At 32.1% G+C, this 59,033-nt stretch overlaps 6 protein-coding genes, 1 long non-coding RNA gene, 1 other non-coding gene and 1 pseudogene across 12 annotated transcripts in view; 3 read left to right on the forward strand and 6 right to left on the reverse strand.

Annotated features, from left to right (window-relative positions):
- Positions 1-798: 798 nt before the first annotated feature.
- LOC129881054 (protein BRASSINAZOLE-RESISTANT 1-like) lies at positions 799-4,321 on the forward strand. 3 transcript variants are annotated; one of them, XR_008765516.1, is made up of 4 exons: positions 799-1,325; positions 2,371-3,124; positions 3,519-3,801; positions 4,126-4,321. XR_008765516.1 is itself a non-coding variant. In XM_055955388.1 (2 exons), exons 1-2 carry the CDS (start codon positions 1,014-1,016, stop codon positions 3,052-3,054), a joined length of 996 nt encoding a protein of 331 aa, XP_055811363.1. In that variant the 5' UTR covers positions 799-1,013; the 3' UTR covers positions 3,055-3,268. The 3 variants fall into 3 exon arrangements, 1 of the variants encoding a protein (XP_055811363.1); XR_008765514.1 differs by lacking the exon at positions 4,126-4,321 and having other exon boundaries at positions 3,519-3,909; XM_055955388.1 differs by lacking the exons at positions 3,519-3,801; positions 4,126-4,321 and having other exon boundaries at positions 2,371-3,268.
- Positions 4,322-6,862: 2,541 nt separating this feature from the next.
- LOC129890036 (acyl-CoA--sterol O-acyltransferase 1-like) lies at positions 6,863-7,899 on the reverse strand. Its single transcript, XM_055965540.1, has one exon. It carries the CDS (start codon positions 7,854-7,856, stop codon positions 6,999-7,001), a length of 858 nt encoding a protein of 285 aa, XP_055821515.1. The 5' UTR covers positions 7,857-7,899; the 3' UTR covers positions 6,863-6,998.
- Positions 7,900-18,071: 10,172 nt separating this feature from the next.
- On the reverse strand, positions 18,072-24,343 carry LOC129881069 (deSI-like protein At4g17486). The gene is made up of 4 exons (XM_055955404.1): positions 23,884-24,343; positions 20,690-20,955; positions 19,141-19,428; positions 18,072-18,662 (listed from the first exon to the last, which is right to left on the reverse strand). The coding sequence occupies exons 2-4, from the start codon at positions 20,898-20,900 to the stop codon at positions 18,421-18,423; spliced, it is 741 nt and encodes a 246-aa protein (XP_055811379.1). The 5' UTR covers positions 20,901-20,955; positions 23,884-24,343; the 3' UTR covers positions 18,072-18,420.
- A 10,019-nt stretch (positions 24,344-34,362) lies between these two features.
- On the forward strand, positions 34,363-34,768 carry LOC129890045 (uncharacterized). Its single transcript, XM_055965551.1, has one exon. The coding sequence runs from the start codon at positions 34,363-34,365 to the stop codon at positions 34,729-34,731; it is 369 nt and encodes a 122-aa protein (XP_055821526.1). The 3' UTR covers positions 34,732-34,768.
- A 487-nt stretch (positions 34,769-35,255) lies between these two features.
- On the reverse strand, positions 35,256-36,671 carry LOC129895116 (arabinosyltransferase RRA2-like; annotated as a pseudogene).
- Positions 36,672-40,537: 3,866 nt separating this feature from the next.
- On the reverse strand, positions 40,538-47,262 carry LOC129881079 (probable protein phosphatase 2C 55). 2 transcript variants are annotated; one of them, XM_055955415.1, is made up of 7 exons: positions 47,006-47,262; positions 44,709-45,639; positions 43,241-43,565; positions 43,003-43,152; positions 42,016-42,306; positions 41,843-41,900; positions 40,538-41,066 (listed from the first exon to the last, which is right to left on the reverse strand). In XM_055955415.1, exons 2-7 carry the CDS (start codon positions 45,473-45,475, stop codon positions 41,056-41,058), a joined length of 1,602 nt encoding a protein of 533 aa, XP_055811390.1. In that variant the 5' UTR covers positions 45,476-45,639; positions 47,006-47,262; the 3' UTR covers positions 40,538-41,055. The 2 variants fall into 2 exon arrangements, with proteins under 2 accessions (XP_055811390.1, XP_055811399.1); XM_055955424.1 differs by lacking the exon at positions 41,843-41,900 and having other exon boundaries at positions 47,006-47,261.
- A 1,627-nt stretch (positions 47,263-48,889) lies between these two features.
- On the reverse strand, positions 48,890-51,012 carry LOC129890052 (outer envelope pore protein 24B, chloroplastic-like). Its single transcript, XM_055965563.1, has 3 exons — positions 50,758-51,012; positions 49,516-49,866; positions 48,890-49,105 (listed from the first exon to the last, which is right to left on the reverse strand). Exons 1-3 carry the CDS (start codon positions 50,962-50,964, stop codon positions 49,019-49,021), a joined length of 645 nt encoding a protein of 214 aa, XP_055821538.1. The 5' UTR covers positions 50,965-51,012; the 3' UTR covers positions 48,890-49,018.
- Positions 51,013-56,798: 5,786 nt separating this feature from the next.
- Positions 56,799-56,870, reverse strand: TRNAK-UUU (transfer RNA lysine (anticodon UUU)). The gene has a single exon. It is a non-coding gene; the product is annotated as a tRNA-Lys (tRNA).
- A 1,185-nt stretch (positions 56,871-58,055) lies between these two features.
- LOC129881088 (uncharacterized) overlaps positions 58,056-59,033 on the forward strand; it is a 3,527-nt gene continuing 2,549 nt past the window's right edge. The window contains exons 1-2 of one of the 2 annotated variants that reach the window (XR_008765522.1): positions 58,056-58,689; positions 58,784-59,033. The exon at positions 58,784-59,033 is cut by the window's right edge and continues 2,031 nt beyond it. This is a non-coding gene — a long non-coding RNA (uncharacterized LOC129881088). The remainder of the gene's footprint in view (positions 58,690-58,783) is intronic. The other variant, XR_008765523.1, reaches the window with a different exon arrangement.

Here is a 59,033-nt window from a genome sequence, read left to right on the forward strand (position 1 = left end):
TCTCAAGCCTAAACACCTTTTTTAGTTTTGTTGCCTTCTTCATCCTCGAAATAATTTGAAAAACATCGACAAAAATTTTTAAAATTTTTCAAATCATTTTAAAGTCATCTTCGTAAAATTTTCAAAATAGTTAAAGTATCTTAAAAGTTTTTCTAAAGATGATATGCGTAAGGTTGGGGTGGGTGGGGGGATGAAGATCTGGTGGGACAGAGGAGGGGTTGGGGTTGGAGAAGACGACGGGAGGGGTGGGTGGTGTTGGAGAGACCACTGGGAGGGTGGGGGGGGGTAGGGGATTAATAGAAGTTGATTTTTTTTTTTTTAAAAAAAAATTATTATTTGAATTAAAAAATGCTCTTTGCAATAAGGGCTTTTTTAAGGACAAATGCCAAATGCTCTTAGGAAGCAGTGCTAATGCATCTCGGTGATCATTTACTCATAGTAAGAGCGCGAAAAATTGAGCGTTTCTTATTACAATCCTTTTTCGTAGCAGAAGTATTTACATGCTTATCTTAATTATTGGTTTAGTTTGTGCATGGCGAAAGGGGGCATTGAAATGGTCTTAGCTCCTGAATATTCAGACAATAAAAAGAAAAACAGAAAAAATAAGATTGAGATAATATCATCATGTTATTCAAAAGTTATTGGTCATTTTTTATTTAAAAGTTATTATTTGAGAATTATTTTTGATATATATATATATTATGTGTCTTTATTTAATTAACCACTTTTTAATAGAGAGAATATATTACACACGACTTTAATGTGTCCAAGTTAAATTTGGTGACAACTTTGGAGTCAACGATGGTTTCCGCCATTCTTCTATGCTTTGTTGAAAGTCTTTCTTGTGAGTATTATAGTCTCAGACGTGTGTCTGCAACACCCACCACCGCGCCACGCCACGCCACCCCGCCTCACCTGGGACCATCCCATTATCTCTCTAAATTGAAGAAAGAGAGAAAGAGAAAGCGCGCGTGCGTGAGAGAGAAAGAGAAAACAATACTAACAACAAAGTCATGATGTGGGAAGCTGGAGAATCGCCAGCATCTTCCTCCGCCGGCGCCGGCGCAGGTGGAAGTGGAGGAGGTGATGGAGTTGGCCTACCGGGAAGTGGTGGTGGTGGGAGGAGGAAACCATCATGGAGAGAAAGAGAGAATAATAGAAGAAGAGAGAGAAGGAGGAGAGCTGTAGCTGCTAAGATTTATACTGGATTAAGAGCTCAAGGAAACTATAATCTTCCTAAACACTGTGATAACAATGAAGTTCTTAAAGCTCTTTGTACTGAAGCTGGTTGGATCGTTGAACCTGATGGTACCACTTATCGCAAGGTTCTTTTATTTTTATTTTCTCTCTCTTCAATTTAGAGTGATTGTTCTGTTTTTGGTGAATCCATTAGTGGGTTTTGCTTTGATTTGCTTAGATCTAAAGGTTTAGCAAATGGGTTTTGTTCTTTTTGGATCTAGATTGTTTTTTCAGTGCAACCATTTTGATGGATTTTAGCATATATAAGCATCAATTTTAAGTTGCTAAGCCTCTGGATTTGCTGAATTCTTTGTTTTGATCTGTTCAGTGTTCCTGTGTATTGATTATTTTGAGAATTTAGAGTGGTCTCTAGTGTAGAATTTTGTAGAAAATGGGAGGGGTTTTAGGGGAAAATGTTTCAACTTTCCAGTTCAATTGTTGTTAATTTGGTAGTGAAAACAGGGTCCTTTTATTTGGAGCTTCTGGGGGTGGAGTTGGATGCTTTCGAGTTTCGCCCTAGGCTATGTTGCTCGGACTCTTCAAAAGAACCGATGGGTGTGTATCGGATCCTCCAAGATTAGTGCATTTTTGGAAGATCCGCTCAGGTAGACATTGGAGAGTCCGAGCAACATAGGGCTTAGGTGTTTTTTTTCTGTAGTGAATGCTTTTCCAGATTCCAAATTTGTTATCTTTTGAGGTTTCTTTTATTAGTTCAATTGCCATGCTATCAACTATCCTACAACTTTTCTCGATGAAACTCAAATTTCATGAGAACTTTTCGTGTAATGTTTTTCTGAGTTATCGATATTAATTGTGTGGTTTGGGGGTTTAGGACTTGAACAATAAGCAATGTTTGAGGTGAAGACATTTGCTGTTAGGTTAATAGGAATCTCCCCATTGAGTTGAGCGTTGGAGTAATTTCCTGTCTTGCCATGCTATCCTGCAAATTTGCTTTCTGAAACTCAAATATCACTAAACTTTTATATTGGTAATCTATCGTAAGTGTGTGGCTCGGTATTAATAACTTAACAATATGCAAGACTTGGGGATCTATTTTAGGTTATTATAATCTCCTAAACCTTGTTAGGTGCATATATTTGATACTGCCTTTCTTTCTACTATGTGATTCAGGGATGCAAGCCAACCCCGATGGAGATTGGAGGCACTTCAGCAAACATCACACCAAGTTCTTCACGGCATCCAAGTCCCCCGTCATCATACTTTGCTAGCCCAATTCCATCTTATCAGCCGAGTCCAACTTCCTCTTCTTTCCCCAGTCCATCCCGTGCTGATGCTAACATGTCATCACACCCATATTCTTTTCTCCATAATGTCATTCCTTCATCCCTTCCTCCATTACGAATATCAAACAGTGCCCCTGTAACGCCACCTCTTTCATCACCAACTAGGCATCCTAAGCAGACATTCAATTTAGAGACTTTGGCCAAAGAATCAATGTTTGCTTTAAACATCCCTTTCTTTGCTGCTTCAGCCCCAGCTAGCCCAACTCGGGGTCAGCGTTTTACTCCTCCCACTATACCTGAGTGTGACGAATCTGACTCATCTACCATTGATTCCGTCCAGTGGATCAACTTTCAAAAGTATGCGACAAACGTTCCACATTCTCCAACATTTAATCTTGTAAAACCTGTGCCTCAGCCACTACGTCCTAATGATATGGTCACAGACAAGGGTAAGAGCATAGACTTTGACTTTGAAAATGTATCGGTCAAGGCATGGGAAGGTGAAAGGATTCACGATGTAGGATTCGATGATCTGGAACTCACTCTTGGAAGTGGCAGTGCTCGCATATGATTGGGATTCTCTGATTTAGTTAGCTGATGAAGGCACTTTGTGTTCCAGTGGATTGTACGAGCTTCGTCTGGTGAGATATTGCACAAACGTAGATCTTGCATAAATTGCTTCATAGGATGGATTGGTTTTTCTCTGTTGCTATTTACCTTATGTATAACATTCTTTTCCCTATTTTCCCCTTATCTGAAAAGAATTTATACAGGTCTTATCACAAGCATTTCGTGTAGATATATGCTTTGTTTATGTCGATAATCATTTTCTTCATTGTGTAGACTAGATGGATCTTCTTTACAAATATGAACTATCCACATTTTTCTATTAGAACTCGATTTTTTTCAATTGAAGTCGATGATGTACCTCTCTGATGTTTTTCGTGCACATCATGTAGACATCAAGCGCATTACATACATTCGAACTGTTTATAATCTATGCCACTCTGTTTCTTTGTTTTGTGTTTCATGCAGGGACTATGCATCTTGTTATCAGATCCCTGAAAAGGGATGAATAGGGCTTTGATAAGAACCAAATGGTTGTGTTTCATTCCAATTTGTGATAACACTGACTAAAAGTGACGACATTCACCAGAAAGTACAAGTAGCAAACACTGAAAATAATATAAGAAAACTTCACTTGAGATGGTTTGGCAATGATCTAAAATGGTGAATCAAGGTGATCAAGTAGAGACCTAAAATCACACACAAGGAGTTGTCTTGAAATACCTACAATATTTTGCAGACTCAGTGAAAGGTAAGATGCAATCAAAAATAATTATGTCAAATTGACTCTTTGTAAACCGAATTTTGTGACACATAAAAAGCAATCAATACCACTCACTATGCCTGTTGTACAGTCTCAGATCTGAAAGATGTAGCCAAATATGGCTGCTTAAAAATTTCCCCCGAAAGTCATTTTTATCATTCTTAAGAAACTTGTTTTCTTTAGAGAAAATATTTTTCAAATTATTTTTAAGTGAAAATATTTCCCCCCATACCAAATACACCCTAAATTTATTATATTTCTAAAATTATGATTGTGCCCGTCATTAATTTACTACTTGTTTTGTGTTATCAGTTTTGCGTGGGATAAATAAATGAAGGATCTGCCTGAGTCCCTTGATAGCGTGTTGTGTTGGTAGATAAGAACCTTAACAACTATGTATAGTAACTGTGAGACTTGCAAATACCTTCATTTTCATCACGTATTATCATGTGTAATTTCACCAAATTTGGACCTTCGCCTTACTTGGTAGCATGTTGCATTCTTACCTCCAGTTTATCGTCTACTTTTGATTCACACATTTTACAAACAAGCTTGATGTAAACATTGTATTGTATATCTCCAGAGCAAGATTAACCAGCTCCAACATTCAAAGCTGTAAGTGAACAATCAGCTATCATAGAATCACCACGATAGGTTGATAGGTCCATACCCTGTCAAACAAGCCATCCAACGGTGATGAAAACTATCCAAACTGGAAGAAACACAAGTAAATCCAACCAAACAAGATTCAGGGCCAACCACAGTAGTACATAATTAATACGTCATGAGAATCACAAAAAAACATAGGCAAATTGAATGCTACATCAGAGGGGATTCAATCGATATATAATAGGCAAAATAACAAATATCAACCAAAAAAAATTAATGAGGCCATCGAAAGAGCTTTTTAGGGTTCAATTCCTCACACTCTAACCACAATTTCCAATCAGAGGGATTTAATCGATATATAATAGGCAAAGTAAGCAATTTGCATCAAAAAATAAATTACAAATTCATCTCAGGGTTCAATTCCCCGCTCTAACCACAATTTCTAATCTTTTTAGTTTTTTTTTTCCTTTTTTATAAAAGTTTAATCTCAAATCCTGCCATCAAAACAAAAGCAGCAGAATAGAGAAAATAGTCAAATGTCCCCATTAACTTATATTCGAATTTTCATCTACACACTTTAACTTTACATTGATGGGTGTATACTAAACCTCTTAATACGGTGGTAATATGTATTTAATGTGGGTTACGTATGATTTGAAACTTTAATAACACATGTAAGTCGATTGTTTAGGGTTAAATTCTAATTGAATTAGGACCTTTTTCTTGACTATTTTTAGGAATTTTAGTGTTAGTAGAAAATTTTTATTTGTTTTTTTGGGCTTTTTCTGGCTATATTCCTTATTGGACAGTTTTTTTGACTATTTTGTAGCCTATTTATTATGTTTATTATAGTCAATATTTAATATTATTAAAATAATATTATAATAATTGAAGAAAAATAGAGAAAAAACGATTTCATCTAAAGAAAAGTATTTTGATGAAGGCCAAAAAGTTTAAACAACATTATTAAGACCTTTGTGCTTTTAATATAGTTTAGATAGATAGATAAGTTTTTTTTGTATACATTCATTACACATTGTATATCGTATCAAAAAATACATATACAAATAAACTATTAAAAAATATAATAGCATTAAAATACATGTAATATTTATTTAAATAATAAAATAGATACTATCTTTGTAACATTGCCAATCACAAAACCCTCAAATTTAATAATAACACAAAACTTTAGTAAAGAACTCCTAAATTTAAAAAGAGCTCAACGTGCTAAAAGTTTCCTAATACAATTCGTCAAAAGTTTCCTACTACAATTTGTCTTGTGTTACAATAATAATAATAAAAAGTGTTCTAAACTTCAAGAAATTGAAAGTGCACGGAATTAATCGCTTAACATTTGATTCCAATTAGCTTAGGATTTATGACGTTAGCATTTATTATCATTAACTTAGGATTTACATTATATGTAATATTTAATATCATTAATATACTGATTTAATAATTGAAGGAAAAGGATGAAAGGATAATTTTGTCTAAAGTGAACTTTTTTAATAAGGGGCAAAAAGTCCAATCAATATTTTAAGGATCTTTATATTTTTAATATAGTACTAGTCAAGTGTATGTGTTTTGCACGTATGTATCGCGTTAATTAATAATAATAATAATAATATATATATATATAAATAAATTATTGTGTGTATGATATTATTAAGTACAAAAAGATAAATATAATATTTATTTAAATAGTAAAATGAACATTACTGCAAGATACAATAATTGGATGCCTTCAAAATTTGCAAAGAAAAACAATTCAGTTAAGTCAAATATATAATCTATGTAGTTATGCATATTTTATGGCATGAAGTAATAATATATTATATATGATTGCTTCTCACCTAATATCTCTTCATAGATGATGTTTTTAGGGTATGTTTCTTTTTGTTATAACTTTTATTGATCTATAATGACAAAAGTTCTTATTGACGACATTGAAGGTTATAGATAGATTTATCTTAAATTTTAAATATTTTAAATAAATTTTCTGACTTCACCACTGTTACGCGACCAAGGACGGAGCCACCCTTGTGCAAGGGGTGTCAAACGACGCCCCTTCGTCAGAAAATTACATTGTATATATAGGTCAAAATTTAGTTTGATGAATATATATATGCAAGTGTTGACACAAGTTGAAATTTTAGTTTATCCCTTGATAACAACATATATATTAAGTCACACGTAATGTTTGCTGATATATTTTGTCATTTTGTCTCCATACCCAACAATCAAGAACTAAGATAATCAACATACTGTCAAACGTGTAGCTAGGAGTCAAATAATTGGTCAAAACAACTACTTTATTGTTAACTATTTGTTAGTGTACAAAGCAAATTTTATTTGAAACTGAAGCATAATTATTGTTATTGTAGTGGTCGGTTTAGTTCATACTCTCTTATTAAAGTCCCTAACAACAAGCCAAAAATTTACTAGAAATTTTTTTCAAACTAAAACACAATTACAATAGAATTCAAATAAAGTAGAAGAAATTGAGAACAAACCCTAACACGGTCCACTACGTCAGGCAGGCTAGACAAACACTAACAATACCGTACCACTCACTATGCCTGTTGTACAAGTCTCAACTGTTGGATTTCACAAGTATTTTTTCCTTCCCTCACCACTGGTAAAACTAACAAAAAGTAGAATGAAAAAACAATAAAAATACGTTTCAATAATATTGAAACTCTTACATCCATAATTACCCAATTCTTTGCATGGAAAACTTTTTCACAAGAGATGCAAATTCCTTGCAACACAAAAAACCACATCACTTCACATGTTGGTTTTAAACATAAACCACATGTAATATAGTAAAACATTAGCTCATGCATTATAGCTGAGACAACAAATGTAGCAACAATTGCTAATATTTTTGATGTATTTTTACCCAAAAAACTCAAATTCTTCAGTGCTTCATTTGTTGGAATATATATTGTTAACCTCAACATTTTCGATGAGTATCGATTCCATCTCCTTCCCCAGAAATCTTGAAAAGATGTAGCCAAATATGGCTGCTTAAAAATTTCCTCCACCTCATACCTTTTAAATATAGTGCTACTACTAATAACACGTGAATTTTCGATGGAAATTTTGAGTGGGAAAATGGAAATGAGTATAAAATCAATAGGATTTTTGCAAAGTGAAAGAGGGCCTTTGTTGAAACAAAGGAGAATGAGTTTGAAAGAAGTAGTCCATGTTAAGAAGAGAGACAAAATGCCTCTAAGGAATGCAAATGAGAAGCACCAAGGGAAAAAATACAAAAGGTAAAAAATTGGTGCAAGTGCAATTATTCTTGGAATTCCTTTTGGAAATTTTGGAACAAAGAAATAAGAAAAGTTTAGTGATAAAACTAGTAAAAAAAATACAAGGAAAGGATTTTCCAAGAATTTGTTGATCATAAGCATGTAATGTTCCATTTCTTGTTTAATTTCCCCTTCTTCTTTTTTTGTTCCTTGATTTGGAGAAATCTACTTGAAGTTATATAGAGTTCAACGTCTAAGGTTTTTAGCATTGAAATATTTGTATATAATTTAGAAAAATATTATAGGAGGGTAGGTGTAGGAAGGTGGGATGGGGGCTACTGGATGGAGTGAAGATGAGGTGTGTTGGAGGGTGGAAAGACACAAATTACAATCAATGTGAAATGTCACTTGTTTTTTCTGTTTCCACTAGAAAATTTATATTTATCTTTTTAAGAAACTTGTTTTTTTAGAGAAAATATTTTTAAAAAATTTTAACCAATCGAATATGAAAAAATTGAAAAAAATATTTTCATCCATACCAAACACATTCTAAATTTATTATATTTCTAAAATTATGATATTCAGACCTATTATTTATTGCAATTTTAGAAAATTTTCAAAGAAATTTAATAGTTATGTCGAACGTATTTTATATATTGTCTGATACTATAAAGGTGGATGCACTCTAATTGTTAGTGTTAGCATACAAATTTTTGATCATTAATATCTTTTATAACAAAAATAAGCTATATTTTTAAAAGGCAGAACTCATCGGTGATTTTCTAAAGTTGGTGTCAACTTTCACTTAAACACCTCAACTAGGCTTTGTTTATTTTAGACACCCCATGTCACGTCCCGCTGTGTCAGTTTGACATTTTTTTCACAATCTTCTGTTGATCCTATGCGCGCGTTGACCAAACGTGTCCATGTGGATTAAAGGTTAGGTCATGCCATTTCATTTTAAAGAGAAAAAATTAAGTATCAAATAAATTAAATGATTTTGACCAATTAAAAAAAAGATTTCCCCTCCCTTCCCTCACCCCCCTCTCCGGTCATCTTCTCCATCAAATTAAACTTCTCACTACAGCACAATCATCTTCTTTTTCATTCACATAGTTATCTTCTCCGGCATATTCCTCCATTTTTATGGTCTTTTTTGCAAAACCCACTTGATTTCATCGTCTTCTTCATCGCACCTTTCTCCCATTTCTTCATTTAATTTGGTGTTTAGATATGTAAAATATGAAATTTGAGAAGTTAATATGTAGATTTTTTTATACTTAATTTTATTCTCCATTTCTTTAAAAAAAAATGAGCTAAGATTGTTGTTCCTACCTTTTTCTTACAATTTCTCTCTCAACTGGTGAGGTCAAATATCTATAATGTATTGTGCTCAACAATTTTAACATTATGTTTTCCCCCCGCAGATAATAGGAAAAGTCTGAAAATTGGAATGAAGCCCAGAAATTCTTGAGAGAGAGAATGTAAGAAGAGTACTGCCTGAAAAATGAGGAGGAAGAAGAGAAAAAATAAAATAAAATAGGCTAAATAAGTCTCACACGCGCCATTAATGAGTGTATCACACTCACTTTACCATATCAGCAAAAAGTGTCAAAATGACACAGCCGGGCGTGACATGAAGTGTCTAAAACGAACAAAGTCTAATTGAAGTGTCTAAGTAAAAGTTAGTGCCAACTTTAGGAGGTCACCGATAGATTCAACCTTTTTAAAATTACGTCTTAAGGAATTTTTAAATGTGGGAGATGTCAGGGCCAGTCTCCTCTTCTCCATGTTTAATAGTACTGTGAGTTAATATTTGCATAACATTTTATTATTTCATTTTTCACTACTATGTTATTGTACATGTTAGCTTTATTTATTTTGTTTATCTTGTTATTCTACTATTGTTATTTTTCTTTCAATTTAATTTTGATTACACTTTTTTTGAGTTGAGGGTTTGTCAGAACACCCTCTCTACCTCCACAAAATTTGTATACATCCTATCTTTTCAAATTCAACTTATAAACCTACACTCGATAATTTTATATTATTGTTACACATAAATATTTTTTTAGATAATGTGATAATATATAAAAAATTACACCGATAATTTATATAACTTATCGACAATATGTTTAATAACCATACCTAACGCAAATCTTTAAAGAACTGACCTAACTTCTATTTTTTTCATTTATTTCAATGATCCACAGGTTTCTTGGAAGTTTTCACAATTACGAATCATTAAACCAGTTAGTTGAGAAGCCAACTAACTTTGGTCAAAATCGTACACTTATGTTAAAGACTAGATGAAATAAAATCCGTGCTGGTACGGACTCAAGCACAATATTAATAAATAAAATTGTATGTACGTTTTATTTTTTAAAGGTTGATTTTTAATTCTTTCCTTTCATATAGGTTGTTTTTTAGAAATGAAAGTCACGTGAAATATAACTTTTGAAATATTATGGTACAAAAATATAAAGTTATTTCTCATAAAATATAATAATTAAAGAGAGATATAAATTAAAGGCGAATATAAAATAGGAGAAAAGTACTAATGACCATGCTACCGTGAATTATTTTTTTGTTATAAAACAATTTATGAAAACATTACCTTTTTTAGTTATTTATAAATTTTATTTTTTGTTATTATAATTTAAATTAGATATATTTAACCTCAATTAATTATAATTTGAGTTAAATACATATAGTCTTCATTTAATTTAATTATATGAATTTTTTTCTTCGACAATATAGTTTCACTATTGGAAATGGTACAAAAATATCTCTTATCCATCTATTGGGCCTAAAATGCCTTTAACATACACCTTCAAGTCTAAAAATGATATTTTCTTTAACGAAAAAAAACATTTTAGGCCCAATAGATGGATAAGAAGTATTTTTGTACCATTTTTAATAGTTTAAGGGCATTTTGGGCCCTTTTTTGTAATTAAAATTCCGTTAAATAAATTTTGATTTATAATTAATTTTAAATAATTAAATTGTAACCAATAGATGGCGGACACTTGTTTAAAAAAATTATTCAAGTTATTTAATTAAAATTCTTTTAAATAAATTTTAATTTATAATTAATTTTAAATAATTAAATTATAACCAATAGATGGCCATCACGTGTTTTAAAAAATTATTTAATTAAAATTTTATTAAATATATTTTGATTTATAATTAATTTTAAATAATTAAATTGTAATCAATAGACGTGTTTAAAAAATTATTCAAATTATTTAATTAAAAAAATTTAAATAAATTTTAATTTTTAAATAATTAAATTGTAACCAATAGATGGAAGCCACGTGTTTAAAAAAATTATTCAAATTAATTAATTAAAATTCTGTTAAATAAATTTTAATTTATAATTAATTTTAAATAATTAAATTGTAATCAATATATGGCCGCCACGTGTTTAAAAAATTATTCAAACTATTCAATTAAAATTCTGTTAAATAAATTTTAATTTATAATTAATTTTAAATAATTAAATTGTAGCAAATAGATGACCTCCACGTGTTTAAAAAAATTATTCAAATTATTTAATTATAATTCTGTTGAAAGGGCCTAAAATGCCTCGAACTATTGGAAATGGTACAAAAATGTCTCTCATCCATCTATTTGGTCTAAAATGCTCATTTCTATTAAAGAAAAGGTCAATTTTGGACCTAAAGATGGATGTCAATGACATTTTAGGCCAATAGATGGATAAAAGTATTTTTTTTTACCTTTTTCAATAGTTCAAGAGCATTTTAGGCCCTTTTCCATTCTAAAAAAAAATTGAATATCTTTTCACACCATTTTTGTTGTATTACATTTTTGAAAAAATCTTTTTTGTTGTATTACATTTTTGAAAAAATCTTTTTAACTTGGAATTGAAACAATTTTTTCTTGATTTACAAAGAGTAAATGAGTAAACGGCAATGTAGAGTCAAGTGTCAAGTATAAAAATTAATTCAATGGGACCCACACATCCAATGCCTACCATTTAATGAGAAGTAGTATTAGTTAAATGACATAATTAACCGCAATTTAATTTTTTAATCCATCAAGCTAACATGTCATACCTCTCTTTTAACTCACACTTTTTTATTTTTTTGATAGAAAAGATAACTTGCATAAATTAACTAAAATAAAAACATTACAGGGAGCAAATGGCCCCAACGGCCCTATTCTAAGAGTACAAAAAGAGGTCACAGGCATTTTAGTGGTCGCGCACTTCCTGAATTCTACGCATAGCGAGAGCTTTAGTGAATCGGACTGCCCTTTTATTCACTACATGCTTCACTAGTTAGACTAACAAATGGTAAGTTACAAAATATTATTTGACAATAAAAAGTGATGCATATTCTATCCGCTTCGACCATCGATTTTGCAAACAGAGGTGGACTGTCAAAAATTGTTAATGTGTGGCCAAAGCTTCGTTGTTTGCTCCATGTTTAGCTAGACTATCCGCCACCTGATTCTGTTCCCTGTAAATGTGAGTGACTACTAGATCACGGAGTTGTCAAAGTGCTGACTTGCAATCAGACAAAATGTTAGCCTATTTTGCGGTAAAAAATGATAGTAATGTGATTACATCTTTTGCATCAATTTTCACTTGAAGTGCAGAGAGGTTCATATGCATAGCTAAACATAGACCATGGAATAGACTCTTTAGTTCAGCTTCGATGGTTATAGTATAGGAGATATGCATACAGTAGTCTAGTATCCAATGACCTTCAGAGTTATGAAAACTCCCTCCTATGCTTCCACTACCTGATGTAGTTGTAAAGGCCCCATCAATATTGAATTTATAATAATTTGGTTTAGGTGGTATCCATTTGAGTTGTAATTGGGTTCTTGGCTCCTTAGGAGTGGACGCCCTAGCTAAATAGTAATATTTCATGGCTTGTTGAGTGCCCATGTACATGAAATTAAGAGTTTTTTATTGTTAAAGAGATTATCTTTTTTTGTTAACCAAATATGCCACAAGAAGTAGGGAATCAGAGTTTCGGCTGGACGAAAGGAATTGGGATGGTTAAGTTGATTTAATAAGACTTGATATACAATGATCGGGCTTGGACGATTATTGGTGACAATGTCTAATCTGGTTTCGAAGGCCAAGTCTGGTCCAAAAGAAGGCGGGATTGGAACATTCAATGGGGCTGTGGTTGATATCTTCTGAGTGTAGACCACAAAAATGGCAGTGAGTTTGGATTGGTATTCCCAAACCATTTAGGTAGACTTTTGTGGGGAGTCTTTGATGGCTGCAAACCCATAAGAAATATTTGATCTTTCGTGCAATAGGTAGCTTCCATAACCAATTAAAATCCCCTTAGTGTGGGAAGTTGCAAGAGAGTTGATCTTGGGCACATTTATGAGCACATGTGCCATGTTTGCCCATATTTGTTAGGCGTTTTAAGAAGATGTTGTAGCTAAATGGTGTGTTTTGAATGAAATATCAATCAAGTATACACTAAGGTATGTTTCAAGTATATGCAGGAGTTTGGAGAAGCACGAGAAATGAAAGAGAAATGCTCTCCGCAGGCGCTATAGTGGCGCCCGGCGCCAGGAACAAAACTTTAGAGGCATTCTGCAGGCGCTGTAGTGGCGCCAGGCACCAAAAGAAAAACTTTAGAGACATATTCTGAGCGCTATAGTGGCGCCCAGTGCCACTGCAGCTCTAAGAACTTTTTATTTGTTTATTGTTCTGAGTCCAACAATAATTGAAGGAGTCTATTTAAATAGAGTGATACATAGTTTTTGTAGAGGAGGAGGACCCATTGTGGATAAAGCCTCAAACTGCAGTATCTGGAAGAGTGGTTAGATGGGGAAAGTAGACATTGTTTATCCTATGGATCAATTCTATTAGAAGTTGAAAAGTTAAATATTAAAAAAACTATTGTTCATGGTTCCTAAGCTGAGAAATAGTAAGGAATTCTTCAATTTTATTTAGTGGTCCAATAAGGTAGGATCTAGGTGATTTATGGTTGTATAGTCATGATATTTCTAGAATTTAATGGTATTTCTAATTCCGACGTTGCATTGAATATTGAGTTTACATAATAGCCAACCCTTGAGAATACCTTTCCAAGTGGGTGTTAGGGATTTAGTAATAGTTCCATTTGATTGAAGGTATTTAGAAAGGAGAAATTGAGCCCAAAAAGAAGAAGGTGTGGTGCATTATTGTTTTGCCAATAAAGCATTATTTTTTTTGTCTAAGCTTTTGAATTTTCAATCCTCCTGCTTACTTATGTTGTGTGACTATATCCTATTTGACTAGATATAGAGCTCTCAACATGGGTCCAACATACTCGTATGTTTGTTTTTTCTGTTTTAATTTATGTGATACGGATGATATTTGAATTCAATTATTTTTTTTGTATATTTTTTTTAGATGTTTTAAGTTGTTAATTATTGTAATTTGTTGTATTTTTTTTATGTATATTTCACATAATATAAGTCCCTTTGTCCCAATTAATGTGATACAAATGAAATTTTGAGAATTAATCAAATTTTTATAATTTTTTTATATTTAAATTATTAATTATTGTGATTTATAGTACATTTTACGTAATTTTTACATAGTATATATTACTTTTTTATCCCAATTTATGTGGTATAGATGAAATTTCAATAGCTAACTAAATATTTGATTTTATTTTTAAATATTTTAAGTTATTAATTATTATAATTGATAATATTTTTTACAACATTTTCTAATTATTTAAAACAATAACACAAAATCTTAAAGAAGATAATATAAAAAGTTACCAAAATACCCTTGACTTACCAGCAGACATGTTGACGAAGACATATCTGCTTGTAGCCTCTTCTAATAAGTAGTAATTTATTTAATATGTTTGAATGATTTATTAAAACTTAGTAAGTTATTTTAGGAAGATTCTATCAACTCAAAATTTTGATTCTGCTTCTACCGTAAAATCAGGGGCGGAGCTACATGAAGGTTAGAAGGTTCACTCAATCCTTTTTCTTAAAAAAATTTACATTATATATATGATTCTAATTTTATGAGTATATGTATAATAATAAACCCCCTTTAAACTAAAGAAAAGCTTAGATTAGTGATTAAGGGGTACAAAATTTGGTGAAGGGACCTAGGTTTGAATCCCATTTGGTGCTTTATTTCCTCCCTTTTTGGGCTTTGAAAAGTCATTATTTTGGGCTTAATGGGATTGAATGAAGAGATTTAAAAGGCGTGAATATCCTATTAATAATATCTATTTATTTGAATTTTCATTTCTTTTCTATTTTTTCCAACTCTATTCTAGATAGATGGAAACTAAGCTAAAATTATTTGATTTATTTATCATTTATTCTTTTAATAAATGACTAATCCAGTAAATTGAACTAAAAAGAAATCGATGATGCTATTTATTTATCTTTTGAATATGCACTACTATCTAATATTAGTAGCTCAATCATTACATATTTTTAAAGAATTTTTGTGATGTTCAAAGTAACATATGATTGAATTGAGATTAATTCATAATTTTAAAAAAAGTTCAATAAAAAAAGTAGAACACCACAAAATAAAATATTTTTTTTAAAGAAAAAACTCAATAGAGATGGGTAAAAGTAGGAAGAAATGCTAAATGCATGATTACAAGGTAAATTAAATTTAACCAGTTAAGGTTATTTTTTCCCTTTTTTTGCCTCACTCCATTTTCATCGTATAAGTTTCACCTGTTTACATATTTTATATTTTGAACCCTTTTTACAGAAATTCTGACTTCAACACTACGTACACTCAGATTTGACTTGAAACGATATCGATCGTTACCTATTAGATTCCACTACTTTGAACTTTTAATTTAACCATTTTGTCCCTTTGTAATCTGTAGCAATCTTTTTTTTTTTTTTTTGGGGGGGGGGGGGGGGGGGGGAGGTTGAGAATGTTTAAATTGGCAGGCAAATAAATAACTTGTCAGATTACAACTTAATTACTCCCTTCGTTTTTTTTAATGGTTCATTTTGGACTTTACAAGTTTTAAAAAAAAAAAATAATTAATATAAGTATTTTATTATAACTTTCATATTAATGTGTTCGGATATGACTCATGTTCCAATCAAAGGTCCATGGCCTAATCTTATTTGTAAAAGGATTAGAATAATTCTCTTAATTTGGTTCCAATTCTATTTGCAAAAAGAATTGGAATTATAATCCTATTTGGAGTTGGTTTTGGCTTTAGGAAAAAGTATCATTCTATAAATAGGATGATTTGAGAGAATTATGTAATTGCTCATTGGTAGTGTCTTTGAGAGACATTAGGCACATAAGAGAGGTTTTTGAGAGAGTTTTCAACAAGTGAAAAGAGAAGAAAAGGATGTTTTCACAGCAGTTTTGTCTCTCCGATCAAACACGTTCAAATTGAGTTTTCCGATTCATTAACCGTTGGATCGGCCTGAAATTTTTACTGAGTGTAGTGTTTTATTTGAACGGTGGAGATCGAATTTGGTGGTCAGAAATATCTCAATTTAGGTCCCGAACAATAGCTCTGTTTTGAGTGATTTTCTTCCTATTACTTTTGTTGGTATAACTATTACTTCTCCTTGCTTGGCAATTGTTGTGTAGTCATTTAGGAGAATATTTGTAACCCTCTTATTGTTATAGTAGAGCAATTCGAATTTCGAAGATCCTGTGGTTATTACCTTCGATTTGAAGGATTTTTTCCACGTTAAATTTGATGTTATTTATTTTCTCTGTTTTCGGGTTTGCTTCCTTCCGTCATAACAAATCGAAGTATATTCTTAAGTTGAAAAATAAGTAATTAATATTAAAGGTAAAATAAAAAATTTAAATATTTTTTTGATATATTAAACTTGACAAGTAAAAGTGAAAATTATTTCAGAATAATATACAAATAAAAATAAACATATATAAACTGAAAAGCAAATAAAAGGATATCATCAAGTGAAAACTACACTATATAGCTGCCCATCGAAATAAATGTCACTAAACATATACTTTTTGTATCTGTATAAATATATAACATACCTTTTTTTTTTTAATACAAAACAATATATATTTAATATTTGATTAGCGAATGTAATTATTTTAGATAACCGGCCGAATATGTAACTTGCCCAAACTTCAACCGGTCTGGTCCAGACAAGTTCATGGTCTGAAAAACCATGGACCTGCCCATGTCCAATTTTTGTCTTCTAGGCCTTTTTTTGATGGGTCAACTCGGTCCGTCCTAGTTTGAAATGTCTTATTTGGACATGCTATTTAACCTATACCATTTTTGACAACATCTTTTTTTTTTAAAAAAAAAAAAGAATAAGCTCATGCTCCACAAAAATAAAATAATTATTAAGAAATACCACTTTACAATTCATATCCCCCAAAATATGAGATTTGCGAGTAAGATACCGTCGCAATATCAATATACTGATATAGTATCATTGAAGTTGTTTCAATTCTTAATGATACCACCACAATATATAGATATACTGTCATGATATCATTGATATGTACTTCAATCCTCCAGCTACATCTCCATAAAAACCATCATATACTGGCATGGTATCATTAAGAATCGCTTCATATAGAACTGAGCTTAATCCTCTGTGATAATCCATCAGTATATGATACTCTATTGGTATCATGTACGGTGAATGCTGACGTCAACATGACATCAACGCATGAATTTAAAAATAATTAAAAAGGGGTACAAGGATAATTAGTTTGGTCAAAGGGGTATATAAAAGAATTATTTAGGAAGGGGTATGGAGTGGTAAATAGTTTGTTTAAAGGGTCCATTTTGTGTAGTTTTTCCTTCGTTTTTTTGGTTTTCCACCCAGTGTTCGGAGCCCATATTGGAACTCCGATAAAATTTGAATCGCGCATTGTAGGGCCCATTCTGGGGGTGAAGCTCGCAACATGATTTCTCCATACCTAGAGCTTGAACCCGAAACATCTGATTAAGGTGGAACAGTCCCACCACTGCACCACAACCATGTTCAAACAAGCATTAGGCTAAGTTTGGCATTACAAAAATGTCTCAAAGTTTAATATGACATCTAGAAATATGTGAATTTCAATCACATGTGCATGAACTTCAAGTTGACATGCTTGGACTTCAAATATATAAAACTTGAACACGGCATGTCTAAACTTGTTCCAAAGTGAATAGACGTAAAAATTTATAATAAGCTATTCTTGTATATAATTAACACGACGTTTGGTTTGCAATCTAAAAATTAGCATAAGTAATACATGTATAAGTTATGAGAGAATTGATGTATTATCTTATGCGAGATAAAAAATGTAATAACTAATACCTGAATAATTATAACCAACTACCAAACCCCACCCCCACGCCCACCCCAAACTTCTTCATTATATGCTAATCAATTTGGAGGTTCATATTGTGATGCATAAACATTTGCCTGGTGATTGGCAGAAGCATTATATACATATGCCTTTTGAATCCACATTCTTTGATTTGTAACTTTAGTTGTTCATCCTTCTATAACTAAGACACTATCAAAAACTAGTCCCACAAGCATCTTGATACAACAACTCACTTCTTCAACTTCTAACTGTTGACAAACTTGCCCAAAATGAAGCAATCAAAATAAGGAAAAACAAAACATATTACATACACTGAAACTATGTCATGTTACAAATACTACCCCTTCCTAAGCATTGACCTTCGTAACATTTCTGTTCAACAGATTCCAAGAAAATGGGGAACTGAAAAATGTCTATTATCTTTTACCTTTCCTTCAGAGAGTTGCTAGACTTTCTTAACTCCCAAGATGGTAAGCAGCCTTTCAAGGGTGATTGTAGAAATAACGAAGATGTCGATAACTGCCTTTGTCTTGTTGAGATTGAAGAAAGACAGCTAAAAGCACTTCTTAGCCGCCTTCTCTCAGTAACATATTCTGGGCCATTAGGGTCATGTTCCACCGCAGCAACTTTCAGAGCCTCGGGTAGCATGAAGTTGAATGATGAACCTACATGAACGCAAAAAAGAAAAAATGAAGCATATCATATGAAATCCTTAATGAGCTCGAAAAACATGAGATAACCAGATAAAAATTTTCCTTTTCAAATTTAAGTTATATTCCCGGTGTAAGAACTTTTACGTGGTGAAGGGGGTGTGATGGGGGGTCAGGAAGAAGACAATCAACATGGAATGCCATTTATGGAACTTGTTTTCCCTATTCTCACTACGGAAGTCATTTTTCTGAATTTTAAGAAACTTGTTTTCCTAAAGAAAATGTTTTCCAAAATATTGACCAACCAAACATAGAAAAAATGGAAAATATTCTCCTCCATACCAAACACACTTGGATTGTCATTATGAAGCACATTATTATGAGTTTAGTTCTCCGAGACCAAGTCCATAAATAAATCTAGGTCCAGATGCTTGTAGGCACTGTTAGTTATAGTTATTGCTAATTAAAGAGAGGTTGAATGACAAAGGATTACCTAATTTTGCAAGTCGGTTTACCCACTTTGGAATCTTTTTTCCAGTGAGCTTGTGGCATATATCGTTGCAAAAATGGTTGCAGTTCTTCATAATCAAGTGATATGTGTCACCATTATATCTAGCAGCTTGACGTTCCATAAACTCTCTAACCTGACAAGGATCCAACTTTGTAACCCCAATGAATATTGACTTCCTAAACTTGAACCCTGGGCATTGTCGTGGTTCAACTTCAAAGACGCCACTGCTTGGATGGTCATGAGCTCCAAATGCATATTCTACACCATGAACTGTAAAGTATAGATCAGATTAACTGAACGTACAAAAATATAAGGCGCCAAATATAACTAATTCATGCAGCAGATCCACTAATAGTTCTAATTTTTCATGTCAAGTTTCACATCGGCTCATAAAACTACTAAGACGCAATGGTCAATGGTTAACACTTCTTTGGGATTCTTCTATTGAAATTTGTAAATATCCCACGTAAGGCTTTCTCCAGGGGATTAAAACCAATAAAGGAGTCAAAAAAATAGATGCACAAAAGACTTTGTTACTATCTTCTAAAATGAACGAATTTGGAATAAGAAAAAAGGGGGAAATTAATATCTCTTACACACTCCATAACTTTCCGATCCCACAAATTCAAAATCATTGTCTACATGTTGGAGGTAAGAAATTATTTTTCACTCAGGAGTCATCAAAAACTTCTGTTTTGTGGCAAAACTATAATACCGATACAATCTCCTATCATGAAACACAAGAAAGAAACTGACATGACTATGCAAATCAAACAAGAAACATGCATTTAGACTTGTTAAGTTATTTAACGACAATAAGATAGTTTCTGATAAGTCCATGATTTTGGTTCAGAGGAATCTCTCTTGCCAGCAAAAGAATCCAGTCCTTGAAGTCTATATCTCGACCCAATACAACTTTAGGAGAATATTGACAATTCTTTGAACTAGGCTCAAAGAACTTGGAGAAAATAAAAAGGTTACAACATTTTGGGAAAATTAACTTATCCGCAGGTAAAAGGCATAGCAGCAACACCGTGGGAAATTTCAGTAAGCACTTTTAGATATATTGACAGGTACTAGAATGCGTAATGACTCCCGAGTCGCTACATCTTATGTTTAAGACCAAAGAACAGAGAGCAAACTTGAGTTATGTTCCACTAACTTCCCACTTTAAGCTAGACTACCAATACTAATTAAATGCATCTATCTGTTCTTGAATGAAATAAACCACATTTACAGGTTATATATCCATGATACCAAGTTTCATTTCTGAATCTGAACACAAGAATTTAGCTAATTAGCTAAAACACAAGTCAAGATAGACAAACTAATTCATCTGGTGAGGAAACATACTGCAGTATATCTGATCAAACAGAACTAGGAAAAGCAAGGCCAAACCCCCAAAAGAACTGTATCTCCAAAAATAGGAGCAACATATCGACAAGAAAGAATTAAAATCGCATGGGTTCATTGACGCACAAATAGCAGTGAATAACAAAAAAAGAAGATTGAAAATCTAACAAGACTGTACCTTCCACGCCAGAGTGAAAAATACCAAGGCCAGCCCAATATACATAACCGTTCATAGGAGTCAAGTCATACACATTGAGATAAACGGGTGTGTCACCAGGACCATATCGATCTGACTTTGATTTGGGGAGCAAACAAAAATGTGATGCTGATTTGGTCTTCAAATTGAGAGACGAAATTGATTTCCATCCTTTCTTTGGTTTTGAGGTCATTTTCCTTTCACTATTGAAATTAAGGTTCACTCAAGGCCCACCGGCCTCTTGCTCTCTGCATGAACCAAGAAGCATAAGGAATCTTCAGGAACTTTAAGAATCCAGAAAACCGAAGAAAATTTATTAAAAAAATCAAAAATCAGAATAAGATAAAGAACGAACAGGGAAAGAGAAAATGAGAAAGTGAAACCAAAGAAAGATCAATAGTCATGTCTGTTTGATCACAATATTTCAATATGGTCGTATGCTGAATGTGAAAATAGTGCACTAGATAAGGTTAAGCATGTGAAATACTATTGGTAACAAGCTTTACAACACATGTTCTTTATCTCCGCAACTTTAGATCATATCATTTGCTTCCTTATTGAAGCATTAAACATCATTTATCACTAAAACAAGCTGAATCATTACTTTTGCCATCTCATAAAACTCATACTGGTTGACCTCCGGAATACTAGCTTCCTTCAGATTTCACAAGTGAGTTATAGTTCTCATTAAACAACATAGCATGATCAGTTTATTGTACTAAGCTACATCACGTGCCTTAGCACTGATCCATGAAACAAAACTTTAAACTATTCCGGTAAAGTTTTGGCCTTACGCTGATATTGCTGCCCTGGAATTTCTTTCCTGATCTAAACAACTTTGAGTACAACGTAATGAGACTTGAGAAGAAGCATAATCATCACCAAAAACTAATAGAGCACGTGTTGTTGATTACCACTATAACTGAATAAGGCTTACAAGAGATTTAAGGATACATTCTATAAGAAGATAGAGAACCAAAGAGATGATGTATCTAAACTATAAACCTGCTTGCTCAATGTCATTTTACTCCCATCCCTCCCAAAAAAAACTTTGATGAACATGAGATCATCAGCCGCATTATATGCCTTGCCTCCCAAACGACGTTCTCTATCCAACTTCAGACTAGATCATCAACACCATCACATGCCAGATAGCACAGAGCACTTGCCGTACAAAGCACAGAGCACTTGCTGTACAACAGCACTTTTGACTTGCTGAGAACAAGTATTATGCAATAGAGGAACTCTATTTCCTTTTTGCAGTAAGGTATAAAATTGTTCTTTCGATTACAGCGTATTTCACTTATCAAGTTAGCTGGTCTGTGAAACACCACTTGACCCTTTGAGAATATAGAGTAATCTGCTTGTGCAGCTTTCCTGGTGAAATAGCCCCTACTCTAACTTCTTAACCTTGAAATGCTCAATAATAGATTAAGTGCTCGACGGAAGGGGTAAATGTCGGTAATCAACGGAAAGGAAATTTCCTAGAAAGAATATTAAGAATTAATCTTCAGAAGGGAGAAAGAGGATGAGAGGGACAACAAGAATAGAAATAGGATACCCGTCTCTTTCAACTTCAAAGAGAAGTCCACTATAATTATGAGTGGGGAGCCACTAATGTGTACTATCATCGGTAGCGAGCATCCAGTAATGACTTTTTCTTTAATCTACTTTTAGTTTAAAAAAAGTCAAAGTTCAATTTCAAGGGAGAAATACGATAACTATTCATCAGCCAATCTAATAGTTAAATTTGCTAATTCAGAAACATATATGCACAATCTAACTATCTCGCAGCTACAATTGCGAAGAGATCTGCATAAGAAAACACTTCTTGTTCGGGGTTTACCCTGTGCGCACCTAAAAAGTAGCAGCTGCGGGTTCATTTATTATAACTGCTGTCACTTGAACATATAAATTTTTCAGATAAACTATTACTACCTTGAAACATAAAGTCAAATTCAACTTAGTTGAGAAAAGTAAACTAAGTTGACTCTTCTTCAGCTCTAACAATCTGGCTAATGGTTCCAATAGAAAATCTGGGAAGTTCCTAATTGATTATTCCTCATAAATGTACATGCTATACGCTTAGGATATATGTAACCTTTATAAGAAACTTTTTGCTCGCATCCTTTCGTAGAAGCGAACAAATCCTGGTTCAAAAGATGAATACTAATTGCAGAAACCAAACAAAATAGCCAAAAATAGATGTCAAATGGAAAATGGGAAAAAGAAAACAAATGGTCGGTCGGAAAGGACTTCAAAAGACTAAATTGACCAGAGTGTTTGTACCAATTAAACTGAAAATATAGTAAATAACAACATCCCTTACCTACTTACAACAACAACAACAACATACCCAGTAAAATCCCACTAAGTGGGGCTAGGGAGGGTAAATTATACGACTTTACCACTACCTCAAAAAGGTAGAGAGACTATTTTCGAAAGACCCTCGGCTTAAGTGCCTCAAACCCAAGTAAAAAAGACGGAGAATCCCTTAGCTACTTATTTCCAAAATATTAAAAAAGGTAATAACATCTTACCTCGGGGTGGAGGGTTTCGAAGTCCAAGTCAAAAGCAACGAAAGTAAACAGACTGAATCAAATGGCAATCATTATGCACTAGTCAACATCCATAGAAACACATAATTCTGTTTTGCTCCAAGATGTGGCAGGCAGAATCAATTAGGACTACTTCAACATCTATATAAACACACATAATTCTATTAATCTGGGATGACTACTAATTCAACAAAACCAACTACTACCTCTCTAACCTAATTCTCTAACTCTACTGGTCAAATTCAAAGGTTTTGAACAAAAATTCATTCTTTCAAATTTTTCATCCAAACCCCATGTCTTAAAATGGTTTTTTCTCCCCCCCCCCCCCCCCCCACACACACACACAAATAAGGAAACCACTAAAAAAACTCATTAAAACACAAATTTACATATTTATGGAAACCCAATGAAAGAAAAAGGAAACAGAAGCAATTAGGATAAATTAGCAAATCCAAACTTGTAAATATACCAATTATACATCAGATCTTGCAGCTAAATTGAAACTTACAAGCAATTCTTGAAAAAGCACAAGCTTTAGCCAACAATTAGGTGAAAAAGATCCAATCTTTACACTTTTCAAGAAACACCAAGAAAAATTCAAGAAGAAGAAAGACTTACATATTGCCATTAGAAAAAAGATTGCAAAGACAGCAGCTTTTTAGCTTTCTCTGAGCATGTATACAAAAACAATTCTTCTGTGAAAACAGGAGAAAGGCAGATCACCCTGGAAATGGGGCTAATTGTGTCTGTCCAAGTAGTATCAACACATGCAAGTGATAAAAAAAACAAAAACATAAACCCCAGTAAATTAAACTTCAAGAAAATGTTGTTTGAGCAACAAGTGTTAGGATAATTTTGCTCACAAGTAAAAAAAAAAATTGAAGAGACCCCAGATTTCAGAAGCTTAAGCAGAAACTGACAGAAGGGAAGGGGCGCGCACACACCCCCACAGAGTCTCTCTCTCTCCCTCTGCCTCACTTTTTTTTTCTTCTGTTTTTCCTAAAATGAGTTTTGATTAATGGGAAAGAAAAAACATTTTTTAAGGATTTTTTTCTGGGTGTTTGAAACCTTTGGATATAAAACATGATAATTCATTCCTCTGGTCTATTTTATGTGGTGGACTGTCAAATTATATATGAATATTGTGAAATTTGAAAAAAAAAATTGAAGTAGAAAATGATATTTATTAGAATTTATGATTATGTTTGATGATGAATATAAAATAATTTATAATTTTTGTGATGTGAGTGAAAATAGTAAATAATTATTTTGGTGTTTTTCAAATTTAGAAAAACAATTCTATATCGAAATTTTTCAAAATTATATAAAAACATAATTTTCAGAATTCAACTCTAAAAAGAAGTAAAACATATTCATGGTCAAACGACTACATAAAGTCTTCAAATATTTAAAATAGTTTGAGAAAATATTATGAATTACATGGTTAATAAATTGTGGTTAAGTTTTTTTTTTTTTTTTTTGAGCTCTTCATCTTACCTGAATAAAAGATGGGTAGTAGTTCAAAAATACTTTTTAAAATGGTCTGTTACCCAATTTGTGTGTGCCTAAATGCCTATTTCAAAGATGAGAGGGCATATACTCAATTGGGTCATTTCTGCCCAACTTTATTTATTCTATGTATTTATAAGTAAAAATTACTTAATTGAGTGTTTTTTAAAAATTAATTACTGATTATAGCGATATTTTTTATTTATTATAATTTATAGCAATATTATGATAAATCTACACTTATATTAAAAGTAAATTATGCATACAATATAAATATATTATAAGTGTTTTAAAATATATATTATATTTGTGTAGTAAGAAATTGACATAATGTATTATAAATCTATTAAAGTATGTGATAAATGTATTATTTATCTATAAAACTTGTATTATATATGTTTTATAAATAGTTCTCTGCAATATGTATTAAAACTGTATTATAAATGTATTATAAGTGTTCAGTAATTATTTTTTTTATTGCTATAGATGATAAATATTTTCTTAATATTGTATATTTACGTAAGTTTCCTTTTTTATTATTTGGTAGATCTAAATTCATAACTTTATGTTGAATTTGAAGCTTCTTGTTTCTCTTTAGTCTCATACTAGACAAAAAAATAATTAGTGATCTCAATAGATGGATTTTGAGTTAGTTAAAATCAAAATTCGTTTCTTTTACTACATGATATCAATGTCTATCTCAATTATTATTTATCAATTATTATTGTGCGCTCCCATATTTAATTTTTCATGCTCCAAATGTCGTGTCTTGAGTATGAAGTGGGGTGTTGCGCTATTAAGTTGATAGTTATGTCCAAAATTGTATATCATTGTTGTGGTGTGAACAGGTGTTTTACTATTTAAACGAAGGAAAGTACATGAATCAATCAAAGGCCTCTTTAATACATTAAGATAAGATGTTCACATAGATTTTAATTTTTTTCACTCCAAAGCATATTTGTTCCCTATATCTCATCCATTCTATGGCTGTGAAGACCTTTAAGCATGGTTCAAATGACCGTTCAATTAGAATAAAGGTATATTAACACATGGTGTTCAATTCACAATTACGATATTTGGTTATTGTGTATAAAATTTAGCACACCAAGTACGATATTTGGTTATTAATTTATAATTTCACATTTAACTGAAATACAATTAAGCTTTGAGTAAATTTATTTATTATATTATGCAAGGTAAAAGATAAAGCAATTGATACATAAATAACCAAACGACTCCTATTTGAAGTTTGAGAATAATATATTTTATGATATTATTTAGTACTATTAAATGTTGAGAATAATTAAGTTTTAATGAAACCATTAGTTAGTAAATACTATTGAACGGTAATGACTTTCGATTTGCTTTCTCATGATATATTTTAGTATTTTGTCGTAACTTTTTCACTTTAGTTATTTCTTTTTTCGAACAATTTTGCTGTGTATTTTCTTGAGTCAAGGATCTATCAGAATCGATCTTTCTATCTCTCAAGATAGGGATAAAGTTTGAGTACGCACTATACTCTCTCCAAACCCCACTTATTATTGATAATGACTTCCGATTGAAAATAATCATTTTAGAAAAAACATTTTTTACAATTTACCATTTATCATTAAACATTAAAAAAAGATCTTGTTTTTATACTTATTCTTTTCCTGTTGGGTTTTTACTGCACCTGGAATAAAGTTAAATCAGACAAAGCAAAGTAACAATTGAGTAAAGGACAAGCTAAGTTGAACCCCGTGAAATGACAAGAGCAAAAGGAAAGGGACTAAAAACGACAAGTAGCCATCTTTAGAATTATAATATATATACACTATTAAAATTGAATAATATGAAATAAAAAAAAATGTCCATTCAATTTCTTGTACAATATTATAAAAAGAACAATTCGGTGCACTAAAGCTTCCACTATGCACAGGGTCTGAGAAAGGGCCTGACCACAAGGGTCTATTGTACACAGCCTTACCTTGCATTTCTACTAGAGGTTATTTCCAAGGCAGAAATGCAAGGTAAGGCCGCATACAATTGGGGCAGTTAGTAAATTTTGGTAGGCTTTTCGATTTCTTCAATTTGGATGTGTTGATTATTTATGGGTTGTTGTAATTGAAGCTTGTTTTGCTGGGATTTTGGTGGTGGAGGAGAAGTAATTGGTCCTCGCTGAAATCTAGCCTAACCAGTTCTGTTTTTGTCAAGTAAAGAAATGAACTTTTTGAATTTGTTTAAAGCACCATCAGCTACAACTTGATAATCTGCAGAAACAGAGGAATTAGACAAAGAAGAAGATGAAGACAAATCTTCATTGGGACAAATGAAGAAGAGGATCCACAGTTAGGGCTTTGACTTTGGGTTAAAAGGGACGGATTTTTTTGGTCAGATAATTGAGAGATATTAAAAGGGTGAATTTAATAAAAATGTCATGTGTCAATTAATGGGTTATGTGATAATTTCAAATGTCATTTTAATAAAAACAAAATAGGTTGGTCATCTCCGGTAAATCAAATAATGTTTAGAGGGGTATACGTACATATTCAAAAAGCTGGACGGCAAGGGCATGGATAGGCTAAACTTCAAATGGAGGATATAGCTAGATATTTTCGTAAAGTTTAGGGGCGTATATGACCTTTTTCCCTTTAAAAAAAAGGAAAAGGAGCTGATTATTTCTAGTAAGACAACTAACAGTTACAAGGGTATATATATACAAAAAGTTGGATGACGAGGATATGGATGAGCCAAACTTCAAATGAAGAGTATATCTAGACATTTTCGCAAAGTTTAGGAACATATATGATATATGACCCTTTTCCCTAATAAAATTAAAGAATAACATTCATATATATAATGTGTTTGGTTGTACGTATAGTCGATTTCAAATTTGTTTGAACATTAGGCATAGTTATTATTGTTGTATAGGGTATATATTCAATTTAATTTAGTGAAGTTTACATTTCCTTTTGAAAAGAAGCTAAAAATACTGCAAATTTGACCAAATTAAAGTTTAAAGACGTTAGATTCTACTACTATTTATTTAAACTTGTAATATTATCTATATCTATAATTTACCTATTGAAACTGTTTTTCCTTTTTTGGTTAAAAAGTTTTTAATATCTTCAAATCCATAAACGATTCAAGCTTTCCTTTCCTTAAAATAAAATTCTAAGATAAGAAATTATTTGGTTGATTATCCAACAACAACATATTCAGTATAATTTCACAAATAAATTTTCTAGAAAGAGTAGTACGTAGTAATCCAGATCTTACCTTTATCTTTGTAAGGTAAAGAGGATATTTTAAATAGACCTTCAACTATTTGGTTGATTACCCAACAAACAATAACAACATCAACATATATATTCAGTGTAATACCACAAATAAAATCAAAGGAGGATAAAATGTACCCAACCCTTATCCTAACCTTAGGAGATAGAGAAATCGTTCCCGATAGACCCTTGAGTTGATTACTCAATTAGCTATTTAAAAAAAGCAATAAAAAAGGATGGCTGAATTTATTTATTTATCCTCATTATTTCTCACTAATTAAAGAAATAGAAAAATCTCTGTAATATATCCCTTCTTAGTTTAGTCACTGTCTTGATAATGAAAAAACGAAAAATAAAAAGGGAAAATGTCGACAAAATCTACGTTACAACAGTACATAAATAGTGCTTAGTATCTTTTAGAAAGGAAAAATAAAAAGAAATTGAAATAGTTAAATAAAGAAAATATCTCTTTGAACGACCTCATGATCGGTTTATACTGAATTTCCTATCTTATTTAGATTCTACCATAATTATGTTTCAATTAAAAAATATTTTTGGTGAAAGAAACTATTCTATATATATTTAATAATTTTTGAAGATAAAGTTTTTGAACTTTTATAAAGAGAAGATCTTTTATTCTTATACGTGAATAAAATAACATTTATAGTGTAATTGTTAAAGAGATTTGTTTGGGGGAAATTATTCTATCTAAGATTTTATGCTTTTTATATTATTTTTTTCAGTATGTAGACCACTTGATAAAAATATATTAAATATTATATTTTTTATAATATAATTATTTTTTCTCGTATGATTTATCACCGTCTTATCATTTCAATTCAAACAAGTGGTATCAGAACTAATTGATAATGATTGAACGAGGTTGAACACATGTTCAAATTAAATTGCAACCAATTTGACAATAATGAAGATTTTTTTTTAAAACAAAAACATCCAAATTATTAAATCATGGCAAGGGCAGCAGTAATGAAGATTATACGAAGAGCAAATATCAAATTATTTTATCAGAAGATTAGGTCAAGGGGAGATTAGTGATGACACTAAAATATTTAATAAAAATAAATAATAAAATCACATAAAATAAATATTACAAATTAATAAGTCATAATGAACACAATCTAAAAATGTTAAGCCATGCTAAAATAAGTATGGCTAATAAATATTAATTAAATTACTAAACATTAAAAGAAAAAATGAAAATAAGTTAGCCTTTTATCTGTCAAAATCAATGCAAAACTAAAGAAGATATCCAATATTATTATCATTTCTGGTGTTGAATTGAATTCCTTTTGTTAACATTAATATTGATAGTTCTGATTTGGACTTTATTTGAGTTACTAACATCTATGAAATATAAAATAAAATTATGAAAAAGTTTTAAAATATTTATAAATTACATTAAATAAATATATATATTTTGATAAAATATCTTTAGTATATATAATATAAAATATCGGATAGCAGGAGCTTTAGTGCACCGGACTGCCCTTTGAAGGAAAGCCTTGGATTAACTGATAAAGTTGCTGCCATGTGACCAGGAGGTCACGGGTTCAAGCCTTGGAAACAGCCTCTAGCAGAAATGAAAGGTAAGGCTGCGTAGAATAACCTTTGTGGTCAGGCCCTTCCCCGGACCCCGCGCATAGTGGGATTTTTAGTGCACCGGACTGCCCTTTTTTTATAGTTTGATTTGATTTGACTTTTTCTTTTAGTTAAAATCAAACCAAATCAATTATAATAGATTTTTTTTAAGTACCAAACCATTAATCGATTTTATTTTTTTTTGAATTATCAATTTAACGCGGTTTATTAGTCTTTTTTATACCCTTACTACCAGTGGCGGATCCACCTTATGCCGAGGGGGTTCATCCGAACCCCTTCGGCGGAAAATTGTATTATTTATACAAGGTTAAAATAATTTTTTATGTATATAAAGTAGATGTCGAACCCCCTTCGACTAGCTCGTATGTCTAGTTATTTAGATTTTGAACCCCCTTATTTAAAATCCTGGGTCCGCCACTGCTTACTACAATTCACATACTACACAGATATTTACCACAAATTATTCATTTACAACAATCTCCTTAGATTATATTAAACAAATATTTATCATGAAGACCTTATTTTAAAATAAATTGTAAAAGAAAAAGAGTAATTAAGGTAAAATATAATCAGCATTTTACTCACACTCCAAATAGGTCATTTTCTATCAACTTGGGCCTTCTGTGTTCAGAATATACACGCAAAAATGGGAAACTTACATAAATATAATATATTAAGAAAATATTTATTATTTATAGTAATAATATTTTTTTTACTGAACACTTATAATATATTTATAATACAGTTTTAATATATATTAGCGAGCATAATTTATAAAATTCATATAATACTAGTTTTATTCATTGATAATATATTTATCACACAATTTAATACACTCATAATACATTGTGTCAATTTTTTACCGAATAAATATAATATATTTTAAAACACTTATAATACATTTATATTACATGCATAATTCACTTTTAATACATGACAAATATATCATAATATTACTATGTATTGCTATAAGTGGTAATAAATAAAAAAATATCGCTAAAATCAATAATTATTTATCAAAAAGTATTCTCCCTGATAATTTTTTCCGCAAAAATACAGCCCAAGCTATGCACATATAGTTCAACAGAGTTCAGCCCCAAGATTACCCATATACATGGTATACATTGTAGATTGTATAAATGGTCCTGTAGAGAATAATGAGTTGTGCTATTAGTTCATTAGCTAGTTTTAGATGTATAAATTGCATACTCTTGTATCGACATAAAATATTTCTTTTATTGATCCTAAAATATCTTTTACATAATTTCATATGCTTTTGACAAGTTCTAAATTTGGACAGATCTGTGTGACTTTCTTGCATGGACTTGGGCTTGACGATGGAAATTGATTTGGTGGAATGATATTACTGATAAATTGGCTTATATGTTAATGTCAATTCATTTCAAGATGCTATTCAAATATTAACTAAACTTAAAAAATGACTTGGATCTCGATTATCGAAATTAGTTTCATATTTGTTGATAAAATTGATGATGTGTTTAATGACTTATTTGAATTAGAAGTTCACAATGAACATGTTTTAGAGGAAAACAAAAGTTGTAGATCTGTAAAGGTGTGATATTCTTTGTTATGTCATCACTAGATGCATTATGTGAAATGGTTGTTTGTAGTTTATAAAGTATATTAATATCAAATATTGTGATAAACAAAAACTAAATTAATTAATAGATCAATTAAAAATCAGAAAGAACAAATTTTGTGATGGATCATTAATTATTTTAGCTAATTTGACATGTTGTTCCTATCATGAAAGAAAACTTAATCAATTGGAAAAATATATAATGACAAATAAAAATTTAGAATTTATAATAGTGTATAGTAAAATTTAGTAAAATCAAAGTGGTTACATATCCATGTGCTAGCTTACATTGTTACTGAACACACGTCAAGTCGTTTGACAGAGTGTATAAAAATAATGTTAAATAGAGTGTATTAATAATGTTTGTATTGGTTATATTTATATTAATTATGCATAGATTATTTCATATGCATTATTTGGTTTGGTGTATTAAAAAGGGAAAATTACGCGGTATGGCAAACCTTACTACTATATTACGCATTTAAGGTATAGTTTAAAAATAATTATGGCTCACAGCAAACATAGTTATCTATTTACGGAGTATGGCAAATCTCGTTTGCCAGATATATAAATATATATGTATATCAATTACCATTATACAATTTTTCTGACAAATATACATATACAATTCGACGGATATACATTTACAATCCGCCTCTCACTTGCCTCTCTCCTCCCTTTCTAGATCTCGCTCGCCTCTTTTCTCCCTCTCTCAATCTCGCTCGCCTTTCTCCTCCTCTCTCTCAATCTATCTTATCAGATATACAAATACATATATATATATATATATCAGTTATATATATATAATTTTTTGACAAAATATACATATACAATTCGCCTCTCGCTCGCCTCTCTCCTCCCTTTCTCGATCTCGCTCGCCTCTCTCCTCCTCTCTCTCAATCTATCTTGTCAGATATACAAATATATATATATATATATATATATATATATATATATATCAGTTACATATATATAATTTTTTGACAGAATATACATATACAATTCGCCTCTCGCTCGCCTCTCTCCTCCTCTCTCTCAATCTCGCTTGCCAGATATACAAATACATATATATACTAGTGTTTGTATATTTCGGTATACAAATAATTTGTGGGTATAGCATTTGTATAATTCGCTACAATATTTGTATAACGGCAAATTTTATGTTTGCCATTATAAGTAATTAGGAAAATTATACCCATATGGAGTAATTATACTTAAAAAGTTTGCCATATCTGAAAATTCTCCAATTAAAAATACCTTATATTGCATAAAACTATTTATTTACAAAGATATCCTCAACAATTATGGTGGAAAAGATGTAAAAGGAATTTTGATGGAGTAATTGAGTCTTTAAGAATGCTAATGCATGTATTAAATCCCCTTGCATTACTAACACATAAAAATTCATGGTATTAGTAATATACACCTTAATACACAATAGTGTATAACTAATGTCATACATAGCATACAAAAATGTACCAAATAAGGTATTACTAATACACAGAGTTAATGCAAACATTATTTTTGCTAATACATTTTACCAAACGACCCCTAAGTCCACTAGGTACTTACTATATTTTATCAGTAAAAAATACTCCCTCCGTCTAATTTACTTGTCCACTATATTATTTTGGGATGTCCAACAATACATGTTCAGTTTACAAAACCAATGAATATTTTATCTTGATGTGTCTATTTTACCCTTGCTATAAAATATTATTCATTTTTCAATGTTTGAATGACTTGTATTTAATAAGGGTGATTTTGTAAAATTACCCCTATCATTATGGTCCTGATCGAACAAGAGATTCCGACAACTCAGGGAACCGATAGAAATAGATGGGTCGGATACTGGAATCTTCCCACTACTTCTTAATCTCTGTATCAAGTCAATAGTGAACAACTATTGTTGGACAAAGGGGTATAAGGTAACTCTATTCATCAAAGTTGGACAAATGAAGAAATCACCTAATATTTTTATTTTTGTTAAAATTTAAATACAAAATATCATAATTTTCAATCGCCTTCGTTAACCGCTAGACACCACCCTTAGATGCTCGAACTATTATGTTAGTCTTACTTATTGCAAGTTTTAAGTATGAAAATATCTAATTTTCGGGTCGAGGTATCTCGCTGGCTAACTTTACTAGATAGTAATAAGTTATTCAAATAACTTGAAACATTTCAAAATAAACCACGTCGAAACGGTTATTAACAAATAAATACCAATGGATAAAATGTATATCTTCTTGTCAAATTAAATGTGAGGGTCGGAATTAGAGTCGTAAATAAATTTTTCACTAAACTTCCTTACGCCTCTCAACTTCGCCCCTGATCGAGGGTCCTTGTTGAAAAACCTCCCTTAACTCTCAATACACTTTTTTATTATATATAATCATGCGTCCCCCCAAAAGTTAAAGGTTTAAATCGAAACCTCTAATCTTAATATATGCACTGATAATATAAAAAATAAAATTTTACTCAATTAAATGACCTACAACATAAAAGGTAAGTACAAATAATTTTTTGTAATATAACAATGATTCATTGATCGATTTAAAATGGTAACTATCAATGTCTAATATAAGCACCAACTAGTAACTTATTTAAAATGATATATTTTATAAGAGTTTAAATTTTATACATCGCTAATATTTGCAATCTTTAACACCATCAGATGATCATTCAGAAGAACATCTATAAATAAGCCTTCTTAAAATGTGGGAACTAAAATTCTAAAAATGAGATATATTATCTTGTACAAGTAAAAATGACGTGAAGAGTCGATTTTGGATCTGTTATTGATTAAAATCAAATCCAAACCAATTTAATCGATTTATAAAATAATAAAACCAAATCGAATCCAAATAAAATTAGTTTCTTTAATCAGTTTTAATTTTTACCCAAATCGTGAAAGTATGAGTATCAAGATTCAAGTGACTTATACAATTCTATATTTGCTTAGGGATTTTGAATTAGCATGACTTCCACCTATTTCTTAGGCAATGCAAATGTAACAAACTTCTTCAACAATGCAATCTCTGTGAAATTTAATTCCCTTTTCTCTTTTTACATCTCTGAACACATTGTTATTCAAAATGAAAGAAAATGAATTTAGTGATAGAAATATTAACAGGGACATTATTTCACATTCGAGTAACCGAAGATATAAGTGTTGCAGATTTGAAAAGAGAAATAAGCAATCAAGAAAAACTTCCGGAGAATCGTTTGATTCTCATGTTGGATACTGGTGATGGAGATTCGATCATGTTCAATGACGATGAAATTCCCCTTGCGGAGTATGGAGTAAAAGATGGATCTCATTTTTACTTGTTTTTTAAGCTTCCGAATAATAATAATAACAATAATAATGGTGATGGTGATAATGTCAGTATCGTCAATCCCGAGACTCCGGTTTCTCAAGGCCATTCTGTTGCTTCTGCTGCAAAATGGATAGAGGCAGATTCAGAATTTTAAGTCACAGAGTAATAGTACCTTTTTTTCGGTCAATAAGTGTTGCAGATTCAGTTAGCTGAATGATTTTGATGTCTTTTGGTCTATGTTGTGTTAACCAAATAACCAGAGTCGTATTCAGGATTTAAGATTTGTAGGTTTAACTTTTGAGTTTTTAACATTTAATGAATTTTTTAAAACGTTATGGATTCATATATTTACTATTTGTTGCAAAAAAAACTTTATAAATGTTTACACTAATATATGCATATCGAAAGTACTAGGTTCAAATGAAGCTCTCATACTAGAACTCTGCATCTAACGCGAATATAGTATTAAACTCGCAAAAGTTACGTACGCGAGAAACCAAATGTTGGACTATTACTAATTCCAATATAACTTACGAGAGAATCAATATGTTAGTACTTTATAAGAATAAATTGTATATCAGCTCTACATGGAAATGAGTATCTAAAACCAAAAAATGTAGTAGGTATCGAGTGGAATTGTCCAGCGCACGTATGCACCGTCATTTAAAATAAAAGTACCTATAGATCTGAACCATCTGGGAATGCATCCAAAGCATCTTGTTTGCCATTAACATAGTCTCAACAACTGCTTTCATTCTATAAAGCTTATCTGGATGGTAATTGATATGAACTACAACTGGCTTCAATTTCTTCAAATTCGAATCTTTTCGTATGATTTTAAAAAGGACCTTGCTATTCATGAACAGGTAGAAATCCATTACTCTCCAAGAAGCATACAGCCCAATGTACCCGGGATGTGATGGAAAGGCTAACTCTTCATTGAAAATAGCTTGGACATAATAATTTGGCTCCTTAGTGAGCCTGTCAGCAACGCAATCCAAGAGCTCAATTACAGGAATCGTTGGACAGATATATAAGAAACCAGAATTATAAGCCCATATCCTCATTGTATGTGCGTATCGATCCCAACTCATATCAGGTTCATCAGAAACGTCGTTGTAACCATAAGCTGTCATATTGTTGTGACCATTTGGACTATAAATGATCAAAAGGATTTTGTAGATAGACAATGTCGACATCAGAAAGCAGGACGCTGTAGCCAAGCTGCAAGAACTCTCTCAGAATTCGAAACTTTAATCCTGACATGGCTTGGTTACCTCCACTTTTGCCAATTAAATCGACAGTCTCATCAGGATCTCTCTTGTAAACATGGACCCCGTTTTCATTACAGAAATCCAAAATGCCATCATCCAATGCAACGACCAGATAATTTGGAATACCTACCCTTTTTACGCTGGTGAACCAGATTTCCAGCATGGATTTCACATTTGAATTGGCTAGTACAACTATGACTTCTTTCCCAACTGCAACCTCTGCCAATATCTTAGCTTGTCTGGGGTTCACTGACTCGTCTGGCAGAACAGGACGGTTAGATCTCGTACTCTTTAACTTTGCCAAATGGTGGAGTTTTTTTAGGTTCACCTAGCAATACAAGTTGCTCCTGTGCACGGCCTTGTTCCTGCTCAGCTATCTGAAGCTTTTCATTTGGCTCTTTAACCTGATTCTGCAACTCTGCATTCTTCTCGGACAACCTCCTAATGTATAGTCTCAACATGTTCATCCACTCCGTGGATTCATACGACCATGACTCGACCTGTGATTTAGATCTCAAAAGTTAAAAGGTACATACATACAGAAGATTCAACTTTGATCAAATGACATTTTGGCTGTTATACGAAATGTCACATGTAGAAAAGATACTATTAATGAGTGTTTATTGTCATACTAGGGAAGCTTGGAGTAACTGGTAAAGTTATTGTCATGTGACTAGGAGGTCACGGGTTCAAGCTTTGGAAACAGCCTTTGGCAGATATGCAAGATAAGGTTGCGTACAATAGACCCTTGTGGTCGGGCCCTTCTCCGAATCCTGCGCATAGTGGGAGCTTTAGTGCATCGGGCTGCCTTTATTGTCATACTTGAATTATATGTAGCATATGAATATACACAGACCCATGTAGTCCGGCACTTTCTCAGACCCCACACATAGTGAGAGCTTAGTGCACAGAGCCACCCATATTAATATAAACATAGTGCCTAAACATCTAAATCAATCTTGTGAAGTGAAATATGATGGGAGGTCTTTAACGCAAAAGTCAATCTTCCAAGACTATCACTAAAATGGACAGCTCGGAACATAAATCATCTCACCTTCAAATAGGGGGCCAATGAAGGGTCACACTCTAATGTGGTATAATGTAAGCAATCTATTCTAACACAAGCATTACTGGTTGATTTTATTTTTCGAAACCATGATCTATAAGGTGATATGGAAACAACTTTACCATTGCTAGAGACAACATCGTCACCAAAATCTCCTCAAATCTTAAACTAGAAACTCCTTAATTATATATCAAAGTATGAATCAATCAATCAACTAGACCTCAATCTTAAACTAGTCAAATTCAATTATATGTATCTTTAATATCTAATCCACTCTACTCGGAATTTCACTACAATACTCAATGATCTGTCTCTTATTAAGAACAAAATTTCTCTAAAGCATGAATAAAAAAAAAAGTAAAAAAATTCCAATCCCATTTGTAACTATGCATCCCATATCCCACCTCAACAACAGCAAAAAGGAGCTAAAAATAAGCATCTGATGTAAAATAAGTACTCCCTCCGACCTCTATCTAAGTTGATGTGACACCATTTAGATTTCGAGAGTCTAAAGTTTTAACCGTGAATTTGGATATGAAATCATTAACAACGTACGAAAAATATTATAAGTTATAATAATTGATAATTTAAAAGGAATCTTATTAATTCGGTTTGTTGGCTACCTCAACTTTCATCTTATTGACGAGGGTTCGATTTTCACCTAGTAATCTCATCTGCTTTCCCCTTCCCCTACCCTATGTAATAAAAACTAATAATTTAAATTATTTAAAAAGTATATAAAAAGATAATGGTAAAAAAAAAAGGATTGTTTGACTCTCGAAAAATACCACATAAATTAAGACAAAGAGTAAGATCTTGAGCCATGTAAGAACAAAAAATCTTCGCTCGATGATTATTTAGTTTTTCCTGTTACCTTGTTTCAAAGCTAGCATCCCTACTTTTTCTATGAGTTCTAACCGGGAATTCATCTTCAGAGCTAAGTCCAAAGGAGGCAGGTTGGAATGTACGGGCGTAGATTAGTGTCTCGTCTAGCCTTTGAAGGCCGCCGGCTACTCCGCTGTACACTATTTTTTCCTTCACACTTGGCCACTCCGGCTTCTTTTTTTTTTTTTTTTTTGCTACGAAATTAACCTGTTTGGTGTGATTTGTTACCTAAAAACACCATCATTGCTTATTCGCGTTATTCAATATATTTTTTTCCATGTTTCATTGGTTTAAAAATTATAAGTTTCTTAAATTGAAAAAAATAAATTTTTCTTACTGAACTCGAAAAAATAAATTTCATAAGTACTATTGCACACTCATTGTTCGCTTGATACACCAACACACATTATCTCTTCGTCCTCATCCCCACTAGCCCGCATCTACCTCTCATAATCTTTATCTAAATTATATATTATTTTTCTAAAAAATAATCTTCTTCTTCATTTCGAACACACCAAAAAACTCAAATAGATGGTTGGTTTAAAAAATAAAAAAATAATGCCTCTTTCATTTCAGTTTCTATGATATTTTTATTTTATCGTTGGTCAACCTAATTTAATAAACCAAACTGAATTAGATCAATGGTAGGTATTTAAAAATTATATAAAAAGTAGTATGAATTACAATTTTCTTATGATAATATGATGAAAAATATTTCAAAATATTATTTAAAATTAATATAATATGAATCTCAAAAAACGAAAAATGTGCCAGAGAGATAGAGTAACAAACTTCCTCCTCCTTAATCTATCAAATTGTGTATAATTAAAAAATTAGTTCCAATTTATACAAGATCAAGGGTAAGAATCGTCCGTAAAATTACCTAGTTTTTTGGACACGTTTGATAGGTAACTTATTATATATTTTCTTATAAATCAAAGAAATGTAGTATTAGGAAAAAACCATTCACTTATTTGTAACTTAGACGTAGTTAAATACTTTTTATCTTAATTTTAAAAAGAAAAAAAGACCATCGTTAGAGATCTGATGGACCGGGGTAAATTCTACCCTGACTTTTTCCTTTTTTATTTGGAATGACGATCGTAAGGTGTTGGGTTAAGTCCTGCAACGAGCGCATGCTCCACTTGGCTCGAGGGGATATAGCTCAGTTGGTAGAGCTCCGCGACAGTCTCTACTTCGATTTTTGGTGCATTTAGTGGGGAAATAATCCCTTCCCCCTAAATCCAAGTAAATCCAAGTCGGGGGGACTTCCTCAAAGACACAATTTTGAAGACCGGACGTTAAGAGAATTACCATGTTATTAACCTATCAAAACTTTAATACAACCGACAGAAGAGGGAGCTGGAGGGGAAGCGCTACAAATAACAAGAAGTTCTGAAGTTTAAGGAAAAATTTCTACCAGGTGCTTGGAAAATGTTAGTAGCCTAAAATGTACTATACACATTATTTGGGGTATGAATTATTAAAACTGAAAAGGTTCAAAAATGTCCTTAATGTATTAGAAATGGTTCTGAAATGCTCTCCCTCCACCTATTGGATCAAAAATGCCCTTGACGTATAGAAATGGTTCAAAAATGTCCTCCTTCCACCTATTGAATCAAAAAAATCCTTCTATTATAACCATTTTCTAATAGGTTAAGGACATTTTTGATCCAATAGATGGAAGGAGGGCAAATTTGAACCATTTCTAATAGGAGAAAGGTAATAAATAAAAGGCTAAGGGCATTTTTTTCAAACAGATTAATCAGAAATTCAGATTAAACATCTTAGTTGCCTTAAATAGATTCACTTTGCTTCATCACCCCCACACCACACATAATTTCTCTTTGATTAATCAAAATGTATGATATTTCGAATCTTTAGTACTAAAGAAATTTATATAACCTCTGGATTGATCAGAAGAGCATAAGAGCAACAACTAGTACCATAAGGAGTGCCTAAGTGGCCATAAGTTAGATGTCTTGACCAATTTTAAAAAATCATTTAATGTAACTGAAATAACATCTAGTTGTTTATAAGTGGTATTCAAGCTAAATACCACTTGTAAATAATCCAAGAAGCATTTATAATAATCTAAGTATGACAGGTATAAGAACAACTAATGGTACTTTTCAATCTCTTGTTGACGTGGAATTCATTTTCAATCTCTTGTTGTCGTGATAACGAATTCATTATCAGGATGGATCACCCTTAAGCGGTCAAATTAATATTTAAGCATGACACACTTTTTGTTCTTGAAAATAATTGCATTTTTGACTGAGTTATTGATCTGAAGAAAAAGAAAAGGTAAACAATTGGACCATTTGTATCGATAAGCTTATAATCCCGATTCATAGATATGTCGATTCAAGAAATCAAAATAAGAGGATCGATCACACAGGTGATAAGCAGGAGGAAGGTGAGATGATATCAAGCATGCCCCTTAAGACTTGTACAACACACATGCTACAATGGCCAGGACAAAGGGTCATGGTGATCATTATGGACTAGTACCAAGATCAAGTCCTAGACAATCGGATCTAATTTTAACCGCCGGAACAGTAACAATGAAAGTAGCCTCTACTTGTCACTCTATCAAAGAGCCTTATTCTCTACCTCACATGCTTCCATGTTGGAAATTCAATATTTGATCTCCAATTCAATTTCAGTCAAGCTCAACCTCAACAAATCACAAAGAAATGCAGGAAAACCCAAAAAAAAATAAAAAAAATAAAGAGGACAACAAAGGAAATGCTCATTTATTTACAGCCAGTGAGAAAATCATGTCCAAGAAATATTACAGTGGAAAAGATGGACAGAATTTGGTTTCCAAGAATTGAAGAAAGCTTAATGCTGCAAGTTACTGTGTCCTAACTAGCAATTCTATGGAAAACCAACATATCTCCAGAAAGATAATTCCTAAACCAAGCACCATATATAGGAGCACCTTTCTGTCTACACCTATTCCATATACATGATCAGCACTCGTATGATCTTCCCCTAACGGGAGAGGGAGAGAGGGAGGGAGGGAGTCATTTGCGATCTACCTTCTTTTTTTGGCGTGAGGCATGGAGTGGGAAAGAGGAGGTAAATTGACAAGAAACTAGTGCATCAGAAGTAGAAGTGATCTTGGAGACATTTCACATGATATATGCAAGATTTGACATCCCTTTCAAATGAAGCTTAAAACTTGTAGCCCAAAGCCAGGCGATTCAAAGCAAGAAACAAAGCTCTCAACTACATCTGTAAGCTGTTAGATCTTTCCTGCACATCACGGGACAAAAGAGGAATCAGTTTCCATTTTCTATAAAACCGTACACGAGAGTAAACTACAGCTTCTACTTTCTTTGAAATACAACACATAACTTGTTGAAAGATGCTTCATGACAATGCTTTGATAAGTGCGGCCATGTTGAATGATAAGTTAACATGATGAGAGTTTTTGTAAAACACTGATATGAAACAGTAAGAACTAGGACTTATGATGGGACAATTTCAAATATATACAATAAACTAATTAGTTTACAGCAAATATAGCCATGTTTTATTTACATTACTTATACATGAGCTATACACTGAATATAAATTATGATACACTCAAAAACTGAATATAGCTTGACTATACATGAAATATACACTGACTATACATGCCTATACAGCGAATGGCCATTTTTTTGATAATTATTTTTGCCGAATGGCTATGTGGCGTAATTATCCCCTTTCTATATGTATTAAAAACCATAAAAAAATTGAGAAAACAACTTAGATCAATCAAAACAGCAACCACATCATAATAACTGAGCATACTAAAACCAATACCAAATGTGCACTGATGTCATCAAAGTATATAAGATGACATGATCCTTACGTGATGTTGGAATGAAAACAATCCTAAATGAAGAGTAGGGGCAACATAAGCATGAACTGACATTTATAAACGGAGACTTGGGTAATTGAAACAAAATGCAGCACACTTGATAGGTAGTAAAGTTTATATTTAGAGAGAAATAAAGGTGTGTGTGTGAAAGGTTTGGCACAACCTTTTTGTGTAGAAGTATGATAGAACAATATGGCACATCCAGAGAAGTGAAGTAATGCCTGTCGTGTCCATGCAAGAAAAAAATTGCAAATGTAAGCAAATAAAGAACTTAAATCCTACAAGCTGTGGAGAACAAAAGGAGGGGAGGTGGCGAAAATAGAGGAGTGCTCATACATTTCTGTCACTGCTTATGTAGGACACAACCACAGTTATATCATCCAGCTTCCCGCCATAGTAACGGAACCCAGCTTCTTGAGCAGCAGCAGAGAAAGGTGTCTGCCTGTTTTTATCCTGCGCTCTTTGCCGAGCCAATGCAGCTATCTTCTGAGCTGTCACCTGTGGCCCTAAGCCAGTTCTCGTAGCATGAACGACGATTGCATTAATATCATTGTTGTACAAATTGTCGAACAACCCATCAGTACCAGCTATTATAACATCTCCTTGTGCCACTGGTATTTTGAAGACCTACAGCACAGGCAAGTCATTCAGATTAAGAGAGAACTGTGCTACAAATAAATAAATAAATAGGAGGCATCGACAGTAAACTAGTTGAAGGAAAAATTGGAGTCCAGAACAAAAATAAACAATGCAGTTGATACTGCTATTTCTACTCAACGGATAAAAGAATGAGGGATGGATTCTCTCTTCTTTTTTTTTGGGAAGAGCAGGGGAGGAGAGTTGGCAAATGCTTTTTAAAAGAAATATAGCGATCACAAGACAGGATGTCATTGACATCACCAAGAAGTTCTGGTCAATAACTGAAAAGAAATGACATTTGTCAAAATCAGAAACAAAAAGAGAGGACAAGAACAGTGAGGGGAATTTGAGCTAAGACTAGAAAAAGAATAAATATTATTAAAACATGGTACATTTCTCATGATTCGCATCTATGAGGACTAAACCAGGAAGATATGCATTTTAACACATTTTTTGCTCCATATTATGTTTAACAAAAATATTTTATTACAAGGAACTGTATGGGAACAATTAAAATCACCACCTGAAAACACTGTGCTTTCCGAATAACATAGAAAAGTCGTAACGGAAGACTCAATAAAGGAAAAATCTTTGATTTGATTATGAAAAATTTTCCAGACTCTGAAAAAAATAAGCCCTAAACCAAGTTCTACATAGTAATTAAGAAACTGGGGCATTACTAACCTCTCCAGAACTTGGTAAATCACCAGCATTACCACTCTCTAGTTGATATGTGAAATTGAAATCATGCTGCTGCACAGGGGATCTGAAAACAGTGCATCCATCTCTGACCACTATAAATCCGCTGTCTCCTAAATTAATAGCATGCAGACCCTGGGAAGCGAAGAAGAATGATAAGTCTAACAACGGCCAAACTCAAAACAATACACACTCCAACAATGACTGAGAATTGCACATGTACCTGATCTGTGAGGGCAATTATACAGGCAGTTGAGGAACCTTTGGCTTTTGTGCACGTATAAGCTTTATCGAGGACTCTGGCTGGGTCCACTGAACCCTTTGGTTCATCTTGAATTGCGGTCACTGAGTTAGACATTAGCTCTCGTGCATACTTCCCAGCATCAATACCAAGATCAGCCCAGCCACCAACACCATCAGCTACACCAATTGCTTGTTCATCACTGCAAATAAAATGAGCATCCTCTCCACCTGTTTCTTCTTTATCAGGATGAGGCAGGTAACATGATCCGGAATTTAGCTTCAGGGTTCTGTCAATGTGGATATTCCTGCAATTGGACCAAAGCATCAATAGGAATGAATAGAAAGACTTTTCACTTCAATGTAAAAGTAAATGCAATATGTTCTTTCGATAAGCATCTACAGACCATAAAGGAGAGAATATGCAAAATGTTCCAGGTTTAACTAATGACTATGCAAAAATATCGACACTCTATCGCGAAAGGTATATGTAAGCCACACTTTCTTCTATACAAATAAGTGGGATATAAATCCAACTAATCTTCCACAGAGATGGACGCCAGCTTAATGAAAGGTTTCGAACAAGAGATAAGCTTGTCAGAGCTTTGAGAGTTGGTTTTTTTCACCACAGTAACTAGCATTGAGAAACTTGCAGGAATATTTTAACTTTTACATGGTAACTTTTTACTCGAGTTCCAACTTTGAAATTAGCTAGTAGCTTGCTCATAGTGATAGATAAATGAAATTAAGCATCTAATATTTTCTAATAACAGACAGCACTAACAATGATGCCTCAACCCAAGATAGTTGAGGAACATCTAATATTCTAATACTTCTCTCAAATCATTTTTTGTTTTCTTTCTTAGTTTCCAGACTTTGATATTGGCATATATGGTTTTGAAGCACAGTCAAATAAAAGAAAAGATTATCCCAACCGGCGCAACCTAACAAGTGACTTCTTTCAATTCTTAATCTACTTCAAGTGAAAAAGTTCATAAGGTGGCATATTTTCTTAACCCTTGCAGTTCTTGAACTTTCTTCTGGTATAAACTGTGAATAAAAGCTACATTCCAAGGACTTCTAAAAACTACATCCCAGCGATGGAATTGTTGGAAGGGATATATGAGCAGGCTTGGAGGTTTGGTTGAACTAACCTCATGCATCCTAACAAGACAACTTCTGATGGAAGTTCCATTCTAATACTTTCAACAATTTAATTGAGAATAATTAGGAGCACAACTCACACCAATTTCCTTAAATTTATTTAACCACAAGATGTTTTAAGTTTCTATCTACTGAGGATAATGTTCAAGTCAATGATAATTCCTTTACTTCCATGATATGTAGTTTGCATATTTCTCCTTTTGTATTGTATCTAATGACAATGAACTCCCTGTATTTCAGCTACATGAGGTTGAATAAGAATATGAAAGTTATGAAAGGAAGCATACTGTTCAGATGAATCTGCTGAACTTGAGAGCTGCACCCCATAGGTAGAGTTACTGAATGACACATCATGAGCAGTGCCAGTAGAAGAAGAAGCAGTTGATGAAGTATGGAGCCCAGTCAAACCAAAGCCTTCATATAGATTAGAATTTCCCCGTCTCTTTGCTACATTGTAAGCGAAATATCCGTAAAGTAAAAAGTTGTTGGGCTGATTTTTATTTCTCAAACTCATGCTGGCTTTTCTACAATTATCAAAGCTTTTATTGCTATAAGAGGTAATAGGATTATTTACAGAAAGAACACCATTGAGATGCCTTGAAGTCATTTTGCTTGAGGAACAGCCAGGAGGAGAAATTCGAGAACCACAGATTTCCATAGGTGCTTTGTGAGAGTCACTGTCAGACAAACTTTTAGCAGGGTCAGATATCAGGCGATCAATGTGATAGCCACAGACGTGAAATGCTGGCCCTGACACCGAAGGGATAGAAACTGCACGAGTAATAGCTCCAACTACAGAAATATTCTTTTTCTGGTTTACTATGTGCAAATTCGCCTGTGCGGCAGCTAAGGTTCCAGGCCGAACAAGCACATTCAGGTCAGTTGGTCTTGCAAATGGTACTGAATAGAAGCACTTTGAATTGCCAAACAACAATCTCCCTTGGGCAACCAAAATCTCCACCGAATCCTGGAGCCCAATATCTTTCCCAGAAATGGATTTCTGGAGTCTCTGCCTAGCTTCCCGGCTTAATCTAAAAAGATAGTTACTCGGCATGTCGGCTTATTAACCACAGATGATTCGCTTGCACCTCTTTATAGGAAAAAACACAACCACCACCACTATACACAAAAACTATCATTACGCCCAGTACATTTAGTAACAAGCATCAAGTCATTCACTACCTCCCTTCTCCAATATAACTTTGAGAATCTAGACACCTAATGAACATGAAAGAGAATATTATGAGAAAGAAACCATGATAATTTTGGTTAAAATTAACTGTACTGGAAGTTAGTACTTAACATTAATGCATATGAAGCTTATTTTTGAAAGAGTCTCATTTGATCTCATCTTAAGTTAAAACTAATCAAGAAGAGCCACATAAATACAAACCCAACTAAATCAAACAAAAGGAGAACGAAGAAACTATTACTTAATCATCTAAAGCCATAGCCCACTCTTTAAAAAAAACAATAAAGAACCATAATATAAACAGATAAACCCCAATTCCAAATTAGTTGGAATTGGTTATATACATCTATTTCGCTCTATTCAGGTTCAACTTGAATTCAAGTGATATAACATAGTTAAACTATTTTTACACTGATAGTCAACCTACCACAACTATCTGAGCTTGCGAAAACTATACACAAAGCTAAAGAACAAGGTTAACTATAAAGTGCCTGATCCATCCCGGGGTGGATTTAGTATATAAATTGTGGTGCACGTGAACCCATGGTCTCTTTGCTAAACTAGATATTTTACGTACATATTTTCTAGAATTGAACTAATATTAACGGCTGGCACCCAACACTCATACTCAAAAGGTTGAATATTTCACCTAGTTGAATGCTGAGTTATTTATCCAAAGGAGCAGGGATCCATTCCCAACTAAATACATTTCTTCTTTCTTTGACAGAAATCCTAGATCCGTATCTGAATCCATCTACAACTCATTGCCATTCCCACTGCTAAGAAATTCAACATGCATCATTTATTAAGCATGATCAATCCCAAATATTCACATCCTTGATCAATGTAACTAATATACTTTCAGACCACCAATAAGTTACAAAACTCTTGTCCAAACTTAATCTAGTTGGATCACCGATATAAATCTCCTAAATCCATTCCGCGCTACTTGGTCACGTTTCATTCCAATACTCAATAATTTACAGACATATCTCACCCCTACCAATGTGAAGCTCATATAGGCAGAGTTACCTTCAAACCACCAACAGCCTAAACATCAGAAAGAGATCACACTATACAACATGGACGTTCAAAATCGAAGCAAACACAAACATGAAGGGATCCAAACTTTGCATCTTCATATAACAACAACAACATACCCTGTGAAATCCCACTAGGTAGGATCATATACACAAACTTTACCACTACCTCGGGAGACAAACTCACAGAGTACAAATGCAGCATGGAGGCAGACTCACAAAGAACAACAAACACAATAATCACAAAAATTCAAGAATTTTCATCCACATATTAAAAAAGGAAAAAAAAAAGATCAGAGCTTTAAGCAGCTACCCATTACAAAAACAAACAAGAAGTGTTCAAAGATTGCACCTTTATGAATGATAATTGCAGGAAGCAAACACCCAAATTACAAAATCCAAATGAAATCACAAAAAGCTCCAAATAATATGTTCTTTAAATGCCTCAAGAATTTCTTGATTTGCCCCTCATATGAATCTTGAGTTTGTTAGGTTGGAGGCTTCTCTCTCTCTCTCTCTCTCTTGAGCTGAGCTAAGGGCTCAGTTAATTTCCCCCAACCAACAAACCCTAATAATCACCAATGAAGAGTTTTGACTTTTCAATTTTGGAATGTTTACATAAATGGTTAGCAATTAAAAACGGAAAAAGAAATATTTGGATTAATAAATTATAGGGACACCCTTTTATAATTTATAAATTATAGACGCCCCTCATGTTGTTAAAGCAATTGCACTTCACTCCCTTGAGTTTTTGAGTTTGGTTGTTGCACCTTTTAACACTGAATATTGGATTATTGATTTAATAGTTTGTTAACGGTTTAGAATTTTTGTTTACCTGGTTATCGATTCCATAAAGATTTAGTATTTTCTTATTTGATTAATCAACGTTGAAAATAGAATTAAATAATAAAAATATGTTATATCTAATAGTTTAAGCTTTTAAATAAGATGCACACACACACCAATATAGTATTAGAGAGTCAAGCGCATCCCACTTCATTATTTACCGATTTTGGGCTCCTATATAAAATTGTCTATGCTCTAGATGTCCAATTCTAGATATTGAGGGTGTTGAGTCAATGGTGGGATGAGGAGAATAGTCTGTTTTATGGTCTTGTATAATCCTCGCCTCTTGAGTTAACTTTTGAGATTGAGTTATGTACAGAGTTCATGACATGGTGTCATTTTATAATGAGTCGCGGAAAGATCTGATCTCAAAGCCTTTGTGTGCTCCAATACTATAAAAGGATTCAAGTTGAATATGTATATTTTGTATTCATATAAGTAGAGTCCTCAATTATACAAGCAGGAAATGCTAAGATTTGAAGAGTTTGAATGGGATAGACGATAACAGAGAATCTATCTATTTTATCTTTATATCTACAATATACATATTCAAACATGAATTTAAATATTACGTAGCATCTAAAATATTCCTAACAATTGATAATCTCATAATAAATATTAAATTATAATTTAGCTTTTGAGTGGATTGTAATTTAACATAAGTTGATAGTATGGGTCCCTATTAGGAATATGAAATGTATGCATTTGTTTGCGTCTTGCCCTATTTGGAGAAGAAAAAATAAGAGTAACCTAAAGTTTTTTTTATAAATTAGTCAATGCCAAATTGTAGGCTGACATTTTCCTATGATAACAAATTTGATAAAAAAATAATTTGAACTTTATGTCATTTGATAAAAATAAATTTGAAGCCATAAATAGAGAGGAGACAGTTATAATTTGAGATAATCTAGATATAGTGTCCCTATAAGGAAAATTAATTAGACAAATAGTGACCTCACACACATTGAAGTCCTAGTACTTATATTATCCACTAATATAATTATAGATGGGGCCAATGAATGTTGTCAACTTGCTCAATTTTACTGGACTACAGAAGAGTGCAACCTATAAACTCAAAATATTTTATGCACGTGATAAATTATATGAATTTCTTCACATCGTTTATGGCACATGAAATAGGCCAAAGATCCTCTATATGCTAAGTGGATGATTCCGATTAAACTGGGTATTCCTCCAAGCAAAGAAAGATCTTTCAAAAACAAAATCAAGAGAAAGCACACTATTGTCCTTTGTGGAATTACATTAATTATGATATTATTGTTGTAATCCGCTACAACTAGAAGTCATCAGGCTAATCAATCTCTAACTAGCCTTCCATATAATGTAATGAGACATTATTTAATACTCAGGGCATTAAAACAACAAAGAATTCTGAAGTATAATGTATTGGCAGATCTTGATCATAAATATTGGGATGTCATGGAAAGACTAAACAACAAAGTCACTAGTGAATAATACAACAACTATATGAAATCATCAAATGAAAATACAGAAAGAATCATATCTCAAAGTCCCATGAAGTCTCAGCAGTTAACTTTGGAAATTTAAAAAGTTCCTCATCATCCACACAGAGAGATGCAGAAACCTGAAGGCAAGAATTGTTTATGTCAGTGCCTGGTTGCAGTGACAGGAAACAACAACATGAGAAACAAAAACATCTTATATATTTTCGATTCTTCATTAGCTCTATTGGTGTTGTTTCTCGTGAAAACCATAAAAAGACGTTTATTGGTGTTGCTTGTCTATCTAAATTAGACAGACAAACAACGCCAATAGACAAAAAAATCAAATTTAAATTGCAGTACAAGATCATAACTACTTCTATTACTTAAATAAGGCAACCAAGAAGATATTGATCAATCCCACTAAGTGGGGTTTGGAGAGGGTAGAGTGTATGCAAACATTACCACTATGAGTTATATAAATCATGTTTATCCATTCCGCTTTATTCATGTCTATATCAATGATATAACTCAAACAACAAAATAATTGTACCTTAAACGATGCACCTAGCTTAGAACTCCTGGACCATTGAAGCCCCAAATTCTTACTAGGCGTCTTATACGTAGCACTACACACATCTTTCCCATGAGACACTGCAAAATCCCAAGAATCCTCTTGTGTATCATAGCTCGGTTCGAAAGTAGTGAGTCCTCCATGAACATAACTGTACTTCAATTTACAACCTTCCGAACCCAGCTTATGATTGACTGACAACTTGTTTGCGGAATCAAACACTAATGTTCCATCTAGTATTGTTTTGTTCTCTCCTACAGAGTGACTGTACGTCAAATTCAATGGCTTCTCCAAAACCTTAATTGAGTTCATAAATTGAAATGTGAAGTCCTGAAATCACAAAAATTCAAAAAAATGATAGTCCATACTAATTTTAAACAAGAAGTACAAAAATGTTAGTACAAAACAATAAAGAGGATTCTTTGGACTTTCTTCCTCCTGTTAAGAAAGCATTTCAAATTTTCAAAATGCTTCAATTGGTAGACCAAAAAAATAAACTAATTCAGCAATGTTTTGTTCAATTTCATGTGAAAGTGGCACAGTATTCTTGTCGTCGAGAAAATTAGTTAACGTTGAACCGCTCAATTTAACTTTAAAATCACAAATTTAACCAAACTGTCTCTTTTCTATGCAATGATTCGGGAAATAAGATTTTCCTTTTCTTAAAACGGAAAAAAAAACGAGAAACATAAGATGTCAAATTTAAAACTCACTTAAACTCACAGTATTAAGTGATTTCTTCACATTTGATAGAGTTACCTGTCTATACCTATTGTTGGTGGAATGTAGATTCAGACACCGTGGTTATTCAAAACAAAAAACAAATACTCCATCTGTCTCGATTTATGTAACATCTTTTAGAGTTCATGATTCAAATAAGTATTTCTTTGATTGTATTTTTTTCATGCATTTTAAAAATATTTTGAATTGTCAATTATTGTGTTTTATAATTCTTTTTAAGTAGTTTACAAATATGTAAATTTTAACTCAAAAAAAGAAGAAAAAAATTTCATGCTCCACGACACAATTAAAATTAAACTATTTGACTTTAAAAATTTTAAATGCATCACATAAATGGCAATATTATAATTGTCAAATAATTTTAGTATTCAACTATTCGTTGTTTCGATCCTAGCGAATTTACAGCATGGATCTACTGAGATTTAGCACAAAAAAAAGTAAATAAATAACACGAAAATGAAGAGAAGAAATTCACGCTACATTTTTGGGGACGTTGTAGTCGAAGATGAAGGAGCCGGGTTTTTCAACGGCGACAGCTAAGCCTTTAAAGCTGGGACCGTTCAATAAGGTAACATCGGTCATAGAAGCACGGAGCTTCAAGTCGCCGGCTTTGAAAGCTACAGTTGCGCCGCCGGTTGGGGCTTCTTTTTCAGTCTCATATTGAGCTTTCACAGTTGCCTTCATCATTTTTTTCCGCTGATTGAAAAAAAAAAATTAAAAAATTTGATTCTTTGCTAGCGGGATAAGATATATGAATATATATATATATATATATATTAAGGTCTAAATAATCCCAAACTTTTTAGCTACTGCAACTTTTACTATGCTTGTTTCTCAATTCTCACGCCAAATCTATCTACTTTTTTTAAAGAAAATATTCTTTGCTACTCTGATTTGGTTTGAATTTTAAAGAGAAAAGTTTTGAAAAAATCTTCGAATTTGATGCAAATTATTAATTATTAGTTTTGTTTTCGAATAATTAATAGATTTAAAAATATTTGTTAATTTAACTAACTAAATTTGGATATACCCCAATTTGTCATATGATATAACAAATGGAGCATGAGACTCTTAACAAAAAATTGAGCAAAGTGTTGAAAACGCCTCTAAATTTGGTGAGAATTTAGAGGTGTAAATCACTCATGTTGTAAGATCGAGGGTGAATTTAAGTTCAATTAGTCAGATAAAGGGGTATGTTAATGCTATCAATAGTTTGGAAAGAAACTAATAATTTACATTGAGTTTAGGGTGTTTTTAATACTTCTCTCTTTAAAAATGGTAGTACAATACTAGTTGAGTTGGAAAATGCTATTTGGAAAACAACTACTCCCTCCGTTCATTTTTATTTTCCACTGTTTAACTTTATGAAATCCAGCTACTTAAGCTTGGATTGAAGCTCTATAATCACCATTAATGATGAATATCCAATCTCAACAATGCAACAAACAAAAAAAAAAGGAGAAACTGCCTCAGATTTATATATTGTGAAGAAGTAAATGTAAAATGAATACAAGCTACCTATTTATATAAAAGGAGGATGAAAAATATTTATCCTAACTAGCTCAACAAACTTGAGTGAACAAATTACTGGCAATAAAATATCTAACTAATCAACTAATTAACAACCAACTAACTCTTAATTGACTCGTCCGGCTGAACTACTCAATAGACTTGGTACACTCATTAAGAACATAATTATTGATATAGATATTTACCATAATATCCCTATTAATTGATGTTTAGTATTATGTCTTGAAAAACAATTTATAGAATATGATCTAATGCTAAGGGTAAAACATGATTATTTTTTTTTATCTTTTCTTAATATGCCAAAAATGATAAATAAAAATAAAATCTATTTTAACCATAAGTAACATAAAAGTAAACGGATTGTTTTTCATTTCTTTTTTTAGTCATTGAATATTGTTTTGATTAACAAAAAGAGTTTAAGAGGTGCGTAAATTATGACACTGAAAAAAGAGAGAGTATATATATATATGGTGAATTATGAATTTTGAATCAAAATAAACTTACAAATATTAAAATTGATACTCAAATTACAGAAATGGAATTGCAAAACCTTTCAATTCTTGAATACAGATTTATCTTGCTCAATGACTTTCAAGTGTATTTCTTTAAGTATAAGTTTTATGCGGGATGATAGTAATTGATTAATTATTTAGAAAAATTACTAATTAACAATCTTAAGAAATATGATAAAACAATCTTCTATAAATAGTTAAAATATAAAATATTATTGCATTATCATTTTGATGACTTTGAAATGCAGTCCCTACTATATTCTATCCTCCTTCCTTCTAAACTAAACTTTAATAAAATTATTCTATTTAAACAAAGCAAAACAAAAAAGTTATTCTATCGTCATGACTCATGATTAAAGATAGCGTTTGAACACATTAAAATACAAATATTCTCAAAAACGAAGAATTAAGAATATTCTCTAGTTTGGGGACTGTCGTGATTATCAATGTTAAAGATTTGAAGAAAAGAATTATATTGTGATAATTCATCTTTTATAAGGGATAAATAATTTCATAATTTTGAAAAAAAGTTTTCAAATAAATAATATGTTACTTTTGTTTGTACGTTTTGCAGTTGGATATTCTTAATTATCGTTTATTGTAAGTTTTTATTAGAAACGAAAAAGGGTCATATTTGTTCCTCTACTTTCAGAAATACGTTATATTTATCCGTAGTCATACTCTTTTGATATATTTACCCTTACCATTCAATTTTGGACACATATTTATTCTTGGACTGTTAAGTTTTATGTACCCACTATTATTATCCTATTGGCTTTTACATGGCATCTATATGGATATATTCTTAACAACAACAATAACAACCCAGTGAAATCCCACAATGTGAGGTCTGGAGAAGGTAAAGTGTACGCAGACCTGACTCCTACCAAGGTAGGACGGCTGTTTTCGAAAGACCCTCGGCTCAGTAAAATCATATAAAGAAGTCAGATAAGGATAAGAAGTTCAAAGCGATATATTCTTAACAAAGTTAAATATTTACACTTTAATTTAATATTCTACCCACCCCAATTTTTTAAAATTAAACCTGACCCACCCAATAGCTAAGACCCAATAAACCAACTCTTATTCCATTTTTTCCTTGTCGTTTTTCTCTCAAAAAATATGATACGGAGAGAGAAAACGTTATACACTGAGTAGAATTGCTAGCTCGATTGGTAATCCTATGTATGCAGATGAGTGCACTACCAAACAAATCAGAGTGTCTTATGCTAGAATGTTGATAGAAGTTGATGTAACTAAGAAGCTGCCAGATGAAATTCATGTAATGGACCCTAGTGGTAGAGTTTTTACTCAAACTGTCACTTATGACTGGAGGCCAATGTTCTGTGAAGTATGCCAAGTCATTGGGCACAAATGTGATCCTCAATCCAGGTATCCTAAGCCTAGGAGAAGAGACGAGTATGCAGAGCAAAAGAAGCTGAAACAACAATGGGTACATAAACTGCCAGATAAGGAGATTATTCATTCTGCTGAGAAAACAATGATGGAGAATCTTGTTAATGCAAGGGGTATGTCTGCTGCTACTCCTGGTGTTAAAGAACAAAATGCTAAGGGGGAGACTCAGACTGGTAGCATTGCCTTTAATCTCAACAATTTTTCAGTACTGAAATCAGTACATGTGAGTAAAAGGTTTATGAGTATTCAAGAAGCAGGAGCATCTACAAGTAATCTTCCACCTGATAAAGGAAGACTCACACATTCAATATGACGTGGTTATTTTGAAAAAGAAGTAAAAAAATACCTTCGTAATAAAAATATTAAATTAGCTTGTCTGATTGAGACAAAGGTGAAGCTACACAATGCAAAGAAAGTGTTAAATAACATAGCGACTGGTTGGGAACATCTTCATAATTATCACACTACTACTAATGGAAGGATATGGGTTATTTGGGATACTGATATATATGATGTTATAAGCTTGAAGAAGAGGGGCAACTACTGCATTGCTTTGTAAAAGAGTTAAGGAGTCAGATGGAATGTCACATAACTGTTATATATGGATACAATACTATAGAGATAAGGAAAGTTTTATGGGGAAAACTGCGAATTATAGCTCAAGGTATTCACAGTCCTTGGTTTTTATGTGGAGATTTCAATGCATTACTATATCCACAAGATAGAATCTCCAAGAATCTTATGCAATTGGCAGAGATCAAGAATTTTGCTGAATGTATACATGATCTACTACTTAATGAGCTGTCATGAAAATGTGCATATTACACTTGGAGTAACAAATAATCTGTAATGGATAGGGTGTGTAGTAGAATTGATAGGGCTCTGGAAAATTATGAATAGATGATGAAGTGGGGACATTTGACATTAGAGTATGATCTGCCATATATTTCAGATCATTCCCCTATGATATTACCAGTGCATAGTAGACAACAACAAGTGAAGGTACCATTTAGGTTCTTTAATATTTGGGCTGATCACAAAGATTTTAACTACATTGTGCAGCAGATTTGACACTCAAGATCACTAACAATGAGAATGAAGGAAGTATGGAATAAATTGAAGTCTTTGAAACCTAGGCTCAAAAAGCTGAATACTGAAGCCTATAAACCTATTACACAAAAACTGGAGCAAGCTAGAAGAGAGCTAGCAGCTATTCAACAAAAAATTAGAATTCAGTGGAGTGAAAATTTGCAAATCCAGGAGAAAATTATTATGCAGCAGCTGGAGAAGTGGTCACTGATAGAAGAGAGTGTTATGAAACAAAAATTCAGGGCAAAATGGATACAATTGGGAGACTCTAATACAAAATATTTTACTTATGTGATGAAAGAAAGAATTCAAAGATAATAAATTACTGAGATAACATCACTTGCTGACGTAATATTGACTAAACCTAAGGATATCCAGGGAGAAATTATAGCATTCTACAAAGGGTTGATGGGATCTACTGCACAGAATTTGCGTAGTTTTAATAAATTAGCGATGCAATGTGGAAGAAAAGGAATAGTAGAATATTTGAGAAGAAAAGTCACACACACGAAACAATAGCAAAGGAGATTGTATATGTGGTATGTGTTAGAGCTCCAATCCAACTGCAATCTGTCATTCATAACTATGTATTTCCAACAACAATAGTCTTAGGTAGCTCGCAATTGTATTTTTCTTATTTTGAGATATAGCTTGATGAGTCGTAACAAACTATTGATATGTAATTCCCTACTTTGGTGATTAATAAATAATACTTAATTACCAAAAAAAAAAGTTAAAGTGTAAGTTTTTAACTGTGTTAAGAATATAACCACATAGATGCCATGTTAGCGCCACATGGGATAATAATAGTGTGGACATAGAACTTAACAGCCTAAGGGCAAATATGTGCCAAAAGTTGGATGGTAAGAATAAATATATCAAAAAAGTATGATTACGGGTAAATATAACCTATTTCTGAGAGTAGAAGAACAAATATGATCCTTTTTCGTATTAGAAATAAATAATCTTTTTGTGATGAACATACATATATTTTTTTGGTGAGTCTATTCAACAAGAATTTAAATTAGTCGAATCAATGAGTTCAATTAGTCCGATCCTAAATTTGAAATACTTGATGCCTAAAGCAAAAGGATCTCTCAAATGCTTTCTTGAATTGAGACTCAAAAAACTAAAAGGGAACTTAAAAGCAAATGCCATTAAAAATAAGTCAATTCAAACGCGCACTTAATCAAACAACCTTAAAGTGATTTTTTCACAGCATAAGGCGTGTCAAATATATTTTCATTAAAAATATTTCATCTGATATAAGTGTATCTTTATAATTCAACAAGCCCTTCTAGTAGCAAATTAAGAGCAAAAAGAAAATCCAATACAAAAATATACTGAAAAAGAGAAGGAAGAAATCCTTTACATATAGTAATATACTTGTCTCCCCCTAATGAAAAGGATGTTCTAATATATATAGCAATGGAAGAAAATTCCATCACAGGCTCATCAAGTGGTAGCCTATAAAGTAATCAAATAATACCAATATGATAGTCACTAATTGCTCCTTAATAATGTTTGGTCAAATCCTTTAATAGACAAAATAAGTAAAAAAAAAAACATCAATCCTAATATAGAAATTCTAATTGTCAAAGCCATAATAACCATTGACCATAAAGACAATTAACTTGATACAATTGAATGGCAAGAAACATTTGGGGAACAATTATTTTTGACCAAAATTATCCTCTCGGGCTCTATGAGCTTCAAATATCGAATGATTAAATTGAGAGGTAAATCAGATGATATAGCACGTTGTAATTTCTTGATTATCAACTAAAATTCTCGAATTTTAATTTTCAAAAAAAAATACTTTTTGATAAAAAATAATTTACTTTTCGAGTCTTGAAATTTGACTAGCATATGATTAAAGACCAACATAATTATAGGAGCATGTGGCAAATACGAGGGAAGAAATGCAATAGAAATAGAAGAGATTTTAAAAAATTAAAAAAAAAATAATGTGTACGCCGTCTGTGGGGATCGAACCCACGACCACGTGGTTAAAAGCCACGCGCTCTACCACTGAGCTAAGACGGCAACTTATGTAAACTTTCGCATAATCAAATAATATCATTTAATATTATATCTTTCTTTTTTTCTACAAAAATTATGAATTATATGGTTTATGTACTTCATACTAGATAAACTAATATCTTGTTTATTTTATACAAGGAAAATTCTAATTTTAATAAATCAATCTTAATTATTAATTGCGTTCATTTCTACGTCCTAATTTTAATTATTCACATCTTAATAATCAAGTACATTTATAAAAAAAAATAAAAAATCACTTAATGATCTGCATATATAAAAATGATTAACATCTACAACAAAGATTTGCATTACATAAATAATATGACAATTATAACAAGCAAAAGTTTTACCATAAAAATAAGTAAGTTTTGATTTCATGTCCGTTCATGTATTATTTACTTTTTATGATAATGTAAATTAAAATTAGATTTATATAAATACAAATTATTAATTAAAAGAATACACCAACGTGAAGCATATGTATAAAGTTTTATAACTTGTAAAATATTAAAGAGATACACAAGTTAAAGTGCACAAAACGGAAGTAAGGGAATACTTGGATGTAAAAGAAAAGTAAGGAATTTCAATTACACCTTTAAGCCAATTGTTTTATACATTCAACTTAACCATTAAGCGAACAATATGAAGTATGAAGATTAATTATGTCAGTAAATTTCAAATATTATTATGAATATTATATTATGAATGTTCATTTAGTTCTCATATAATTTCATAAAAAAAAACTTAATTAAGCAAGTAACTTTGTACATAGGTATTATAGACAACTTATAAGTATATTATTACAAATAACTTATAAGTAGCTTTACACATAAATCACCTGTCAAGAAAATTATGTTATGTTCTACTCCATAAATATCAAGTTGTTAAATAAAAAAACTCTACATAAATTACTCTAATAAATAAATAGATTAGCTATACATACAATTACTGCGAATTGAATAATTTTGAAACGATTAGCGTGAAGCATGTACCAATAAAAAATTATGATAAAATCGTAAGTATATTTTCATTCTTTATTAAAAATTGCATGAATTTAAATATTTTTAAATATGAAGTTGCTTTTGTTAAAAAATGATTTATCTATATTTTTTAATATAAATATAAATTTAATTAAATTTTAGTATAAATATTAAATATCGAGAGAAGTGAAATAAAGAGAGAAAAAAAGAAAAACGTGAAGCATGTTGTTTAACACGTTACAAAGATTGCCTGTCCTAGTCAAAAACCAGCAATTAAACACTCATCGCCAGCCTTTAGCCCTAAGCCACATTCAACGCATCTCAACCGTTAATCATCAACCATTCATTCAATCCAAACCGTCCGATCATCCTAACCCCGTTATAAAACGACGCATCATTTACTCATCAACCGGCATTCCATCTTCATCGTCTTCCCTCTTCACCGAATATCATTTTTCTCCAGATCTGTTCTTCGTCATTTTTCTCCTTCTGAATCGGTTTTCAGATCAGTGTAGATCGTTGGCCGATCTACAGTTTGAGTATGGTTTCGAGTTGTACTTACATCAAAACCGTTGTTGCTATTTGTTGCAAAATGGTTCTGAATTCATATTTGCTTAGATCCTTCGCTGATGTATCATTTCTCAGACCATGGACGATGCCTTTGGCTAAATTAAGGTTAGATCTGATGGATTTGGTACGAGATTTCTGATCCATTGCTTGAAGAGTTTAATCCGTTGTAAGACCTTTTCAAAGAGAGTTTTGTGATCTGAAATGAATGAAGGTTTTGACTTTTATTTATAAACTCGGTGGAGGCTTAGTTGTTCGAGGATAGAGTTTCATCGGTGAGCTGATATGCTACTGTATCCGTATATATCTACAATTTTGGACAGAATTTTATTTATTGACATCTACTTTTTGTATTTATGAATGCTGCAGGTAATCACCATTCGATTCTGGTGAATATAACCATCTCTGTGTAGAGCTCGAAGACAATTCGATATTACTGGTGCTCTATTTTTGCCTAGATCTTTAGGGATGGTAATCAGCAAGCTTGAAGTTGTTAGACAAGGTTAACATAGTTTAATTTGTTGTCTATTTTCAGCTTTAATTATTAAAATTTCCATTAGTTTTACTGATATGCATGCATATGTACGAGTAAATGATGTGGCCGTAGAGAAAAGAGAGG

Source organism: Solanum dulcamara, chromosome 1 (genome assembly GCF_947179165.1).
Source record: "Solanum dulcamara chromosome 1, daSolDulc1.2, whole genome shotgun sequence".
Classification (NCBI taxonomy): Eukaryota; Viridiplantae; Streptophyta; class Magnoliopsida; order Solanales; family Solanaceae; genus Solanum; species Solanum dulcamara.

What these genes read in the sequence shown, in the direction of transcription:
- LOC129881054 (XM_055955388.1), top strand. Translation starts at nt 1,014, where the DNA reads ATGATGTGGGAAGCTGGAGAATCGCCAGCATCTTCCTCCGCCGGCGCC. An exon ending in ATGGTACCACTTATCGCAAG is followed by an intron (nt 1,326 to 2,370) that starts GTTCTTTTATTT and finishes TATGTGATTCAG; the next exon opens with GGATGCAAGCCAACCCCGAT.
- LOC129890036 (XM_055965540.1), bottom strand. Translation starts at nt 7,856, where the DNA reads ATGGAACATTACATGCTTATGATCAACAAATTCTTGGAAAATCCTTTC.
- LOC129881069 (XM_055955404.1), bottom strand. Translation starts at nt 20,900, where the DNA reads ATGACCTCAAAACCAAAGAAAGGATGGAAATCAATTTCGTCTCTCAAT. An exon ending in TTTTCACTCTGGCGTGGAAG is followed by an intron (nt 19,429 to 20,689) that starts GTACAGTCTTGT and finishes TATACTTTACAG; the next exon opens with TTCATGGTGTAGAATATGCA. An exon ending in AAACCGACTTGCAAAATTAG is followed by an intron (nt 18,663 to 19,140) that starts GTAATCCTTTGT and finishes GCGTTCATGTAG; the next exon opens with GTTCATCATTCAACTTCATG.
- LOC129890045 (XM_055965551.1), top strand. Translation starts at nt 34,363, where the DNA reads ATGAATTTAGTGATAGAAATATTAACAGGGACATTATTTCACATTCGA.
- LOC129881079 (XM_055955415.1), bottom strand. Translation starts at nt 45,475, where the DNA reads ATGCCGAGTAACTATCTTTTTAGATTAAGCCGGGAAGCTAGGCAGAGA. An exon ending in TAATTGCCCTCACAGATCAG is followed by an intron (nt 43,153 to 43,240) that starts GTACATGTGCAA and finishes TTCGCTTCCCAG; the next exon opens with GGTCTGCATGCTATTAATTT. An exon ending in ACATAAGCAGTGACAGAAAT is followed by an intron (nt 41,901 to 42,015) that starts GTATGAGCACTC and finishes TGGACACGACAG; the next exon opens with GCATTACTTCACTTCTCTGG.
- LOC129890052 (XM_055965563.1), bottom strand. Translation starts at nt 50,964, where the DNA reads ATGATGAAGGCAACTGTGAAAGCTCAATATGAGACTGAAAAAGAAGCC. An exon ending in ACTACAACGTCCCCAAAAAT is followed by an intron (nt 49,867 to 50,757) that starts GTAGCGTGAATT and finishes TTGTGATTTCAG; the next exon opens with GACTTCACATTTCAATTTAT. An exon ending in AGCTAGGTGCATCGTTTAAG is followed by an intron (nt 49,106 to 49,515) that starts GTACAATTATTT and finishes TCTTGCCTTCAG; the next exon opens with GTTTCTGCATCTCTCTGTGT.